This window comes from Henckelia pumila, chromosome 2 (genome assembly GCF_033568475.1).
Source record: "Henckelia pumila isolate YLH828 chromosome 2, ASM3356847v2, whole genome shotgun sequence".
NCBI lineage: Eukaryota > Viridiplantae > Streptophyta > Magnoliopsida > Lamiales > Gesneriaceae > Henckelia > Henckelia pumila.
This window is the reverse complement of record NC_133121.1, coordinates 136,976,443-137,047,534: the sequence shown is the minus strand read 5'-3', so window position 1 is coordinate 137,047,534 and position 71,092 is coordinate 136,976,443. Positions and strand designations below refer to the sequence as shown.

Below are 71,092 nucleotides of genomic sequence, written 5' to 3'. Positions count from 1 at the left end.
ATCGGGCTATTCTAGATGAAGAACTCCCTGCAAATTTTAAGCAGCCTACTTTAGGGGAATATGACGGGAGCTCAGATCCGGAGGAACATTTGGGGAGATATGAAAATGCAGCCTTGTTGCTTAGATATTCAGATGCAATTAAATATCGGGTCTTCCTTACTACTCTGGTAAGGTCAGCCCAGCAATGGTTCAACCTTTTACAGCCTAGTAGTATTCAGAGTTTCAATGACTTCAGCTCAGCTTTTCTACACCAATATGCGAGTAGCAAGAGATATTTGAAGACTTCTTTCAGTTTGTTCAATATGAAGCAATCTGAGGTGGAACCATTGCGGGAGTATGTTCAGCGTCTCAATACAACAGCTCTGGAAGTACCTGCTGCCACTGCTGACACCTTGGTCAAGTTTTTCACTCAAGGGTTGAGATGAGGAGAGTTTTTCAGATCCTTGGTCAAGAAGCCTCCTTTGACTTATGATGAGCTCCTTAGTCGAGCTGAGAAGTACGTGAATTTGGAGGATGCACAGAGGCAGAGGAGACAGGAAGGAACGTCTGGGAGTAAGCCTTGTGCCAAGGTGGGAGCAAAGGCAGAGGGGAAGACAGAAGGAGGAAGGAAGAGGGTTGCAGAAGAGATGAACAGGGTCAAAGGACCTACCCCTATGTACCACTCTCAGTAAGCCTGGAGAAGGCAATGCAAGTATGTGAGGATAGACGAGCACTTGTGAGGCCCCGTAATGCTGAGAAAGGCCCGCGGTTACCGCCATCTGACAAGTTTTGCGATTTTCATCAGGAGTATGGGCATATCACCAATGATTGTCAGAGGCTAGGTGAGGAGGTTCAAAGGATCATGTATGATGACCCTCGAATCAGAGCTGAGCTGACTCGAAGGGCAAATCCTCCTCGCCAAGGCCGAGCTCCCCAATGGAGGAATCAAAGGAATGAAGTTAGAGAGAATCAAGGTGATCATCAAGGAAGAGCTCCTCAAAATGGTCAAGGAGATAGGGTGCAGCAAATTGCAAATCATCCCAATCGGGGTGTTATCCATATGATCTCAGGGCGTAGTACGGATGGAGATTCGGGAAGGGCTCGCAAAGCTCACGGGCGTAGGTTGGAAAATTTTGAGGTAAATTCTCAGCTCAGCTATCCCACTGATCCGAACATCAGTTTTGGAAGGAAAGATTTAAAGGATGTGATGCTACCTCATAATGATCCCCTCCTGGTCACCTTGACCATAGCCAATTATGACGTGGCTCGTATCTTTGTGGATACTGGGAGTTCAGTAAATATTATCTTTAAAGAAACTCTGGACCAAATAAAATTGGAAGGATTTGAGTTGGACCCAATCACCACAGAGTTGTATGGGTTCACGGGTCATGCTCTGCAACCGTTGGGACAGATAGTTCTCCCCTTGTCCCTTGGGAGTGGAGAGCAGAGAGTAACCAAAATGGCTTGCTTTACAGTGGTGGATGCCCCATCTTCTTTCAATGGAATATTGGGACGTCCTGCCCTGAGTGATTTCCGAGCTGTGGCTTCCACCTATCACCAGAAATTGAAGTTCCCAAGTGGAAAAGAAGTGGGGGTTGTTAAGGGTGATCAAAAGGCAGCACGTTTGTGTTATGTGAATGAAGTGAAGGTTGATGCAAAGAGAAGTAGGAGGGAAGTAGGAATGGTTTTGATAGGCCGAGCACCAAGGGTGTTGGGTCAAAAGGTATTTTTAATGTCTGAAGAAGATCATGAGAAAGTAGAGCTAAGTCCTGGAGCTCAGATGGTGAAGTTAGCCGCTGATCTCAGTTCTTCAATGAGGCAAAGCTTGATTGATTGCTTGAAGGAGAACAAAGATGTTTTTGCTTGGTCTGTTTCAGAGCTCACAGGGGTTAGTGCTGACGTTATGGTTCATCGGCTCAATATTTTCGCGGGAGCGAAGCAGGTAAAACAGAAAAAGAGACACTTTGGGCCTGAAAAGGATAAGGTTATTAAGAAAGAGGTGAATGAACTCCTTAAGGCAGGTCATATTAGGGAAGTCCAGTTCCCTACTTGGTTGTCAAATGTGGTCCTTGTCCCTAGGAGTTCAGGCAAATGGAGGATGTGTGTTGATTTTCGAGACTTAAATAAGGCATGCCCAAAAGATTGCTATCCACTGCCTCGAATTGATCAGTTGGTTGATTCTACGGCAGGTCATCAGTATTGGTGTTTCAAATATGCCTATCAAGGGTACCATCAAATTTCGTTGGCAGAGAAAGATCAGGATAAAGTAAGTTTCACTACCTCTCATGGAACTTTCTGTTACAGAGTGATGCCTTTTGGTTTGAAAAATGCAGGGGCTACTTATCAGAGGCTCATGGATAGGGTGTTTGCCTTCCAGATTGGCCGAAATGTGGAGGTTTATGTGGATGATATCCTGGTAAAATCCCAGGATGATGCAGGTTTGATGACCGACTTGAGGGAGACCTTTGCCACGCTCAGGTCCTACGGAATAAAGCTCAATCCTGAAAAATATGTGTTTGGAGTAAGAGGAGGTAAGTTTTTGGGATACATGGTGACTGAGAGAGGGATTGAAGCTAACCCCGAGAAAGTGCAAGCTATCCGATCCATGTCTCATCCTCGAAATCTGCAGGAAGTTCAGAGGTTGGCAGGAAGGATAGCAGCTCTATCTCGGTTCATATCCAGATCAGCTCATAGAAGTTTACCTTTCTTTAAGGTTCTTCGGAAAGCTAAGAAGTTTGAGTGGGATGCTGAATGTGGGAAGGCGTTCGAGGACTTAAAAAATTATTTAGCCGAACTTCTTGTATTGGCTAAGGCAGTTCCGGGTGAACCGTTATACATCTACCTCTCAGCTTTGGAGGGGGCGGTCAGTTCGGTACTCATTAGGCAGGAGGGAGCGGCTCAACATCCTATCTACTTTTTCTCACATGCTCTCAAGGGTGATGAGCTCCGGTATTCAGAGGTCGAGAAGTTGGCACTTGCACTTGTTATGACGGCCCGGAAGCTCAGACCTTATTTTCTCTCACATCCTATTGTGGTGTTAACCAATAGTCCCATGGGAAGGATATTAACTCACGCTGACATTTCGGGACGATTGGTGAAGTGGACTACTGAACTCAGTGAGTATGATATTCAGTATGAACCAAGAGCAGCGATTAAAGCTCAAGCATTGGCTGATTTTTTAGCCGAAACAAAACATATGGAAGGGCAGGGCTTATGGAGAGTGTATGTTGATGGTTCTTCTAACAGCAAAGGATGTGGAGTGGGGGTGCTTCTGATATCCCCTCAGGGAGATGAGATCCGATTGGCAGTCAGGTTGGATTTTCAAGCTTCCAATAATGAGGCAGAATATGAGGCCGTGTTAATTGGCCTTCGGGCAGCTAAGCAAGTTGGGGCAGCCCGGATACATCTCTATTCTGATTCGCAATTGGTAGCTCAGCAAGTGAATGGGTCTTACGAGGTGAAAAGTGAGAAGTTAAAAGAGTACATGAAGGCAATAGAGGAAGCTCGGGGCCTCTTTGATGAGGTAATGTTTGAGCAGATCCCTAGAGATAGCAACGAAAAGGCGGATGTTCTGGCTAAGATGGCTAGCTCACTTCATAACTGGAAAAACAGAGAGGTAATCGTACAAGTGGAATTAACACCTTCTACGGAGCTCACACCATTAGCTCCGGAAGAGAGTGACTGGAGAAAAGAGCTCTTGGAATACATGAAGAAGGGCGAGTTACCAAAGGATCCAAAGAAGGCATATCGGTTGAAACAGAGGAGTCTCCGCTTTGTGATGGTGGAGGGAGTTCTTTATAAGAAGTCATTTTCTGGACCTCTTCTCAAGTGTTTGGGTCCTAAGAAAGCTCATTATGTCCTGAAGGAGATACACGAGGGGTGTTGTGGCAATCACTTGGGATATTATTCTCTAGCCCGTAAGGTTCTTTTAGCAGGATATTTTTGGCCTACTATTTTGAAAGGTGCCATAGCTTTGGTGACTTCTTGTGACAGTTGTCAGCGACATAGCAGACTTCAGCATCAGCCAGCGGCGTTAATGAAAGGAATCGTGGCAGCGTGTCCTTTCAATCAGTGGGGAATGTATATTGTGGGTCCTTTCCCTCTAGCCCCAGCTCAGAAGAAATTCTTGTTGGTCGCTATAGATTACTTCTCTAAATGGGTGGAGGCGGAGGCCTTGACACGAATTACTGAAGGAGAAGTTCTGAAGTTTCTGTGGAAGAATATTGTATGTAGGTTTGGAGTACCGCGGAAGATTATCTTCGACAATGGGAGGCAGTTTCAGGGAGCCCGGGTGCAAGCTTGGTGCAAAGAGATGAAAATTCAACAACACTTTACATCTGTCCATTATCCTCAAAGCAATGGTCAGGTGGAGGTCACTAACAGATCTTTGGTGCAAAGCTTGAAGACCCGATTAGGAAAAGCCCAAGGAAATTGGGTGGAGGAACTCCATAGTGTGTTATGGTCATATCATACCACACCCAGAATTGGGACAGGAGAGACTCCATTTAGTCTGGTTTATGGAAATGAAGCGGTCTTGCCAGCAGAAATTGGAGAAGAGTCAGCTCGGATCATTTTCTACGATGAGAAGAATGGAGAAAAAAGAATGGAAGACTTAGACTTTATGGAGGAAAAGAGAGAAGCTGCTACCATCAGAATGGAGGCATACAAGAACAGGGTAGCTCGATCCTATAATCGTCGGGTGCACAGGAAGGGCTTCCAGGTAGGAGATTTGGTGCTGAGAAAAGTTCAGGAGGAGGCTATAGGGAAGCTCGACCCTAAATGGGAAGGACCGTACAAGGTGGTGATGAGACTCAGTTCGGATTCTTACTACTTGGAAGATTCAAAGGGGAAGATGCTGAAGAGACCTTGAAGTGCTTACAATTTACGCAAATATTATTCTTAAATGTTGCAAGAACAATTTTCTTTTCAGTTGTAATTCATGCAGGCTACATTTTACTTTTATCTATAAGCAGTTGCTCTTTTGAAAATATTGATGTAGACATGTCTCAGTTCATCACCTTAGTCACGCCTCTTAGGCCCCTGACTTTGGTTCAGTTCATCACCTTGGTCACGCCTCTTTGGCCCCTGACTTTGGTTCAGCTCATCACCGTAGTCACGCCTCTTAGGCCCCTGACTTTGGTTCAGTTCATCACCTTAGTCACGCCTCTTAGGCCCCTGACTTTGGTTCAGTTCATCACCTTATTCACGCCTCTTAGGCCCCTGACTTTGGTTCAGTTCATCACCTTAGTCATGCCTCTTAGGCCCCTGACTTTGGTTCAGTTCATCACCTTAGTCACGCCTCTTCGGCCCCTGACTTTGGTTCAGTTCATCACCTTAGTCATGCCTCTTCGGCCCCTGACTTTGGTTCAGCTCATCACCTTAGTCACGCCTTTTAGGCCCCTGACTTTGGTTCAGTTCATCACCTTAGTCACGCCTCTTCGGCCCCTGACTTTGGTTCAGTTCATCACCTTAGTCACGCCTCTTCGACCCCTGACTTTGGTTCCGCTCATCACCTTAGTCACGCCTCTTCAGCCCCTGACTTTAGTTCAGTTCATCACCTTAGTCATGCCTCTTCGGCCCCTGACTTTGGTTCAGCTCATCACCTTAGTCACGCCTTTTAGGCCCCTGAATTTGGTTCAGTTCATCACCTTAGTCACGCCTCTTCGGCCCCTGACTTTGGTTCAGCTCATCACCTTAGTTACGCCTTTTGGGCCCCTGACTTTGGTTCAGCTCATCACCTTAGTCACGCCTTTTAGGCCCCTGACTTTGGTTCAGCTCATCACCTTAGTCATGCCTCTTAGGCCCTGACTTTGGTTCAGCTCTCTACCTTAGTCTAGTCACCTCGACCCTGATTTTTGGGCTCAGTTCAGTTACGACACTTTGATTTCAGCCCTTAGTTCATTTTAGATACTCAAGTACAAATGGTGTTAGCAAGTTAATTAAACACGCGCTTGGTAATTATGAGGGGTCACTTCATAGTGCTCTCATGTAGATGGGCTGGCGGTCAAGGAAATTTGGCTGGGGAGCTCGGGAGCTCATTTAGGCGATCTGAGAACATATTTTAGGTCAGGTCGGGAGTTTGGTTCCGGAAGCTCAGCTCGGCTCTGGCAGCTCAGCTCGGCTCCAGCAGCTCAGCTCGGTTCCTAAAGCTTCAGCTCAATAGCTCGGTTCCTAAAGCTTCAGCTCAATACAATGCCTCCGGGTGTTGGTTTATTTTTAAACAAGTACTTTGCTCCCCTTAGGGAGCTCAGCTCTGTTCAACGCCTCCGGGTGTTGGTTTATTTTTAAACAAGTACTTTTCTCCCCTTAGGGAGCTCAGCTCTGTTCAACGCCTCCGGGTGTTAGTTTATTTTTAAACAAGTACTTTGCTCCCCTTAGGGAGCTCAGCTCAATACAACGCCTCTGGGTGTTGGTTTATTTTTAAACAAGTATTTTGCTTCCCTTAGGGAGCTCAGCTCAATACAACGCCTCCGGGTGTTAGTTTATTTTTAAACAAGTATTTTGCTCCCCTTAGGGAGCTCAACTCTGTTCAACGCCTCCGGGTGTTAGTTTATTTTTAAACAAGTACTTTGCTCCCCTTAGGGAGCTCAGCTCAATTCAACGCCTCCGGATGTTAGTTTATTTTTAAATCAGTACAATGCTCTCCTTGGGGAGCTCAGCTCAGTTCGATGCCTCCGGGTGTTAGTTTATTTTTAGGTGATAATCTCACCTTCCTTTAAGGAGCTCAGCTCAGCTCAACACTTTTGGGTGTTAGTTTATTTTTAAATGTTAATCTTATTTCCCTTCAGGGAGCTCAGCTCAGCTCACCTTCGGGTGAGCCTAATTTGAAGAGTTAATCTTACCTCCTCTTAGGGAGCTCAGCTCAGTTCACCGTCGAGTGTTGGTTTTATTTTTAATGTTTATTACGCTTTCCTTAGGGAGCATAGCTCAGCTCATCGGGGAAGGTTAAGGAGGTCAGTTTGAATTAGGAAGACTAAGGAAAATGTAAAGCAAATAAACTGGCGTAAGAAGGCGAAAAATTTAAATGTTTACATCCACAAAAACCCCAAACTAACTTTCATTCTCTCCCTCGCCCTCATCCTCACCCTGTTCATCTACGCCCCCATCCTCTTTTGCTGCCTCTACTGAGGTAAGGGAGAGGGCAAACCCATCTAGGTCCAAGAAGTCCACAGGGGTCCCTTCAGGAGGATAGCCTGCTGCCCTGAACTGCTGAGTACAGCCGTCGAACCCTTTGGCCAGATAACCATAGGCTTGGACAGCTACCTCATCCATATATTCATCGGACTTCAAGAATGCCTCCTTGAAGCCTTCACCTCCCTTGGACAGCTCAGCTCGGGACTCTTCCAGTTCTTGAAGGGCCTGAGCTAGTTGATCATGGGACCCCTTGAGTTCGCTCCGAAGATTCTCCTTCTGCACCTCGGAGACCCGGAAGTCACTTTGATGCTTCAGCCGTTTAGCTTGGAAGTCCATCCTCATTTCCTCAATCTGGGCTCGGAGATTGGCCACCTCCTTCTCATAACCAAGCTTTGCGTCCTCCGCTAACTGGTTAATCTCAGCAAAATGAGCTTCATAACCTCGGGCATCCTTAGAAAGTTTCTTTTGAGTCATGGAAGCTCGGAGGGACATTTCGGCGTTCAAGACAGCAGCCTAGGAAAGGAAAAGAACAATTAAAAGAGAATATAAAAGAGGAACATAAAGTAATGGATAATGGAAGGTTACCTCAGCTGAGGCAGTGTTAGAACGTTGCATCAGCTCAGCCCATCCAAGGCTTTTCACATAATCGGCGTTAGCCTGGGAGATCATATCCCGGAGAACTGACCCAGCCGTTGGAGTAGGCCCGACCCCCACAATACGCAGGGCATCGTGGTACATTTCGAAGAAATTGGTCCTGCACCGGACCACGGGAGTCTGAGGCTTCTCTGCCCTGAACTGACGAAGGGGTGCCACCTCTGGAATAAAAGACTTCCCAGATTCCAGCTCCACTACCTCAGTGTGAGGGCTTGACGGTGCCCGCCTTTTCGAGCTTTTAGACTGGGTGGCAGAAGGCTCAGGCTTGCTAGTGGCCCGTGGTAAAGGGGCTTTAGACTTGGCTGAGCTCCCTTCAGCTCGGCCCCCTGATGGGGCAGTTGATTTCTTCTTCTCCAACATTCTCTTCATGGCTGAATCCATGACCCTTTTTTCTGCACAAGACATAGGGAAGGTCAGGACAGGAAATGAGAGAGCATAACATTAGTAAAGCAGAGCACGGGCGGGGGAAGGGCCGTACCTAAGTTTCCTCGAACAGAAATATCTACCGAGCTGAGCCCATGGTGGCAGAGCAGATCCTCTGCCAAAAAGGCAGAGACATCAAAGCACCTTCCCCCTATAGCCCTTTAGGCTCCAGTAAACAATTCCCCTTGACGGAAGCCCGAGATGGAAACAGGTAGGAGTGGGAGAACATCCCTCCAAGCTGAACATATGTCCCAATCGTCGGAGGGACATACAAAAAAGAAAGCATTTTTCCAATTTTTATTGGAGCTGGGAGAACCCTTAAAAAATTTGCAGTTGGGTCGGCAGGAAAAGTAAAAGGGGCCCTCCTCAGAACGTTTGGGCAGCAAGAAATTACAAATGGTAAAACAGTTAACTTCAAAGCCCAGAGTCCTAAAAAGAACTACAAAACTACAGAGAGTTCGGAAGGAGTTGGGGGTGAACTATCCTAGGTAAAGCTCATAGTATCGGCTGAGCTGTTGGAAAAGTAAGGGGAGGGGAAATCTAAGACCTGCCTCCAGCTGATCTAAATAAAAAGTATAATACCCTGGAAAAGGGTGGTTAGCTTGCTCTGTGGGGTCAGGAATTATGAATTCATAAGTCTTCGGGGCGTGGGATAGAGCTCTTATCTTTTTCTCATCCGAGGCATCTAGCTCGGAGGGATACTGCTCAAACCACGACACCACAGAGGCTTCTGGGTCATTGCCCAGGTCATCATCCCGAGCTGAGGTAGAGGGGTGAGCAGGGTCCTGGCTTGTAGGCTCTCCTGCGGGGATAAGTGCGAGGGAATCAAATCGATCCACCTCTCGGAATATTTCATCCGAGCTTCCAGAGTTAGCTCGGGAGGAGGAGGCCATTACTTACAAGGATACTTAGGCGGGGAGCTCGGTAACAGAAGAATCGAGAAAACACGGGAGCTCGGAAAAGGGAATCTGAAAGAAAATTAAGAGAAGCAAAGTGAGGGAAAAAGTGAAAATGAATTTTCACAGTCAAGACCTATTTATAGAAGGAGCAAGTGAATCCAGGACGTTGATTTTTTGGAAGAGGGACGGCTCGGATTTTTTGAAATTTTAAAAGTTACCGCTACATGATGACACGTGTTATTAGAATTAGAGTTGTCCTCACTCGTGTACCTCAGCTCAGTACAGCCGAGGGTAACCTCACCCAGGCACCTTAGCTCGGCATCCATTTAGGGTCATCTCAGCATAAAAACGAATTTCGAGTCTTTGACCTCAATTCGACTTTTATGGGAGGGACTTGTGATACCCGAAAGAGGAAATCACCTCAGCTCATAGATGACCATAAGGTAAAGATCAATCCTTAGCTAGCCAGAATCGTCCGGGGGGTCAGCTCAGGTCGGGAGTTTGGAAACTCGGGAGCTCGGCCAAGGTCTCCCATTGTAATGTCTAGCTCAGCTCGGGAGATCGGGAGCTCAGTCAAACTCCTCCACCAGCTCAGCTTGGGAGCTCGGGAGCTCAGCCAAATTCTTTCACCATTCTCTCCAACTCGGGTTGGGAGCTCTGGAGTTCATCTCAGCCCCGATGTCATTAGGGAGTTAGCTTAGTAGAGGGGTTGAATAACCTTGATGAGCTAGCTAAGATGTTAGGATCAGTGTTCAGGTGGAGTTCAGGGGTTCAACAATAACTTACTCACCCCTTTTCCATATGACCTCATGGAGAGCAACAATATAGCATCATCATGATGACTGTCAGCTCAGATTAAGTGTATTGTTATTTCCTTTGTCCGACAAGATTCGGACAAGATCTCAGCCTAAATATTCGGGATTGTGATCTCAGGATTCGCGGATTCTTGATAAGAAAAGTAGGCGCTAAATCCGGAGCCCTCTCCTATAAATACCAGGTTCACTTTCATTATTTGAATCCTATTTTTTCACTCGTGTGCACACACCACTCTCTATATTTTCGTTATCCTAGCATTTGACTTGAGCGTCGGAGGCGATACGCCGGAATACCTTCCGGCCCCCCCTCTTGTTAGTGGTTTCAGGTCAGCAGCAGTTCATCTTTTATTTGGAGGAGCTTCTTCAGCTCATCCAAGGAGATCATTTTATTGAGGTATATCAGAATATTTTATTTAGATCACCATAAAAAATATTATTATTAAGGAGGACATAAAAAGACTATGCTTTGGAGAAGTGACTAAATTTTAAAACTATATAAAAAAACGAGGAAAAAAAAAGTGAATCATGTTTGAATAAAAAACTATATGATAAATCAGTCATTTAATTGCTAACTTATTATCGAATTACCTAATTGCTAATTTATCATAGTATCACTTTTTTTTTCAGCCCTAAACATCGCTGGAGTTGGGTTCCTCTCCCAAAAAAGTTCATACAATTAATGTGGGGCATCTAACAAATCCGAGATCAGATCCAACTTTCAAAAACTTTATTCAACTAACGCGAGATTTCTGACACACTCTTCATATTCACGAATGAATATATTGGACGTGAAATATTCAAGATAATAACGAATAGGGACAGATTTACGTGTGGACCCGACCCTCCCGAAAATTTTAAATTTTTTAAGTATTATATATGAATATTTATAAAGTATGTATATTTATTTTAATAACTGTGGCATAATATATAGATGTTTAGCTTAGATGGTAAGCATGAATATTACTTATAAAACTAACATTTTACTTTTAAAATTTTATTTTACGTCACGGTTCGATTCTCCCCCTTCAATTCGTTTTCTTTTTAATATTTTAATTTATTTATCTTAGACTCATGGATTATTGTTTTTAATTTATTTATTTTGAACTCATTGATTAATGACACATCTTCAATCTTCTTTAATTGAGACAATTTTAATGTTTATTATTAAATTTTTATTAAATTAAATTACTTTTTTCAATGTATAGACGTTAAACATGAACATTTCTTATAAAACTAAAACTTTACTTTTAAAATTTTATTTTACCTCACTTTTCTCGTATTGAAAAAAGTCTAAAAAATTAGTTTAATAAAATACTTCTGAACTTTAAATTAAAATTTAAAAATTAAATATAAAATGACAAAAAACCTAAGGCTCCGTTTGGTAGGGATGATAGGATAAATAATATATAGATAAGTAATGTAATGAAATAAAAAATAAATAAGAAATGATAGTGAATATAGTAATTGATTTGATTGATAGATTATAGTTTATTTGATTTGATTAGTTGAATTTTATATAAAAATATAAAATTATCATTTTGTTCTTTTTAATAATAAATAAAATATGAATAATATTATTTATAAGGGGTAATATAGTAATTTAAATTCGATGATTTGATTGATGTAAGATAAATAATTAATGATTTGATTGATGTAAAATAAATATTTAATAGAAGGATAAATAATATGGCGAGAAAAACGTAGGATTAGACAAGATAAATTATACATAGATTAATAATAATCCTACCAAACGGAGCCTAAGAGTTTTATTAATTTAAAATTTTGATTTCGTTAATAATGATAGGTCTATGTGGCCCTCGAACATCAAGTTTCTCAATTTTTTTTCTTTTATATCTCACACTCAAAAAATAGAAAGTTTTAGGTCCATAATTAATAAATCACAAATCAAAAGAGTAAAATTAATATTCATTGTTGAAAATCGCTAGCTCTAATACCGCTGCACATTATCGTCACTTATTATGTGGTCTCCCAAATTTTACATCATAAATCCGCCCTGATAACGAGTGAACCATAGAACATTCAACATATAATTGTAGAATTATGAACTTGCACCTAACTATAATCTGAAGAAATAAGTCGAGGTTATGGTTGTGCAAAATCCATATATACCAAGTTTAAAAAATTTGTCTATCGAATGGGTGACACGTAACAGAAGATAAGTTCAAATTTCATTTGTATTTATTTATTATTTTTAAATTTAAGGGGGGATGCTGCATTCCCATGTGTACGTGTACAAAAATTTCTAAAAAATGGTGGCCCTGAATCCGTACAAGTCCAAATTCTCCCGGCCCTTTATCAGCCACTTTTATGAGACCCGCCAGCATACTTCTGTCTCCAACGGAGCTTCCACCGCGAAAGGTGGAGGTGGTGGTGTTGTTTCTTTCGAAAAATTCTTAAATTTTAATGGAATGTAATATATAAACAGATAGATATAAATAGTGTTGAGGGAATTTATAAAAAAACATTTTTCTGCTTCTTAAAGTAGCGTTTGAGAGAAGTACTTATCAATTTTTCTTTTAAAAAATTTCAAAATTTTGTGAATGGAAAAATTATTTGCTCACATTTTTTTGAAAATTTTATTGAGAAATGCTCTACAAAACACTACCTAAAAAGTTCTCTGAAACACTAACTAACTAACTTTCTCCAAAGTTACTAATTTTAATAAGATTGAAAACAAATATAGAAAAGTATTTGATAAATTAGCTATTTAATTGTAATCGCTAACTTTTAACGTACCTCTCGAAGTTAACACAGAATCCGAAGGTAAGAAATATACAAAACTGACTTTCTGGTGAAAATCCAATACTATTTATTTTACTCATTCAAGCACTCTCATTAATAATCTGTACCATTTAAAAAAAAAAAATATTAACGGCACATGAAATATATAGAACACAAAACTGGTCATTCTGAGTATGATACGTAATCACGTAAATACTTAAAAGAACGCAGATACCACAATTCGAACAGAAAATGTACAACAAAAAACATGGCGGGAGCACAAAAATATACAAATACAATCTACATCACCAACTACTCTTGCCTACGCACAAGTCTCACGCCGAGGCCACAAAGAGAAGAGCAGATCCAGTTCCGGCGGGTGAAAATACCCGTTCTTCGGAGGCTCCGGCCTCTTCCCCGCGCACGCCATCGGAGACTTCTTCCTCGGCGGCGGCGGCGGCTCCTTCCTCGACGGGATCCTGCGTTTCGGCGTACAACAACCTTCTTCTTCGGAGGTATCGATCATCTTCCTTTTCTCGAATGTTAGAGAGAGAACCGACGCTATGAATATTGTGATTTAAAAAAAACGTGTAGTGTAGAGTTGTGCAGAATGTAGATGTTAGAGATCACCAGCAATATATGAGATGGTGAAAGTGTTGGGAGTGGTAGAAATTTTGGAGCTGGGGGGTTTTAGCCTTGAAGGTGCGGCGAACGTGTGGCGGAGAATGGAGGAGACAGATGGGTGGGGCTCCCGGAGTCCACGTGTTCGGATGGCAGGGGTTTTGCCCCACGTTCACAGCGGATGTGGCAGCATCTGGGCCGTCGGATGAGGGGGAAAACTTTGGGCGGGAAATTCGAGGTGCCTCTTTGTTTGAATTTGTGCACTTTTTCCACACTTCTCTTCTTCTCTTTTTGGACCCACAAAAACACCTCCAACTTGGAGCCATCTGCAATGCTAGTTGAGTTGACATCAATTGCTGAAAGTTGTCTTCTTTTTTGTTGTGCATTATCTTATCTAATTCTAATCGGTGGGCAAAAATGTTTGATCCAAAACACCGTGTGCTATGTTTAGGATGTGGTGCAATAAAAAAAAAAAAAAAAAGCCCGGATGATTGACGATGTGTTTGGTTCGATGGATTTTATAAAATTTGGTGGGATTTAAAATTATACGTAAAGTTTTGAGGGTTTTATAACAGGATTTTGAAACGGTATTGTTATTTGGTTAGATTTGGAATGACTGGATGTGATCATGGCAAAAATGAAAGGATTTCGCTGAATATGAGTTATATCATACATGAACGAGATAACTTATTTTTTAATTTTCAAAACTAATATAAATATCAATTTTTTAAGCAAAAAATATCATTTTATCAAAATTCAATATTCAATACATTTAATTCACGCACACTTTATCTTACAATTGAATTTTTTTTAAAAAAATCAAGTAAAAATATTTTTATGTTTTCAAAAATTATGCAAATTCTTTCTTTCCTTTTTATGGACCTTGGTTATTATTTAATACTACAAATATAATTTTTATAAATTTTATTTTGATAATTTATTTCATTATTAAAAAATTTATATAATATTTTTTTTACATCTATAAATAATTTTTTCTTCTGTATCATGTATAATCAATAAACGAGTATTAAATATTATATATTAATAAAAATGATTTAAAAAATTAAATAGAAAACAAAATTTTAAATATAAATAACATTAATTTTAACTATAAAATCTAATTTTTAAATATAAAATTCTAATAAGTGGATTCCAAATTCAATTCCAATTCAAAATCTCATTTTTTATTCTCCAAACGAAGTGTGAGGTTGGAAGTCATGGACTGGTTGCCTTCCTAGAAATTCAGGGGAGCAGCAGGGCAAGGTGCCAAGCATTTTCATGGACAGATTTCAAAATGTACTTGGAAAATCTACATAGATAGACATATATTAATTAATTATTAGCTATGTGATTTGTGAGTGTAATTATATTTATAAATAAAATAATATTTTGTTATTATCATTTTTAAATGAGTTGTACGGAAAGAGATATTTCAATAGGAAAATTAAGGGAAGTGAACATTTTTTAGTTTAGAAATTATAGAGATAATTATAAAAAATTTCACTAACACCCCAAATATTTAAATTTTAATATAGAGAGTTTAACTTTAATATAATAAATAAATGGGTGAATTGGTGTTCAGTCTCTAAACCAAAAGTCAATTTATTAATTAGTCCCTGTCAGAAAAAAAAATTCTTTGCACTCCTTGGTCCCACATTATTTTTCTCGGATAAAATTCGGTACAAAACATTAAAAATATGGTACATGTACATGATATTTGAACACTAATTGTTCAAGATCGAGTATAAAAAATAAGATTTTGAGTATAAAATCTAAACATCTTTATTCATGTGAACTTGCAACATATGTTTGAGTATTCAAAAATCATATATTTATATCACATCTAACACATTGGGTACTCAAATATCATATATGAGTACCATATTTTCAATATTTTGTACTGATTTCCATCCAAATAAGATAAATGTTTTTTTAATATCAATATTTTTTTAGTACTCAAAAATCATTTATGTGTACCAAATCTAACATATTTGATATTCAAATATCATATATTAGTACCATATTTTTAATATTTTGTACCGATTGTCATCTAAAGAAGACAAATGTGTTATTATATCAATATTTTTTTTACATATTTGAGTACTCAAAAACCCTGCATTGGTACTAGATTTGAAATAGTTGATACTCAAATATCATGTATTTGTACCATATTTTTCATGTTTTGTACTGAATTTAATCCGAAACAAAAGATGTGGGCCCAGAGAGTTTAAACAAAGTTTTTTCTGACAAGAACTGATCACCGATTTATGTTTGGGCTTATAAACTAAATTATAAATTACTAATAAATAAATATGTTGTTTCTAATACATATATACAATCAACCATGTTATCCATCGTTTGATTATCCTCTCTATTTTAGAATTTTCACCCGCGTTTTCGATTCCAAAACCCAAACCAATTCTTTCATCCTCGTCATCTCAAATCAAAAGCAGAGGCATTTGTCCATTACTACTTTGTTTACGTGCTACTCGATTTGGTGTAACCCGGCCAAGTAAGATTATAATTTATATAGATAAATGACAGGGGGGGAAAAAGCAAGAGGTTGATCTTTATTCTTTATCATGATTTTAAAAGCAAAACGTGCTTTTCGTGCAGCAAGAATTTTATTGTGCCTCTCCAAAAGTGTGCAGCAAGTCGTACCATAAATCAGTAGCATTATCTACCCACAAGGACTATACTATATAGACCATATCATATAAAGATTAAATTTTGTGCTACACTACTACTTCTTGTAGAGATTAATCAATAATTCCACCCGATTTTATCATAAAACTACGCTTTTATAATATCGTAATGTATTTATTGTGTTTATTTGATGATATTTTCTTATTTCTATCATCACATTTACTTTATCCCGTTATGAATCTCATTTACAATGTATTGCTATATTTATACATTATTATTATTATTATTAATGTATAAATAATAAATAAATATGTATATATGATGATGCAAGGAAAAAAATGAGTAGAGTACGGATGCACTTTTTCCAAGAGATATCATCCTTTTTGAGCGGTGATTGAGCTTCAAGATCCAAAATACAAACTCCTACACATATGAAACTACTGATCGGGAAGACGATAGAAGAGTTTTTCGACGTGACAATTTTGACATTTGAGTCAATCAAGACTTGCGAAAAGAGAAAAAAGCTCAAATGTAAGTGCAAATGATTTTCAAGGATGTACAATGCAAGGATGATTTTTTTTTTACAAGGTGTACGTGCAAACCAAATATTTATATCGACTATTGAGCAGAGTAATAATGATTTTTGAGAAAGACTTTTGAAAATTTCTGATCTGACATAGCACATATCCTCGTCATTCATTCTGATTTGATCGTTGCTTTTATCATATTGAATCCCGAGCTTAGCCTCTTCTCAAATCACCCTGGTTCATACCAAGATCGAACTTGAGTCCAATACAAACCAAGTCATATCTTATCATAAACTCGATAAACCCGCTACCTTATTGCATTACCTCATAGGATTCGGTAATGCTCGGCGCGGGAGCTCTTCGAGCTTTAAAGTCCCATGGGAGCTCTATCTTTACTTGATTTTGTATTGCTCAATCGCCGCGAAGGCTCACTTCTTGTATTATCTTATATGACTGTCGAAAACATTACTCAAGCTGGTATCTTGTTGCGGGATTTAACTCAGGATCCATCATCTATCACAGGAGTGGCTGAGATGGTGGGTTTAGCAAGATACCCTTGTATCAAAGTGGATACGGTTTCCTCTTGGCTATTGATCTAGTTTCAGATTAGAGTTGAAGCTGAAGAGGAAAGCTGAGTAGTACAAGAAGGCGACAGTCTCTTTGTAAAGGCCTAAACCGAGAGAATGTCCTCCAAAACTCTATTTTAATGTATGAAGAGTACCATCTGCATATGAATTAGTAAAATACTACTAGTTTTACTATGCTTTACGAGAGGCTTCTCATACGTCAGGGTTGGAAGATAAAGGGTATACACACACACATACATGAAAGTCCACCGTAGACACTTATGAAGCGCATTAGTTGATATGAAATTCACTTATTAGATAAACAAAACAACACAACAACTGTGTTTAACTTGCATAAGTGATTATAACGGATGTCTACCATAAAATTATATTTATATATAAATATATATTATTTATTAAAGTTAAATTACTTTAGTTAACTAACTTTGGTACGATGATAGAAACTTTTATATAACTCCTAAAACATCCTATAACTAATTAACTATCTAATTATATATATCACATTTTATCTTCTACCATTTCAATTTGAGTAGTTGATAGGTTTCATTTTAAAATTTTAAAAAAAACATCACTTCACTAATTATTTTTTTTATGAAACACACATAACGTATGCCGCAACTCACTAGTATATGAATTAAACAGATGAACTTAAAGCTTGGCTCACCATCTTTTCAGTTCCTCGAATATTTCGTGCTACACATATACATAATAAATAAATAATTTAAAAACGTGTTTTCTAGTTGAAACATAATAATCACGGGTAACATAATGTTGACTAAGGTATACATTCTTTCTTTTCAGCGTAAGCAAACAACACGACTAAATGTACATTATAAAGTCGTATGAAATAAAAATCAACTAGAAAATAATAATAATAATAATAATAATAATAAACCTCCACCAGCAAGTAAAATCATTAAAAAAAAAAAAAAAAGGTATCCACAAGGCAAGTAAAATTACTATCTTGCCCTTCCACCCCACTATTGTCTATCCGATTCCAAGGAAACCAATTCTCTTCGCCGCCTCGAGGACAACCTTCTAAAAACAGAAAAACCCGAACCCGAATCCGACGAAGAATCGGACCTTGCCCTCCTAAAAAAGGATCCGAAATTATCGAAGAACCTCCGAATTCTACCACCCTCCGTCCGCCGCCTTATCCACGGCCCTAGCTCATTCCCCCGCCGCGCACCGCCGTTGACACTCAAATTACCGTCCATTTCTGAATAAACCGCCGGCATAGGGACCTCTCCTCCACCGACAAACCTCCCCACTGCAAAACCACCACCAGGTAGCCTCCATATAGTCAGCCCCAACGCGCGACCCGGAATCGCATCATGGCCATCGGTAGGCAGCTGGTACCGGCAGACTGGGCAGGAATTGCGGAGACTCAGCCACGGGAGAATGCACTCCGGATGATAAATATGTTTGCAAGGCATCTCACGGGCTTTGGATCCGATCGAGAAAGCTTCTGTGCAAACGGCGCAGTGCGGATCTGAACTGACGTGGGTCGAGAGAATTTCCACCGTCGGCAGGGATTCGACCGCCTTCTTGCTCGCCGGTGGATTTTCGGGTCGGTTCCATAGGCTGAACCCGATCTGCGAGAGGCGGTCGAGCATCAATTCAAACCCAGATCCAAGCAAAGACTCCGACATCGTCCACGGCAACGGCCGCAGACCCGAACCAGCGCCGTCGTCGTAGTAGAGCTCGTAACTCCGCCTGCCGCCCCCCTCGTCTGGTGGGGGTTCCAACTCCGGCGAGCTGCGGAGTACAATCAGCGGGTTCAACGACAACCCGTTACGGCGACGTCGTCCCGGACCGGCCCGGGGAGAATCGAGTCTCCGTAAAGGGTCCGGCGAAAAATCCGTCGGATCCACCGCCTGTACGAATCCACCGTCGCAGTGTGGACAAACGACATCGTTCCCGCCTCCGGCCATCACTCTGACTATTCGTGTGCAGGTGTAACACCAGTACGCCGACGCCGCCGTGGGAGCAGCTGTTGAAGCCATCGGATTCAACCTTTTCAGATCTACAAGAAAATTGAAATTGAAATGCTACTTTAATTTATCCTCAAAATTTTCAAAAATAAAATCGAAGGGCCATTCTGTATATATATATATACAGACACCCCCATGTGAACTGTGAAGACGCATAAAAAATGAGTTTCGGAAACTACACACGTTATTTACTAAATTCAGTGTAATTAAACCCGCGTAACGCTGTTATTACTCATATAATATATTATATTCCTTATATTTAAATTTTTTTAATTTAATTTAACTGAACTATTATATTGTTCGATATTTTTATATCTCCTTGTCTCGAGATATTTCTTGGCTCCATCTCTCCTCCAAGAACTCCAAATGCGTGCAAGTTGCAACCAATACAGAGGTCAAATTTTCTATATTATAAGATCACTGCATCGCATTAAACGATGTCTAGTTTCGTTCGGTACGCTGAATGCAGATAAAAATAACATTTTATATGCTAATTAAATGGGTGTTATTTGGTGCTGCTTGTTTTTCAAGATGGGCCTTTTAAAATGGGGATAATCGCATTTTGATCTCTTGTGAAATTCATAAAAATAAAGAAAACCCCATATAATTTTAATAGCGAAAATCATCCTCTGTTATCCAAAATTCAGCTCACGTGCCCCGTTTGATTTTTTTAAAAATTTTAATTATTTTGAAATTAAATAAAGCCTATTTTACCCTCGTACTTTTGATAAACAAAATACACTCGTTTCTTTAGATAGCATTCATCATTCTTTAAGCTTGCTCAGCAGATTTGGAAGAAAACCCTAATCCCCAATTCTTTCACCACTACGGAAGCCTACGCAAGTTTCTGGCGGAGATTTGGAAGAAAACCCTGATCCCCCATTCACCCATTTCTTCCCACATCACAATGAATTTTTCTCTTATCTTTTCTGCTGCACCTTCACACTTTAAATTTGATAACGGGGATTTTGATCTTCATGATTTGAATTCAGATTCCGAGAATGAGATTGAGGGCATCAGCAAGGGGGTGGGGTTTGATTATGGACTGTTTGAGTTATATGAAGTGAATTCGGATTCCGAGAGCCATGATGAAGATGATTTCGTTGATGAAGAAGCTTGACTGGGGAATGAATCATTAGAACAGGAGGAAATGAAGGGGGAGTTGGGTACCTTAAAATTTAAATCCAAGTGCTTCAAAATGGTTGAATATGTGGGTTTGTAAGAAGACTCTACTACAATCTCTCAAAAAATGGCGTTCCAATTATTGTAGAAGAGGGAGATAAATAATAAATTATTTAGTATAAGATTAAAGGGTATTAACGGTATTTAGGGTTTAAAATTCTTCAAAAATTCAAAAATACTCGCATTTACGCGCGTGAATATTACTTCCCGAATTCAGGGTTAAGTGCGCTGCATTCTGTATAACAGAGGGAGTATTTAGCTTATTGATTTTTCATAAAGAGTTTTAAGCTCTTTTGATGTTTCACATGAGATCAAAATGCAATTATCCCTTTTAAAATGTTAGGTGGTTTTTGGCTCGATAGCTTTTAAATTCATTAATTAATTTCAAATGTGTTTAAATATATTTTTATCGTTTAGATAATATGATCATTATAATAGATTTTAAATTCATCAAATAGTGATGTTATTTGAAATAAATTTTGTTTTGTGCGACTAATGTGTAAATATGTAAGATATATGATGATATATTGTTTCATTTTAAACATTAAACTATAATCAAAATCTATATGTTTGAACATTATTATGGATCCAAACACAACTTTAGGGAGTTCTTCTACAAATATATCACAGCCTCGACTTAATTATTACTAGCCATCGAAGCACACGCGCTGCGTGTGTAAATTTATGAATTAAATGATAATTAATTAATAGTTAAAATTTATTGGCGACAAAAACTAATTAATTAAGAGGATATTTATGCAATATTATGTTACAAAATTATGACAAATGATATCTGAAACACAAACCAACAATATAGTATAACATATTGATTCATGTATGTATAAAATCAAATGAGATCAAATTTCAAATCAACAAACAGAGTCTTACATTTAAAATGAATTTTTGCATGCATGTCACTGTCATCTAATAAGTTTCAAATTATGTGGTTGCATGTTCGTAATGTAGAAGGAAGTTCACATATAATAAATTTGAACAAAGTTGCATACAAATTTGATGCGTGAGCAATGCAATTGGAGGTAAAAACAAATCACATCGTAAATTCAATTGTTGTTAAGCCCTAAGGGAATATGACCTCAAATCATGCAAAGCTATACCTGTAAGTCTGAACAAACAATTTAAGATCAATAAATGTAAAACAAAAATCACCAAAAAAGTATGTTTTAAAATATACATATAAGAGTGAGATGAGAAAGAACGTGTGTAAATTGTGTTTAACTAACTAAAACACAAAATCTAATGAGTAGCTTGCATAAGAGTCGTATTTTCTCGAATATAAGAAGATGTCCTCGATGAGTGGAATCTTAGATTCATCAATTTAGCATCATCCATTTTTTGCCACAAAAGGTTTGCATATACAAAACCAAATAATTGCTCTATAAGGAACGTTGTTTGATTTTTTTTAATAAATAATTTGAAAAAGTTATATAGTTTCGAAATATATAAAATAACTAGAAACTAAAATATATATTGTATAAATTGGAATTTTTTTTTGCATAAATCAATAACAGATCATGATCGAATCTATTAAAAATATGACAAAAAATGTTGTGAACCCGTGAATCAATCTTACATGGATGGAATGTAATGTTTGTACAAACAGTTTATTGTGAATGATATATATTCTTCAGCATTCTGTGAGCAGACAACTAAAGGAATTCAACTAACTAATAACAAAGTCTAAAAAATTCAAACAACTTAAAATTAAAGTGACGTACCAGAAATAGCAACGGAAAATACCCATGTCGAAAGTACTGTAATGATTTGATTCACGACCACTATACCCATGTCGAAAGTACTGTAATGATTTGATTCACGACCACTGAGAAAGAAAAAAAAAGTTAGAATCTTGTAAAATTTCTAAAAATGCAACGTAGTAGTTTGAGATAAGGATCGAAATTTCATAAAATGTATCAATGTTTTACCTTCAAGGATTATTAGCATTACATTTTTCAGCGGAAGCATAAACCTTAACCTGCATAGAGGTAGACGTGGGAACTGATTGATGAGAGATTAAGAAGTGTGGGAGGAAATGGAGAGAGTTGGGGAAGTTTATCATAAGAAATTATCATTTTTCCTACTTTGATAAAAAAAAGAAGAAGAAAAGGAAACGAATGATATATTAGTCCACCCACATTAATGACCAAAATCAGTTTTTATATGAGATTCACATGTTATTAAATAGTAAAAAATAGTAAAGATTAAATAGTAACAGTGTGTTTGGATTTCTAAAAAATGAAATTTGGAATTGGATTTGGATTTGGAATTGGATTTGGATTTTAAAATCCATGGAATTGAAATTCCATTTTGTGTTTGGCAAAAAATTAAAATATATTTTGAAATTTGATATTATAAATTTTGGATAAATGATATTTTATAAAAAATTATAAAAAAAAAACTTAAAATATATAAGTAAAGTATATGAATTTATTATTAAAAATAATTTTATTGCTTTATAAACTCAAATCCCGTGAAATCCCGAGAAATCCGACCAATTTTGTCAAGATTTCACATAACTAATTGAAATCCCATCAAATCCCACCAAATACCAATCCCGTTTTGAAATCCCAAGTTGGCAAACAGTGAAACGGTATTTCTAATTCCAAATCCCACCAAATTCCGTGATCCAAACACAGTGTAAAGATAAGAACTGGATACTCAAAAATAAAAATTTACGATTCCTCATTGACAGGTGCATATTATACAACCAAACGAAATATAATATTAACTAATGAAGCCTTCATTTTTTTTCAAAAAAAATGAAAGTTCACAGAAAACACAATAAATTCAGATAAGTTATGGATTTGAGTACTCTCATCTAAAAAAAAATTACTGATTGAAGTTTGATAATTTGGCTATAGAGCAAATGACAATATAAAATAAAACCATTTAAAAGCACGATTTAAATAGGATTAGGAAAATGGAAGAAAAATAAGATTAGAAAGTCAGATATGCAATAAAATGACATGGTACTTCGGCCACAATATAGGAAATCGTGCTGTGAAATAAACAACGTTATCCACCCTTATGTGGTAAGGCATTGGGAAAATTACAACATAACCTCATCATCTGATTTCCTATACAAACAACATTCAAATCCATTATTTAAATTCATTTAATCGCAGCATATTACGGAAACTTCCCTGAGTAGATGAAGTGAGAGAAAAATTAAAAACGGCCTCGACGCAACCACTCGATGATGACAAAGAACATGAAAGTTGTGACAGAAATTTTGTTGCATGAAGTTTTCTTTTGCACATTTAATCAAACAGGTTCAAAGCGACTTACTTGAGTAGCAGTGCTAGACAAAAAAAAGAGATCACCACCACTATATCACCATCCTTGAATTGAAAAAAAAGAACAAAAAATAAGGAAAGTAAAAAAAAAAAAAGGAAATTAAACCACATACCTAGATCAAAACAATGTGTGAAGGATGAAATCATGAAATGATGTGTGAAGGAATGGAAGTTGTCAACTTGATATATTTTTGGGTGAGAAAACTGCTATATGGAAGTGAACAGATGATTTGATAAATCGGTGGAAGGGAAGACAGAAAGTGGAGGAAGACATCAACGTGGGTTGAGTTGTGGAGTAAGTTGTGGAATGGGCCGTGAGTTAAAGACAAATTTGGGTCTGTGTTTTGCAATGTAAGTTTTGTTTTTTTTGCCTTTACAATTACATGTAATTATGAATTCTTAATAAGAACAATTTAGTCAATACATTAATTAGACCATAACAGTTTTTCTAATGTGTTTAGCTATTATTATATAGTAAAGATAGTAAAGATTATATAGTAAAGATAATATAAATGGCATTTGCCTTAATCTTTTTAGTTATAATTTTCTCATTCTGCCCATTTAGGTTTAATTCCATGATTAGTTGATTCCGGTAGAAGATAAATGAAGAGGATTGGGAAATTTTCCTTCATTAATTGACTTGAGAAATGTACACAGGAAGAAATTAAAGGTTGGGTACTTGGGTTCATTGTTCTATATAGACGACAAAAGAAAATTGCTTATAATTTAACAGTCCCTATTAGTTAGCTAACTATCCCGACTGCTAAAAAAGTACCAACCAATCAAGAGTTAAAAGGGTTAATATTCCCCTCAAGATAACACACGACAAGGCATCTTGGGCATAAAAGGAACGATCAGAATTGAAGGTAAATGCTATTTCAAAATGTCCACAAAGGTAACGTCGAAGATGCGTGTGAAAATGTAAAAGTTTGATTGCGTCAACGGTTCAACGCTTATTTTTCACAATCAATCTCGATGTGCTTCGTCATATCGTGAAAATAGGACCGACCGGAAGCTATACAAAGCGCTACCCAATTGTTTCAGTAGATTATGAATTTAAGGAGTAGTGGTACAGGAGCTGAAATGTCATCAAAGAGTTAATGGAAACCCAAACTAACTCGTTGGTAGTGGATGCTAAAGCTCCATATTTTGCCTCTATATTAGAAGAACAAGATTTTATATGCGATAAAACTTCTATATATTATTAACAATGTTAGGATTGTGATATTTTATTTTATTAACTTAAAAAGGTATTGATTAATCGATAACTTAATAAATTATTGTTTTAAATCGTATTTTTTTTATTAATCGAACATATATTTGATTACATAAAAAAAAAATTGTTTTCGTTTATGATCATATTATATTTCTTGAAATAATATAAAAAAAATTCATTGTACATATAACATAAGTATAAACACAAGTAGATGATGATAATTTTTTAATAGGTAAAAAATATATATTGTATCGACCAATCGAATAAATTTTATTGTATAATGTGAATACAATTTACAAGTATATATATAATTCAATGAGAAAAGATAGATATTAAAATTCAATTAAATTTCAATTTTTTTGAAAGAAAAATCAACAACATAATCATATTTTACTAATACACCTTAGCTATGTTTGTAATTTTAGATAATGATCATTTTATGATATTGAGGAGATCGTATATTTATATAAAATTCTTGCAAAAAAACTATTAATTAGTTGAAATTATTATTTAGCATATTGGCCGAGTCGAGACCGAGAAAATTCATTATTTTTCACAAATTATTAATTTATCAAGTAATAACTTATAGAAATTTTACTTCGAATGATATTCAAATATTGGTTTAAGACTTATTGATTGGTACGAGGTATTATTACTCTATGTATAACTTATCTTATTCAATCTCACGTTTTTCTCTTCATATTATTTATATGTCTATTAATTATTAATTTTACATCAATCAAATAATATATTAACTATCTATTTTTATTTATTTTATATTACATTATATTACTTATTTATATATTATTTATCTCATCACTCGAATCGAACTGTACCTATCATTTATTCAATTTAATAACTTATATTATCTTTTCATCCAGGCCGAGTTGGTATGTGTGTGTGGCAGAAATTTTTATTTTTATTTGTTGGAAACGACCTTTTTATTTTTTAGTACTGCAAAACTGATGTTTTTGGTTTGTTTTCCACAACATTTTTCCAGGTGATATGATTAAGATTAACAAATGTTTCGTGGGGTCAATAATTGAAGCACGAGAGCATTTTAACATGTTTTGCTTCAATGTCCTTTTGATATACATATATATATATATATGTTTGTTAGAAATAACGTGTAACGTGACACTATATAGATAATTAGAAGATATAATATCATGTGGATATATAAATACAAAAATTTATATAAGACAGTTGCACATGTTAATTTTGTGATAAAACTTAATTGTCCGAACCATGAAAAAAATGTTATTTTCTATGTTAAATATATTATTTTTACCGTACATACAGATTGAATCAACTTGTTTCACATACATAAATATGTGCGACTGTCTTGCAAGAGACCACTCTGAATAAAAATGGTAAATCATATTATTATCATAAACTAAGGGTTATGTATATATGATTTTTTTTGGACACTTGGTTCCGATTCTTTAGTCATTTATATCACGAAAGTACTTATGGAATGATGATCTTAAAACGACAATGTATATATTAAACTGAGTTTCAACAGGGTCGTCACCTTCCACCCAAAAAAGTATCCACCGAAACCTATATCGTCCCAAATACACCATTTTAATTAAAGAAATGTTGAAAACTGAGTTTGCAATATATATGCGTTTGGGGATGCCCGTCTAAAGTAAGAGTTTATAATCAACAAAAAAAAAACTAGACTCAAGAACTATAAATATATATTTCATTGGATATGTTGAAAAATCCAAGGGTTACAGATTCTATTATCCATCATCGGAACAACATAATCGAAAAATGTGAAGTTTCTTAAAATGACTTCGTTGGTGGGAGTGATAGTTCACAAGATGCAACTATTGAGAAATATCACAGTAATGATATACACTCATATCCAAGTGATCCGTTGGTTGTCATTTATATCTTTCAAGCCCCAACAGGTGTTGAACAACCAACTATCGAAAATCCATAATTTGTTTATGAAAATCTAGATGGTCGAACTATCAACGAGTAACAAGTAGAAAATGTTGATCAATAAATTGAGCATGTTCCTCGAGGTGACAACCTAAGGAGATCTACTAGAATAAGAAACTCTAAATTTCTAGTGAGTATATTGTATTATTGTATATTTACAAGAATCGAACTTTGATGTTGGAGCTAGAAATGATCTTGAAATCTTTTCATACGTCATAATGTGTGGTGAATCAAAATTTTGTATGATGTTATTTACGAAGAAATGAATTATATAACAACCAGTTAAGTATGAGATCTGTTCGATTGCTTTATTTTGCAAAGACCGTTTGATGTACATGTGTTTTCAAAACAAAAAAATTGTCATTAGGCAACATTGATAGATATAACATCAAGACTCGTTGCTACGAGATTTACTCAAATAACTGCAAGGATACATTTTCTTCTCTATATAAGAAAGTTTACATCTGAATAATTATGGAATTAGTTGTACATTTTGACTTGAAGTTGCAACAAATGGATGTGAAAACAATTTTCTCAATGGTGATCTAGAAAATAAGTACACATAAAACAACCAAAAGGATTTTCCTCTAACGATGTGAGAATTTAGTATGCAAGCTTAAGAAATCTATATATGGATTGAAACAAGCTTCCCGTCAATGGTATTTGAAAATGTCATGATTTCATCTATTCATTTGATTTTGTATAGAATATCATAGACCAATGCATATATCAAAAGATCAGTGACACGTGGATGTTATTTTACTTGGAACCAATTATAAATGATGCATGCTATATCATTGCCACCAAGTTACATAGAGATAGATCACAAGGTATCTTATGACTATCTCAAGAGACTTATATCAACATAATTTTAGACAGCTTTCGGAAAAAAATTCACCAAATGTTGCTCTCGTTGTGAAGGGTGGCAAGTTCAACTTAGATCATTCCGATAACAAAATAAAAAACATTCCTTATGAGTCTGCTGTCAAGAGCTTGTTGTATGCTCGAGTTTGCATTAGACGTGACATTACATATGTAGTTGAAATGTTGTGGGAAAAAGTAATCTAGTTAGACCACAGTAAAGAAGCAAATTAAAGTAATGAGGTACCTTCAAAAGAGGATGGACCAAATATCACATGCTCATGTTCAGACAAACTGCGAATTTGAAAGTGATTGACTACTATGATTCAGACTACGCTAACTGCATTGATTCAAGAAAATCAACTTCTGGATATATTTTCTTTTAAGCCATTAGAGATGTATTAGTGAAAAGAGATATTTGAATGTTAATTCCACAGTGGAGGCTAAGTTCGTATCTTGCTTCGAGGTCATATCACATGGTGTATGGATGAAGAGTTTCACTCTGAGGCTTGGAGGCGTGGATTACTTTCTAGGCCATTAAGGGTATTATGTGACAATGTGGTTGTTGTTTTTTATGGTTAAGAACAATAAAAGTGAAAGTTGAAACAAAAACATCGACATTAAGTATTTACTATTTAGCCATATGAGAATGTGTTAAAGATAAGATAGTGATTATCGAATACATACTGATCAGTTGATGATCGTCGATCATTTGACTAAAGGCATGACATGCACCACAAGAATTTAGGGTCATGTAGAAAGTATGAGACTTGATTTTCTTTGTAATTATTGTTGTAAGAACAAATTCAATCATCAATGAGACTCTATTATGATGTTTTTCTCATATTGTTATTTGTTTACAAATTCAATAATTTGAGAAATATCACTAAAGTTGGACATTGAACAAACACAATGTTTATTTATTGAGTTATGTCATTTGAGAAACTTGATAAATCACGATACATGAAAGATAATACTCGTTTGGAGACCTATCGATATGATTTGTGTATTTTCAAAAGGGTTAATCTCGAAGGGGACCCAATCTCATATGAGTCAGAGACTCATTGGCTCATGCGAATGTTAAATCAAGGGATGTGCACAAGCTACAGAGACCTGAGGGAGGGAGCAACATGGTCAAACCCCATAACATACCCCACAATATTTGATCAGAAAATATGATTTGTGTATTTTGTTAACTATTTTAGTGGATAATGACATGCATATATGTTAATGGGAGACTGTTATCAAATATTATCCTATAAAATGTTCCTCATCATAATAGTTAATATTTAATTATACATAATTCTATCTTATCAACTTATCATAAATTTATAGAAATTTAGATGTACAAAATTATATTTCGATAAGTCTATTAGCTTTCGAAATATGAAAAATTTAACCACGATAGATCATAATCAATTAAAACTCACTATGACAACGTTGTCTATAAATATTGACGTTTTGACGTCACTAAGCATACATCTAAAAAGTTTTACCATATCATTTCTTTTGATGTTTGGAGTGATTTTGTGTCAATGTTTTTAGGTAAATTTAGCAAGCAGTGGTTTGACAACAAGTGTTGTTCGCAGTTGAAGTTTCCACTACCGAATCCAAAAGGTAAACGTGTCATCTGGATACTTCCCTTGGAACATGCCCACCTCCTCTTTCTTCAATCTCTATCTTCATGCATCGTATTTAAGACTTAAATAATAATTCTCCTTTTTCTCTAATTTTTTTATCATATAGTATACATAGGTAATAAATGACATTTATTTATTATTATACAAAATACATAAGCTACAGTTGGTTATCCACACACCGAGTCAATTAGGCGTCCTAATATTTAGGGAAAATGGTTGATAGTATGTATGAATGATACGGAAAAATAAACCTGCCCAGAATTAACAAAGGCTTTTAATGCATTTTTAGAAAGAAAATAATATATATAGTATGTTGGATACATTCACAGTAATGAGAAACAAAACCCTAAATGGGGCTTTGTAAGAACAATTCGCCGCCAGTTTGATCTTATCCCGGCAGGCTTTTTACCCCCACCAACACCTTCATCTCATTCACTTCTGAGCTCAGCTTGATTTTATTTTTATTTTTATTTTTCTTTTTGTCAGCTGAATTTATATGCTTATTTTCTTGAAATTCATTGTGAAGGAACATGGACCTTTTGGCAAGCCTCAATTTTTCTTTTAGTTCGTAGGCCGTGAAAGAAGGTTGTTCTCTGTGTTTGATCATTATATTTTGATGATTTTCATGTTCATCTTTGAGAACCGAGCTTTCTTGAAGCTTGAAGGTCAAAAGGTCGAATTTTTATGTGTTTGAAGCTGCGTTGTTCAATATGTGCGTATTGATTTTGCTTGTCTCTGGCGTTTAATAAATAAAGCTTTGATCTTGATAGCTTTCTAGGGCTTTTGAGATTGGTGTTTGTTGGTGGCCATTTGACCGTGTTTTACTCGTGGGATGTGCAAATAAATATATCTGGGCTTCAATTCAGTGAAGAAGCATGTTATCAGAATTGGGTAGGAGGCCGAGGATTGGAAATAATGAAGGTTCCTTTGGAGATGAGTTGGAAAAGGAGTTAGGGTTGTTGCTCCGTGAACAGCGGAGGCACGAGGCTGATGATCATGAGAAGGAATTGAACCTGTATAGAAGTGGGTCTGCTCCACCTACTGTGGAAGGTTCCTTGAGTGCAGTTGGAGGTTTGTTGAACCGGGGAGGTGGAGGCGGCGGCGGCGGCTTAGGCGAGTTTGCTGAGTTTGCGAGAAATAAGAGTGGCAGTGTTTTTTTGTCTGAGGAGGAGCTTAGGTCTGATCCTGCGTATTTGTCTTACTATTACTCAAATGTCAATCTGAACCCAAGGTTGCCGCCGCCTCTATTGTCGAGAGAGGATTGGCGGTTTGCTCAGAGGTTACAAGGGGGGAGTTCTGCAATTGGGGATAGGAGGAAGGTGAACCGAACAGACAGTGAGACTGGAAGATCAATGTTCTCAATGCCACCTGGTTTTGATCCAAAGAAGCAAGATAGTGAAAAGGATAAGGACAAACTGCAGGGTTCTGTTGAGTGGGGAGGTGATGGACTTATTGGTTTGCCTGGATTAGGACTTCACAGCAACCAAAAGAGTATTGCGGAGATGTTTCATGTGAGTCACCTGCATTGTTTTGCGTCTTTTTCCTTGTATAGAAGTCGAATAAAAAATATTTTTTACTGATTGATTTATTTTCCTAATTTTAAAAGTTGATCTGGTATGTCGACATGAAAAATGCTGATGTTTATTATGCTGTGCTTGCGTATAAAATGAATATGCAATTGCATTAATGATGCAATTTTGTGTGGTTCATTCATTGTATGAAGGTAATTTGCTGCGTTATGGACAGTTATTACGAGGACAACTGGTGCATTTGAATATCGTTCTGGGTGTTGCCTGTTTTCCAGCAGATTTTTGTATTAGATAGAATCAACTTGGTTCCTGCCAGTGTCACCACTTTTATAGCGTCACAACCAATGGAACCTTTTAATTAAAGTTTATCCTTTCATTTTCGAGTATCCAACCTACCTTAAATCTGGTAGCTACAAAGATTAGACTTATATGTCCTCCAGTGTAACTACATTATGTTATGTGTGAAACCTATCTATCTCCATTAAGCATCTTTATCGTACGAGTTCAAAGATTTGGTAATAATTAGACGCTCATTGTGCTTTCATTTTCTTGTGGTTTTTCCTCGTCTCTCTCAATCTAGCAAAAATGTGTGTTTCTTGTTTCTATGTATTAGTAAAAACAATGCTGAATAGTTATTATTGATTGGTCGATCTTGTGATAAAATTGGCCGGCACTAATCCTTCATAGCATTTGCATTCATTATGATTTGCATGCGTACAGTTATCTTGCTCTTATATTCTCTCCCTACACCCGTAAATAGACCAGCATCATTTGTTTTTTTTTTGTTTCAACTAGTCAAAACCTTGTGATGTGAATGCGATTGATGGATAGCTGGCAAATGAACGCGTGTGTAAGTTTTTCTGTAGTTTCCTATGTGACAGGATTATTACCAAGCATTTTTACACTGTAATTTTACATATGATTTTACTTATTTATTTGCGTCCTTATGTTTCTGTCCCCGACAAGACAGATATGCAGTTCGTTCAAGTCTTCTTTACTCAGCAGGTTGATCTTTATCTGTGCAGGATGACTTGAATCGTGCCACTCCAGTTCCTGGAAACCCTTCACGCCCATCTAGCAGAAATGCCTTTGATGAAAATACCACTACCATAGGTTCTGCAGAAGCTGAGCTGGCTCATCTGCGTCATGGTTTGGCAACTTCAGACCCTATACACTCTACTTCAAGTATTCAAAGTTCGGCCGCTCATCATGCTAGGCAACCTGCATCATATTCTTATGCTGCTGCGCTTGGTTCATCCTTGTCAAGAAGCTCAACTCCCGATCCTCAAGGACCTCAACGTATTGCAAGAAGTCCTAGTCCTTGCCTAACTACTATTGGAGGAGGCAGAGTAGGAAACATAGAAAAAAGAAACATTAGCAGTCCTAACCCCTATAATGGTGCATCTGCTCACCCTAACGAATCTGCAAATCTCGTAGCTGCTTTATCAGGCATGAATCTTTTGAATGGTTCTGTCGATGCTGAGAATCTTTCATCGTCCCAGATTGAACAAGAGTCTGATGACCATAAAAATTATCACTTGACTCTTCATGGTGGCCAGAATCAGTCAAAGCAGCAAACCTACCTTAAGAAACATGAAAGTGATCAGTATAGTGCCTCTTTTGTTCCTCAAACAGGGAAAACAACGCATTCAGCTTCTGCCGTTAACTATGGTGGGGTGTCAAATTTCAGTAAGTCCAACCTTACCTCTGAGCTGCCAAAATATACAATTCCTTCTAATAACTCACATCTGAAAGAATCTTCTGCAACCGCTAGCAATTTTGGTGGCAGCCTGCTTTCTCAGTATCAGCATTTTGGAAGTCCTAATTCATCATTTTCAAGTTATGGATTAAGTGCATATCCTATGAGTCCAATATCAGGTCAACTTGGCAGCCCCAATTTGCCACCTTTATTTGAGAATGCTGCTGCATCTGCTTTGGCAGCACCTGGGATGGACTCTATTATGTTGGGGGGATCAGATCTTGGTTCTGCACAGCAGAACTTCAGTAGAACGGGAAATCATATGGCTGGGAGTGCGGTTCAGGCACAGTATGTTGACCCATTGTATCTGCAATATTTAAGGACAGCTGACTATGCTGCACAAGTTGCAGCTCTTAATGATCCTTCTGTTGATCGGAACTACATTGGCGATTCCTATATGGACCTGCTTCAGAAAGCTTATCTTGGTAATATGTTATCTCCAAAATCGCAGTATAGTGTTCCACTCGGTGGCCAGACTGGTGGCTCAAGTCCACATGGTTACTATGGGAATCCTAGTTTTGGGATCGGGTTATCCTATCCTGGAAGCGCATTGTCCAATCCTGCTGTTACAAATTTGGCTGGAGGACCTGGTAGCCCTATGAGGCGTGGAGAGTTGAACCTTAGATTTTCTGGTGGAATGAGAAATGTAGCTGGTGGCGTCGTGGGACCGTGGTACTTGGACAAGATGGACAGTAGTTTTGCATCATCTTTGCTAGAAGAGTTTAAGTGTAACAAAACCAAATGTTTTGAGCTTTCTGAGATTGCCGGTCATGTTGTGGAGTTTAGGTATGTGTTTTCATTAGAGAATCTATATTCTATCATCATTCAGAACTGATTTTCTAAATCATATTATGTGTGACTAGTGCGGATCAATATGGAAGCCGGTTCATTCAACAGAAGCTTGAAACTGCCACAGCAGATGAGAAGAACATGGTTTTCCAAGAAATTTTTCCCCAATCTCTTACATTAATGACCGATGTGTTTGGTAACTATGTAATCCAAAAGGTATCCAGAATTGTGGAGAGTCATTCTGCTATAATCATGTGTCTGTAATACCAAGTCAGGAATTGGAGCTTTTTGAGTATTTTGGTTTCTCTGATTCTGATATTTTCTTTTCCCAGTTTTTTGAACATGGAATGGCACCTCATAGAAGAGAAATGGCCACCAAGCTTCTTGGACATGTACTTACCTTAAGCCTCCAAATGTATGGTTGTCGGGTGATACAAAAGGTGAAGTTACCTATGGTCTAACAAGCACCCTAATCAAAAGTTTTTTTGTTAGAAAAATTTCGACTAGTGTTGTCCAGTGGCGATAGAGCCTGTAGGATTACCCTGCCAGGACATAATTGCCAAGTCTGTTGAATTTATTTTAATTGTTATTCCGTGAAATGTTGAAGCTAATTCAAAATAAGACTTGCTCAAAGATCCAAGTGACATACTTTTTCCAATTATTTAGGCGATTGAAGTTGTCGATATGGATCAAAAAATCAAAATGGTAGAAGAGCTAGAGGGGCATATTATGCGTTGTGTGCGTGATCAAAATGGGAATCATGTCATTCAAAAATGCATCGAATGTGTCCCAGAGGCACATATTCAGTTTATCGTGTCAACATTTTTTGACCAAGTTGTGACTCTCTCTACTCATCCATACGGGTGTCGTGTTATACAGGTCAGCAAAATTTATGGTGTTTGGTGTGTTTCGGGGTGGGGGCGGGATGCTTGGGTTATTTTGGAGGAACATGCATTATGAGATACTCTTTTTGTTCGACAGCGAGTTCTGGAGCATTGTGAGGATGAAACAACCCAGAGCAAAGTGATGGGTGAGATCCTGGGGTCTGTTAGTATGCTCGCGCAGGATCAGTATGGGAATTACGTTATACAGGTTCTTTTTCAAAAGATTAGTTTGTTAAGTATGCTGTACTATAGTCTATGCTTTTGCCAGTATGGAACTTTTAATCAAGGTCTGCAGAAGTTTTATGTCAATTTAGTTGGTTTTTAGGATATCGTTTCCAATTTTTTTCCTAAAATAGTGCTACTTGAATGTACTTTTTGTTCACGCTTTCTTCTTTTCCCATGTATTTTACTGTATTCCTTCTGCATCTCATTTCTTCCATGGAATAAGTAGTTACTCTATTTTTACAATCTGCATCAGTTTTTTTGTTGAATAAATTAACATCTTAGGTTGTACTTGGATTGATGAATTTGATTCGGAGGAAGTGATATGATTTGAGGAAGAATTTAAAATGACACTCATCTTTGGTGCACTTGAAATCCACCTCAGTTATTATTAAAATTGCATATGCCCTGATAAGAGTGGATTTGAAATGTACTTCAATTTTGTCCTTCCAAGCAAGTTAAGGAATTTGAAATCAATAAATTTGAGATTCATTCATCCAAGCATAACAGCCTTCCTTTTCTCTTTCCTGTGATTGAATTTGTAGGGTACAGCTGGTTTATATGTTTCTTTTATCCTTCATCTTCTCTCCTAGCAGTGTGCTGGCAAAGACATTGGTTGATTGCATGCAAAATAGATATTAACTTTATGATAAATTAGCTGACATTCATTGATTGGTGTCTATTCCAAGATTTCTGGTTCATATACTCTGCTGCTGTTCTTTTACTGGTTGCAAAGGTCTTCTGAAAAGATTCAACTTTTCTAGTTGCTGATGGTGGTGCTGTGTTCTTGTCAATGTTCTTAGAGGGGATGTTATCTTCCTTCATAAAAATGCGCTTAGGTTTTCTTCTTTTCTGGTCCTCAGAAGAGGCCCCAGATTTCTTCTAATTTGTTTCCTGTATTGCTGTTATTAGCATGTACTGGAGCATGGAAAGCCACATGAACGGTCTGCCATTATCCAGGAGTTAGCTGGAAGGATAGTTCAAATGAGCCAGCAGAAGTTTGCATCGAATGTGGTTGAGAAATGCTTAGCTTTTGGCGACCAAAGTGAATGCCAACTGTTGGTGAACGAGATGCTTGGAACAACTGATGAAAATGAGCCTCTTCAGGTGATTTCAGTCCATATTCCATCTGTTTTAGTTTTAATATGCTATTATTTTCTACTAGATTTAATTGCATTTTTATCTTATTGTTTCAGCAATCATAGATGCATTTTGTGTCTTAGGCTTTATTTGCTTTGCTTTTTGGGTGGGTGAATTTTTTCGCTCAAAGGAAGCGAACTGTTTTATATTATTCCACTTGAAGAAAAGTTGAAAAATTAGTTAGCCACATATGTCGTCTAAATAGTCGATTGTTGCAGTTAGTTTAGAGCTCTGAGTTCCAGCACCTTGAGAGAGTAGCTTGTGCCTTTTCTTTCCTTTTTTGGTTTTTTTTTTTTAAATTTTATATCTGCAGTTTTTTCGTATGATTGGAACACAGAAGAGCATCAAATTATCTTTCTCTGATAATTTTGTTCCTCATTTTTCTAGCTTATTCGATCAAAACTTAAAAGTGACCTATTTTTTTTTTCCAACCAGGCAATGATGAAAGATCAATTTGCGAATTACGTCGTACAGAAAGTGCTCGAAACTTGTAGTGATCAGCAACGTGAATTGATCATGTCAAGAATCAAAGTCCATTTGAACGCCCTGAAGAAGTACACTTATGGAAAGCATATAGTAGCTCGTGTAGAGAAACTTGTGGCTGCTGGGGGTATGTATATCTTGGCTTGCTTCCGTTTATTTTAAAATCAATCTTTTTAGTGGCTTTTCATGTGAAAGTATACCTTGATTCCATCTATATTCCCCTCAAAGACCTGTCATAAGTTCCATCTCAACGGGTCACGTGATACCCCACGTCACTCCAAAACCGACGGCTGGATGACTGGAATTGGGGTGGAGTTTTGAGAACAAAAACTGAATCTTTCATTCTCGTCTTTAAAATGAAAATGCATGACTCAAACGAGCCGAAATGCAGTTAGAAGAACAAATGTTTATATGCTGACATGTTTGCTCATTGGTGACAGAAAGGAGAAGCGCTGCTCAATCCTCACATGCCGCGGCGACTCTTTAGGAAAGGAAGTCATTGTACAGCTAACCGAGGCTAGTTTGAACTACCCATCATCTTTTTTCTTCTTCTTGATTGCAAATAAAGTCGTGGTCTGTACCGAAACCTGTACATTCAGTTTTAAGCTTATTATTTATATATACCGAGTCTAGCGAGCCGACGATGCTTAGAGGCCGAATGTTGCTGATGCTGGTGGTGCAATGGATTATAACTTTACGAGTAGAAATGCAGAGGGTGTGTACTATACAGAGGTGAGAGAGTGGGGTTTATGTATAAAATGATGCCTTGTGGATACTTGTTTTCCTGTGTAAAGCCAACTATGCCATTATGTACGCTTATTTTACATTTTTTCTTGCTCTCCCTATTTATTCTGTATTTGACGTCATTTTATCGCCATCGGTCCATTAAGCTTACCATTTTTATTTTGTTCAAACTTTTAATTTTTCAAAAATTTACGCAGGAGAGTTTACATCAACAACTGTTTTTTTTTTTGTTTGTTTAATAGAGTTAAAATATTTTCAAGTGAAATTTATTTTTATTTTATTTTGACTGCAAGAATTAACAAATTTTAGTCCGAATCGATACCACCATATTCTCAATTTTGCGATAAAAATATTCAATATTTATTTAATGAATATATCATAATGATAAAAAAAAATTAGTAAGATATATATAATAGTTGCAGATAATATATGAATTTATGAATTGTATAGATAATATATGAATCTATAAATTGATCTGTATGATACTATCTTTAGAATTTTTTATTTTAATTAATATTTTCAAATATACAAAAAATTTACAAGTGTAATTACAGCATCTAAAAAATGCTTATTAAAATTAAACGGTGATTGTATTTAGAAGTTGCATATAATAGTCGTACTAGTTAATATCTGTAAACGAAACAAAATTGACAAAAATTCGTGTGAGACGGTTTCATGAATTAATTTTGTGAGACATTTCTATTATTTATATTAGATTAGATTATTCATATATGTCAAAAATATTACTTTTGATCCTTCTAACGAATAAAGATTCGTGAGATCATACCTAATCGACATAATTTAGTTTAAATTTAGTAATGAACATTCCAACGAGAGTTTGATCTCTTGTGAGACGAGTCAAACTTACTCATATTTACAATAAAGAGTCATGTTTTTAGTAAAAAAAATAATAATACAATATATTAGGAGATCCGTTTCACAAAATTTAGTTGTGAGACTGTCCAAAAAACTCTTTTTTTTTAGTTGAAGGAGGTAATTGTTGTCGCTATTATATCTCGAACTCGAACCTCGTCTCACTCTCACACCAAGGCCAAATGAGCTATACGTCATCTTCAATAAACTCTCATTTGTCATTTGATACATCTATACAAAATGTTACTCCCTCCGTCTCATATATGTTGTCCTGTTTTAGTTTTCACATGAATTAAAAAAAATTTATTGGGAAAGTAAATTTTATATAAACTTCCTATTTTATCCCTATTTAATGTATTAAAAAATAATTGCACAATTTTTAAGGTGTAGTTAATAGAGATATATTAGTAAAGAAATGTAAAAAAATATTACTAAATATGGTGTATAACTATATATTTGATAGAAACAAAAAAGAAAACTTGGAAAATATAATGGGGAGGAAGGAGTATTATTTATTTCCAAAAGGATTCATTTGTATGGATCAATCCGCATGTAGATAGATAGATCCATGACATCTCTCTTTATATATAACTAAAGTAATGGAGATATTTTGGAAAATATCTGGGTAAAAAGCATGGAGCGTGGTTAATCTGGAATCTCCCACTTTTTCCGAACACACCGCTTTCTCCTATTTAACTCACCCAATCCATTTCTCGATTCATATGGATGATCGGATGAGGATCCATGGAGTGGCGGAGTGGGAGACCGGCCTTCCCTCCGTCGACCAACTGGCGTCCTTGTCTCTCTCTTTGATACCGCCGGATCTGGCCTCGGCGTTCAGAATCTTGCCGGAGCCGATGCGGACATCCGGCGACGTCCACCGTGCCTCGCACTCGACTCTGGCCTCCCTTCGTGATGGTAAGCCCGCCGGTGATTGCGAGGGGTACCAACAAGAAGGATCCGACCCGAAGAAGAGCCGGCTGATGGACCCAATTGATGGGGAGACCGCGGGTGGTGTTTGTTTGGAGGCGGCTGTGAAGAAATCGCGGCTCGTGTGGACCCCTCAGCTGCACAAGCGATTCGTGGAAGTGGTGACGCACTTGGGGTTGAAGAACGCGATGCCGAAGACCATCATGCAGCTCATGAACGTCGAGGGTCTGACGAGGGAGAATGTCGCCAGTCATTTGCAGAAGTATAGGTTGTATATTAAGAGGATGCAGGGGGGGTGGTCCAACGAGGGGCCCTCTCCGTCGGATCATTTGTTTGCTTCGAATGAGGCCACATCCAATGGAGGTACTGGGAATATTGGAAGTGAAAACCGACTTCGCAACAGTATTGGTGAAAGTGGGAATCATGAAGCGAGTAATGATAGAGTACCGATTCAGATGCCGTATCCTCTGCCACCACACTTTACAGCCGTTCCGGCTGAGAATGGTAACTCTGGGTATCATGGAATTCAGCAGCAGCACAATGCTATGATGATGATGCAGCAACATAATAATATGATGGTGATGATGCAGCAGCAGCAGCAAAGAGACTGGCCTGGAAACATGTATTATCATGCTATGAATCAAAATCAGAAGTAACCAAAATTTTGGCAAATGGTGTTGGGATTGGAGATAAGAGGATTGAAGTAGAAGTGAGGTTTTATTGGTAAGGAACTTTTTTGATCACACCTGGTCGATTCTTGTTAAATGTTGTCCTGTTTGTTGTTTGTTATTTTTGTTGCTCCGAGTTTGAATTGGTAATACAGCCTTTGATTGATTCATTGCTTCAGCAAATTGGCTAAGTGAACAACATATAGAATTTTTCTTATTTTAAATTCTGGATGCTCATTTTCAACAGTGATAAATTTCTAGTGGTTTAAAAGACGTTTCGCTTAATTTGTTGTTATTGGGCCTACAACATAACCCCATAATTTAATGTTATCATTGAAAGATGAGTTTTTGACTCGAGATTGGTTTTCTGGGAATAACGTCCAGATCAATTCCTATGTACTTTATGATTCCTGCAACTTATTGTCTGATCGTGTTGCTTCAGGATGTCAAATCTTAAAAGAACTGCAATTTCTATCTTTTATATACATTCAACTTTCAAGTGAAGGGTAAATTGTATTCTTGATTCATTGGACTTCATTTCATATCATTTTTCGTAATTGAAATTGTCATTTACTTGTTGCCTCTTTTACTAGTTATGATTTGTTTACTGTATGGGCAGTTTCAACTTAGTTTTTTTTTATTTTTTTATTTTTGTTTGGTAAAAGTATATCGTTTGAACTATTCTGATACTACTTGTGTCCCCGTTTATAATGATGACCTTGATTTACTGATGAGATGAATTAGTTAGCGGGGGACTTGCATGAAAAAACCGATTTTCTTGACGTTCATGTTGGAGTTTCTTAATTTAAAATTTATTAATGATCGTAATGTCTGTGTGTTTTAGACTGACATGTAATTCTAAATTCTAGCTTTCTGAAGTTCGAAATATCTTGGGAATTCAGTTGGATAAACTTTAATATTCACAGTTGGGAAGTCAAGTGAACTTCTTGCAAATGGAATTTCTTGATCGCGTTGTGTTAACTGCTATGAATGTAAACTTGAAGAGCTGGAGATTGTTTATATTGGGGAAAAACCCGTATTTTCCAAAAATTTGGAGCATCATTTGTTCATTTTAGTTAGCGTTTTGTGTTCAGAATTACATTTACATGACATCGCGTCCTGATAATCTCGATGTGCTATACTCGATCTGTCAGGTGATGGATTTGTAAGGATACCAGGCTAGCAACTTGGGATCTCTCACTCACAGGGAAAGGCGACAATGCATGTGACTTGGAACACTGCACGGACCAAGAATAAGCTCCCTTGATGATCTACAATTGATGTTCCTCACCCTAGATACACGAATTTTATAAATCCCAGACCAACTTAGTTTAGTTTTTCCCAACCACGCATAGCAACCTGCTGTTCGCTTACCCTTGAGTGTCGCTATACTATCCATGTATTGGTGAGACCTAAGATGTCTCCAAAATAAACTTGGCTTGTATCAAAAGATTTGGGATACATTGGACAATAAACAATGATGCCTAGGACAAATTTAATGGGCTTTAGTGAAATATTTCTTGAATTTACATACACCATAACAGATCATCACATGACAACATGCTCAGCAAGCACCATGTTCTTAAATTTACAGCACAAACACATCGCGTGACACGTGCCATTTTGCATCAAAACCTGAAATCATTTGATCACAATTTTCCCACCTGAAGGCTTTTACTTCAAAATTTTGGATTCAATTTCTTCTAAGCTCAAGCCTTTGGTCTCAGGAACATATACTGTCACAAACACAACAGCAAGTGCAGCAATCGCCCCAAATAGAAGAAATAGATTCGCTGCTCCAAGTAACTCCTGAGAGACGGATACCATTCATTATACATAATATTTCACTAGCACCTTGAATTGTGATGGGAAAAGCCTGAAAGACGCAAAAGGACTACCTTTAGAGGGGAGAAAGCGAAAGTCACTATGGCATTTGAGCCAAAATTTGTCAGCACTGCAAGACTGATACCCTTTCCTCTGGTGCGAAGCGGGAATATCTCCGATACCATAAGCCAACTGATAGGCCCAAATGATATCTAAAGTTTGGATGAACAGCAAAACATTTATTTCATCGGCTGACCGGTTCAAGAAAATATTACGATGCAAGTTTTTGGTTTTATTTATGTAAGTACCTGATAGCAGCCCACATAGAGGAGTAAAGCAGCTACAGCAACAAAAGGAAACTCTCCAAGGAATTGGTAGTAAGCTGAAAGAAGTAGTAGAGAGAAGGCCTGTCACCAAAACGATGAACACCAAGTTAAAGATATAGATTGCTTCGGATTTTGGAGTGAGAGTTTAAATTAAATATGGTTTTAGGATAATGAAGAAGATGGCACATACAAGCCCACCGACACCTGCAATCAGCAGGGGTCTTCTCCCAAGATCATCAACCTTCAGAACTGCTACACCAGTCATTAGCAACTGCAGATTTAAGAGGAAAGTATAAATATCACAGCCATTATTTCACCATTGAGGGAAAATTAACAAAAAAATTCAATAATGTCTGTTGTTCCCCAAGAAGTACCTTAAACACACCGATGACAACTGAAAGTCTTGTGGCATCAGCAGCTGCAGAGAATCCAGCACTCTTCCAAAAAAAAATGATTGGAGTATGATCAAACAAGAAAAAGGTACAAGATTGGTATTTGAAACCAATTGAAATCAATCCAGTTTTCAGAATGAAGTACCTGAAGTATGGAGCCTGCATAGTACAGAACACTTGGTTGCCCGGTGATCTGTATGCAATTCAATCCACAAATCTTTGTCAAACATTTGAATTATATGAACCTAAAATTCAGTGGCATGGTAGGCATATACACAAGTATCGCATGAACTTCGAATGAAACAATAGAAAACATGAACACTAAAACACGTGACTTGTAGAGATTATGTCGACCTGCTGAAATAGAACCAATCCACCTCCAATTATAAAGGCTTTCAGACTTGGTCCCTGGAACACCTCAAGTAAATTTCCCCCTGATTCCTGATCGCTGTAAGCAGATTTTAGAGAGACGAGCGTATCCTCGATTTGTTTCTCCGATACTTTGTCATCAAGAGATCCGCCTCTTAGTTTCCTCAACGCGAGGATAGCCTTCTCTTTGTATTCTTGTAAAGACCCTTTGCCTTGAATTGCCTTGAGAAGTAACCAACGTGGAGATGGTGGCAGACTCAACATACCTAACCCCATGACAAAGGCAATTGGGGCACTGAATCCATACATATAACGCCACCCTCCAACAGCATCAATTTGAGAACTACCAATGAAATAGCCCAACTGCATCAAGAAACATGCTTGAATGTGTATTGTTGTGTTTTGAAATATAAAATAATGGAAAAGCTGTGGGCTTGGAGACAGCACTAACCAATATTCCTAGAACTATGAAAAGCTCCTTTAGAGATATCAAAGTTCCCCGAATTTGAGATGGACAAGTTTCTGCTATGTAAAGAGGCGCCCCATGCATTACCTGCCGAAAAACAAGATGATCATTAATCGATGGATTGTCATTGTCTCAGCACCGCATCACTTTGACTTTGAAGACAGAAAGTCCAGGAGAATATCAGATAACCAACCATGCCAATACCAAAACCATACACAAGCCGAGCTATCAAAAGAACTTCAAGGCCAGGAGCATAGGCAGTCAACAAACCACCACTTAGGTACAAGAGGGATGCAATGATAAGTTCTCTCCTCCTTCCTATATGTATCAGTCAAACTTAATCCTTAAACTGTAGTTACAACAGAAGTTTTGAGGAAAATTATATAGCGACTGGTTGAAAACCATACCAAGGAAATCAGCCAGGGGATAAACAGTGAGAGAACCAAGAAGAGCTCCATAAAGGGAACCACTAACCTTAATAAAAGAAGAGATCAAAGAAAAAGAGTCACAGAAGTATTCCATTTAATTAAGCAAGGGACATGCAATAAAAATTGAAGCTAACCACTAAACCAAGTTGAACTGCTGAAAGGTTGAACCATGTTGTTCCGCTTAGTTCAGGTGACTGTAAAATGACAGCAAGAATTATCAAAGCTCCAACGGAGATCCAGGACATCAAGTGGGAATGTTACCTGCAATGAGATGGTAGCTCCGGAGGTAGCACCAATATCATAGCCAAATAACAAACCACCCAATGCAGGGAACACAAATCTGACAATCAAGTATAACAGTCACCATATACAGAAACAATTAACATAGATATGACAGAAATAAATTGCTGTAAAGATAGATATGTCCAAGGATTGCAATGGACTACTCCAACTCTTCGGAAGTTAAGGAAAGCAAACTCAAGGAACTTTGCTTCCAGTCTTTAAGCTCGTATCTAGATGGGTGTTCTCAAATCTTCACCAATTAAGCACTACTCACAGCTTTTGTAGAATAGCATTATATGTGTTCTACTCTAGCTGAGGCAGAACATATTTCAACACATTTTTGTGCATCTTTTGATCCAAAAGAGGGAACATTTCATCGAGTCAAATTAGAGCTCATTTACAACCCAATTCGTCATTTTTGATGTTTTTCACAGACATATCCACAAGTTCAAAATCAAAAGGGCCAAAGGGAAAAAGAAAATCGTAATTAACTCGATCAGGCTTCATCACACCGAACAATTTATCCAAATTTGAACTGGGACAAATAAACAACGAAAGAATCAAAGGAAAGACTTACGGTAAGATAACAGAAAACCAAGAAAAAACTTCTTGCTGTGCTGCTTCAGATTTAGCATCCCCCGACGAAGCTCTAACCTTCCAACAAGAAATAAAAAAGTCTTCACAAAAATCTATTAAAATGCATCCAACCATTTAACACAATCCAAGCAAAAGATCAAGAAAAAAAATTGATCTTTCTCCATTACCTTCAACAAACTGGGTTTGGCAGCTGAGAGCAAATAAGGCATTCTAAATCTTGTTTCCTTGGTGAAATATAAGTGGCTTTGTGAACACAGATTAAAAGGGTCTCCACCTGCACGTGTACCAGTAGTACGAGTAGATTTCACGGAATTGCAGAAAGGGGTTTTTGAGTGGGTCTTTTTGAGACGGAGATTGAACGAAGAAGGAGCACAAGTCAAAGCCATTGTTAAAGACAAGGTTTGCTATTTGAACATATAATATCGTTCTGGAAGTTGGTTGATTCTTGTGGTATATAGTCTTGCGGTGATAGTACGCGTTTCGCTATCAGTAAAGTATGATGTGTTGTATGTTTACCGTTTACATAAAGAAATCGGGATGCATCTTGTAGACATATCCGAGTGAAAATCAAAATGCCCATATTTCATGCGTGTGTACATTGATGATACAAATTTGTGTATACATACCAAGTCTTGCTACGTAGAATAAACAAAATATTTGGCACATGGCTTGAATAATCAATTCTGATAAATCTTTCGCCGGACTCGAGAAAAGAAAAAAAACGATATTCAAATGACTATCTGATGGCAAATTTATATAAGTAATCCAGTAATGATGGCAAATTTATATACATTCTAATTCTTTTTTTCTCATTTGAATATTTGAAGGATTTCACTGGGAACACTTTTCTACACTGTACAAGGTAGTTTATCTTTTTATGATTTTATCCTCAGCCAGCCCACCAGTACTGTACGGATCATCAGAGAAGGTGAAATCCCAACAAACAGAAAACTAAGCTCGTCGTTTATCTTTTAAATTTTAAATTAGAGGGGTGAAATATCTCATTGATTTAAGGGGCAAAAAAAAAGGGAATTAAGACACGGAGAATGTCGTTTTGGTTTAAAGGAAACTCAACAGATACAAAGTTAATGCCAAATTATAGTCGAAATTGAACACTTAAAAGGAAGTTTTATTATCAATATATTATGTAAATAAACAAATTTAGTGTTTGATTTTATGGCTAAAAGATGATTTGATATTTGAACCAACTTTAACTTTCTGGAGGTTATCCTGCGTTCGCAAAGAAAGTTGCAAGTTGCAACTCATGATCTGATCAATGTATGGTTAATGAATGATTAAAAACCACACAAAAAAAAAAACGCTTTGCAAATTACAAACATCCACTTACATGTAATGATCCTAAGTAAAATAACCACAAATGAGTTGGCTTTTGGTATTTATATATTGAACAAATTAATCATAAACCATAAAATCGAACCATAAACTAAAATTTCAGAATGAGTATCATGTTTACCAAAAAATAAAAAAAAGGGAATATAAAAATCCATTAAATTTGCATCATATACCACTTCTTGCACTGGTTCCACTGCAAAGGTCTTTGAAACTGCTGTACAAGACTAACATGTAGCACATTCATTAAAACGATAATGGTTTGTGTTTACATATGATTTAGTTTGTTTTCCTTCAGACAGGACAGATAAATTTAAAATCCATAGCCACGAATCCGATATTAAATTTTCGGTGCAACGTATGGATAGAGTCTCATAATCTCACTTCTGCAGAAACATCACACAGCACCCCAACAATTAAACTGGTTTAACTTTGATACACCCCATGGCTCCATAAATTTCAATTTTCCTACTGAAGAACCCAATTTGGTTGGGTTGGTTACCAAGTCCCTTATGAGGTCCCGCCTGGATCGCTAATCACACCCAAAAAGTCATCTTTTATGGTGCCAATACAAAACTGCAAAAGAAGATTAAGTATTATAAGGCTCAAGGCCATGGGATTGAACAATATCTATGATGTGTGTTGTATTCGATATGACAAATAGTTTTTAAAGAGAATAAAACTAGACCCTGGAATAAATTACTCATCAAAACAGGATGCCACTCTTCACTCTCCAGTTCCACTGTATAGACTTTAGATACAGGGAACTTGTCTCCACCCAAAAATTTAATGGAAAATAGTCTGAAGACGGAAAACTAGAGATAATTTTCTTATATATAGTTCAAGATATTTCTCAACAACCCTGTTGAAAAACCCACCTCTGTGAACTGCTTGATTCCCTTGTAAAAGAATTGGAGCTATATTATAATCTATAAGATGAGTATTGTGCTCCTATTTTCATACAAAAAGCACTCCTTGAATTTGGAATCCCGTGTGCTGACATTATATAGTTGAGGGAGTAATCATGGGAAGCTCTGCCTCTACCCCAAAAATAAAGTAAATGATTATACTCATTGTGGTCTGTGGAATCGTAAAATCGTAAGACAATATTTGTTAATATTGTACGACATGCTGTAACAAAAGGACAATTGGAGACATACAATTTCTGTGGCATCAACCCGGGTTCCAATTATCTTCAGCCTAACTTCACTGTCTTTCTGGATTTTGACCTGGCGATTATCAGATAATCAATTACTAAGAGTTAAAAACTTTAAACAAGAACTACACATTTGGACGCCCAAGAAAAAAGGGTGGAAGCAATAGTGATAATACGTACGGAACCATCTGAAGTTGTGTAATTAGGCATGTCCCCAGATTGAAATTCCATGTCATCTGGTATCAACTACATATAAAAAATGAAGTCACATTAAGATCATATGTTGATGGAAGAGAAAAGACTTTTGACACAGAAATTCAGAAAATCTGCATTCTGTCTAAGGCTTGATACATAAATGATAAATGTTTTACTTTAGTTATTTCATTGCAGGGAGATAAGTTTGGGATAAATTATCTACACAAATAAGGCCCCAAAGAAACAGAGGAGGAGATATCCCCATATATATAAGAATAAAACAGGGATGAACAGGAACAAACTCATGATAAAAAGACACCTACACGACATTAAAAACCTCAAAACCTAAAACTCCTTCAAAACAATATCCATACCACCAACCAGAACAGACAGTTCCACCAATAATTGCTGAGACATGACGGCATCAGCAAAAATATCACATAAATATTTCAAACACAAGAGGAAGTGGAGAAACTCACATGATTAGACACGAAAATTTGGACGGGACCAGCTTCAGCAAAAAAACCCATCTGCAAAATTATTCTTACTAATTACTCTTAACTTAGAAAATACAATGAGAAATACAAGCCAGGGAGAAAATTTCCACCTTATTAACCATCGTAACAACAGCTTCCACGATCTCTCCTTTAAAGGGTCGAAACACAACGCACTGATACTTAACAGGAAACGTGACAAATCCCGTTCCATCACGAATTAATCCCTTCCCTACACTTTCAATGCCGGTAATCGCCACAATGAACCCATGGCGACCACTGCCACGCATAAAAATTTCATCCACAACCGTAATTTAATAGAGAATCCCACTTCAATTGAATAATTTATCAAAAAAATAGCCGCAGCATCAATGAGAACAGAGTCTGAAAGTTCAATTAAAAGGGTCACAAATTCAATAGCGGATGAAAAACCTGCAAGTCCCTTCGACGTCCTTCATGAGCTTGGCCACGAGCTTATCGCGTAGGTCACGGCCGAAGTGGCGAGGATGCAACTGCATGTTCCGCTCCAATACTATGTGGAAAAACATCTCTTTCGGCTGAATCCAATTGGAGAAAAACTATGATTTTCGTAGAGAATACGAACAGACGGGGGAACAAGCACCGTGAAATAATCGTGGCTTAGGGTTTGCAGGGGAAAGGGTCTGGAGTCTGGACAAATTGCTGACCAAATAATATTTTATTTATTCTATTTTTATTGTCGAGACCAATACCATCAGGGATGATCACGTGCAGGTATGATCACGGTGCAGTTTAACGGTTTTTCGTAAAAAAATTCAAACCGAATTGTTAATTGCGATTTGGTTATATTTTATTTTTTTTATTTTTGCGATTTTTTTTAATGATTAGAACAATGAATGAAAACTATAATAAACTAAATAAAACTAAATAAAATAACAATCAAGTGACAAAAAGTTAATCAACTATAATATGTTTAGACAAGGTTGAATATTAATATTTGTATAGAGAAGTATTAAATAGATTAACAAGAGAGAAAGAGGGGAAATTTTTTTGAAGAAGAGTTGGAAAAGAAGAGACTAGATGCGGCATAGGAATCTATTGTGTATAATGTATATATAATGTGTTATAAATATAACTCTAGCTAAATAAAACTATATACAACGATGCGGTGCCAGGCGGTTTGGGCCAAAAATTATAACTGAACCGTGGCGACGGGGTGGTTCCCATTTTTTTTTAAACCGCGATTATTTTTAAAAAATGAGATACGGCGGTGCGGGGAGGTACGAAGCGGTCGGTTTGAGCGGTTTTTGAACAAATTTGATCACCCTTAAATACCATAGTCTAGTTTTTTTTCTTTAAAAAAATAAAACTTTTTTAATATACAATTTATTTTTTGAAAACTTTAATATACAATTTATATTTATATGAATTAGAGCTTCCAGGTTGATTGCTTTGTTGAGATGTTATAACATATATTAAAACTAATGTGAATGAAGGTTATCACTTTAACTTAAAACACCAATCCATTTTGCTAGCTAAGGGAGTGTGTAGATCAACATTGAGTAGTATATCTGACTCTTGGAAAGACCCGGATCAAGTTCTCGAGATGGTGATTTAGATCTAGACTTGTCAAAATAGGCTGAGCTCGCCGGGCCAGCTCGTCCCGCCATAGAAATGGGTTGGGTTGGGCAAATCTTAGCCCGTTTGGAGGCGGGCCAAACGGGCTGAGCCCGCGCGGGCTGGCCCGTCAATTTTTTTTTATTTTTTTTTTTGCCAAATTGTATTTTTTAGTGTTTTTTATACATATCTTTTAGTTTTATTGAACTTATTTTGAATGAATTTTAAATATTTAGTATTTTTTTAAATTTTTCATATTTTATTTTACTAATTAATTTTATATATTATTAATTTTCATAGTAATATTTCTAATATTGATTAAACTATTTGATTAAATTTTATTTTTCATTTTCTTAGAATTTCAAGTGTTTTTATATTTTTTTTAATTAAAAAAAATAACATTTATTTTTAAAAAAAATAATAAAAAATTAGGCGGGTCGGGGTTGTGGAGTGGAGGGGCGCTCGGTCGGTTGATTTTAACCGACCGAGCGCACCCCCATTTGTAAAAAAAAAAAAAAAAAATTGTTTGATCCTCTTCCTTATTTGTTTAGTTAATGATGTGTAATTACTAATTACCCTATGAATGAGATTAACAATCCGATGCCCCACAATAGATGGTATCAACCCGCGGCCCAAGTCGGATTGGGTTGGGTTGAGCATTTGGAGGCCCGCCCGCCCCGCCTAAAGGCGGGTTGAGGCAGGTTGCATGCAGACCCGCCCGTCGGCCCGTTTTGACATGTATATTTAGATCCACGAAACTAGTAAAAATCACATCGGGTATCAGCAGCGTAAAGAAGCCTCTGACGGGCCCCTGGCATTAGCGGAATAAGATGGTCTGATTTATTGCTCCAACACATGCAGCGGTATTCTTGGTATTAGGCGGGTGCAATTGTAATTTGCAGCAACTATCGTAAGGTTTTTTTTTTTTTTTTTTTTGGTTCTATTTGTTTGTTATTTTATATTTTAATAGTAAACTTTATTATTATATTAAATCAAGTAATAAATTTAATTATTTAAAACAATAAGATTTAATATTTGAACCGATTAAAGTACTTGTTTTAACACATTTTAATTAGTTATTTAATTAATTCATCATTTTAAAAATTAATTATCTAAATTATGTTATTATAATTTAATTAATTAATATTGAACACAAAGATACAAATTTGAAAAAAATTAATATTACAAACACTATTTTTTTGAAAATCAAAGAGCATGATACAAAATGAAATAAAGAAACATATTCGAACATTTATGGGATTTATATAGTAATACAATTAATTAAAACTTAGATATTTGTGTTTTGATTTTATTTTATAAGTGTCATTTTAATTTTTGTTGTATTTTATTAATTTATCTTCAGACTATTTTTATGTGTGATCGTAATTTTTTTGAGTAGTTAATAATTAATTACAAGTAATTAAAATAATAAAATTAAATATTTTTTAAATAATTCTGAAAATAGATTTAACTAAAAAAAATTTAATTCATTAATATTTCTAATGAGTATCTATATAGAAATTATTTTAGATATTTTTTATTTTTAATTGTTGTGTTTAAAAATATTTTATTCAATAAATTAGTTGTTGTGAATAAAATAATAGAAAATATTTTGATAATATTTTTTTAACGTAGAACTTTTAGGGTAAATGAGTTGGAGTCTCATAGATGATTTTTTAATTTAGTGTATGAATTACATGATCTTGCAAATATATCGTGACGAGTTGTTGAGATGACCTTAGCGAATATGTTCAAACAGTCGAACATTTTCATTCAAAACAATTTTTTGAAAAATATGAAGATGTGTATAGCTTATAAGCGGTTAAAATAAAAGTTAATTGGTAAAAACTCCCCATTTCATATGTTTTGTTAAGATTCAATCACCGTCAGATATTTTTTTTTTACTGCACTCCCTGATTCAAGAAAAGTTTGTAGTTACTCCCTGGGCCCACAAGTTATTTTTTAATTGAAAAACAGGTATAAAAAATTGAAAATCAAGTACAAATATATGAAATTTCAGTACTAAATATTTCAGATCTGGTATAAAAACAAGTTTTTTTGGTATAAAATATTTTATGTTATATTTTATCTCTCTAAAACTGAAAATATAAATCATGATTTTTGTATTCCATTTGAGGCAATTGATGCCATAAATATATAAATCAATACGTAAATTAAATATTTTGTACTCAAATTTTTAAAATTAATGCGCATAAATTTTTAATTTTTGTGATTCTCAAAATACTGATATTTGTACTGATTTATAATAAACAAATGCGTTAATATAAATATTTTGTAGATAAACATGTATGTATAGTAAGCTTTTATTATTAAAAAATTTGTTTCAATGTTATACTCAAAATTTTAATTTTTATACCAGATTTAAAATTATTAATACTCAAATATCATATGTTTGTACCATATATTTAACATTTTATACCGATTTTTATCCATGAAAATAAATGTGGGATCAGGGAGTTGAAACAAATTTTTTGAAATAGGGACTGAATCTAAACTTATATTTAAAATGGGGGACTGAATCCCAAGTTGCCCTTAAAATAAACTGTATGATAGTTTATAAACTGTTTTTAAAAAAAGTTGGAGTGACCCTATTTTTTTTAAAAAAAATCTTATTTTAAATTTTTACTTTTTCCAAAATAGTCTTCTATATTTACATAAAGTCCGGCCATGGACTTAATTTATTAAATATTAAACATTTTTTTAAAATAAAATTTCCAAAGAATATCAATTTTTTAAATTAAAATATGAAACATTTTTATTTTTTTGTAATATAGATTTAATATTTATGATAAAATTTTAAATCTATTTTTAAATAACATTCATAGTATTATATTTTTTTTTAGTAATTTTAACAATAAGAATATCTTATTATATCAAACTCAGCAACATCTTTAATTTGTTTAAAATAATTTCATCCAAACACTTTAACAGCTTATTTTTAAAATAAGCCGTGACAACTTATAAGCTCCTAAACCAGCTTAATTAGAGAGTGTTTGACTAAACTTATTAAAAAAAAGCTTATAAGCTCCTAGAGCTTAAAAACTGTTTTACGAGCTTATAAGCTGTCAGGTCTTATTTTAAAAATAAGTTGTTAAAGTGTTTGGATAAACTTATTTCAAGCAACTTAAATATGTTGATGTGTTTGGTATTATAAGATATTTTTTTGTCAAAATTATCAAAAAGTATATAATTATATGAAAATGATGTTTTGAGTTATACATATACGAAAATAGTTTTAAAATAAACGTATATTAAAAATAAAATTGTTTTAATATTTTACTTTAGAAAATTTTTTGTGATTTGTAATTTTTTAAAAATAATATTTAATATTTAATAGGTGGAGGATATGATGGAGATTTATGAAAATATTTAAGGATATTTTAGAGAGATAAAATATTAAAATAAGATCTTTTTGAAAAAAAATACCTCCCCCTTACTTTTTTAAAATCAGCTTAGAGGGTGTTTGACTAAACTTATTAAAAAGAGCTTATAAGCTCCTAGAGCTTAAAAGCTGTTTTACGAACTTATAAGCTTTTAGAACTTATTTTAAAAATAAGCTGTTAAAGTGTTTGGGTAAACTTATTTTAAACAACTTAAAGATTTTGATATATTTGGTATTATAAGATTTTTTTATTATCAAAATTACCAAAAAAAGTATAATTATATGAAAATAATATTTCGAGTTATACATATACGAAAATAGTTTTAGTATTAAAATATAAAATTATTTTAATATTTTACTTTAGAAAAATTTATGTGATTTGTAAATATTTTTAAAATAATATTTAATATTTAATGGATGGAGGATATGATGGAGATTTACGAATATATTCAAGGATATTTTTGAGAGATAGAATATTAAAATAAGATCTTTTTGAAAAAAGTACCTCCTCCTTACTTTTTTAAAAACAGCTTATAAGCTGTCAAACAACTTATTTTGACAGCTTATAAGCTGTTTTTAAAAAATGTTGCCAAACAAAATTTGAGAGCTTAAAAGCTCTAAAATAGCTTATAAGATGTTTGAAAGAGCTTTTAAGCTCTGCCAAACATCCTTTTATACGCTGTCAAACAACTTATTTTGACAGCTTATAAGTTTTTTTAAAAAAATTTTACCAAACACAATTTCGGAGCTTAAAAGCTTTAAAACAGCTTAAGCTTTTAAGCTATGCCAAACACCCTTAAGTCCTAAAAGCTTATAAGTTTTTTTAATAAATTTAGTCAAACACCCAAGTCATTATTACTGCCGCAAAGGATTTCAAATGGATTTGATTTTTTTTATAGAGTAAAATGGATTTGATATTGATATTGTATGAAATATATATTTCAAATAATTCGTGAAACCAAATCTTTTCGTCAATCAATACTTTCATTACAAGGCAATCTTATAAGTTTATATTTAGATGAGAAATTTTGGACTCGACAGAGGAAATATTTGAAATATAATGTGAAATTCTATTATAATGATTCAAAAAATTTTAGTCAAGGATTTAAGATCTTATAAGTTTGGAAATAAATTTGAATAAAAATGATATGTAGAAGATGCGACAAAATCAAGAATCACGCATGAACAGGGAAAAAAACTCCATAAAATTTGTTTTTTCGATTATTTTTTTTTATGTCAATTCAATTTTTTAGAGGCGGAGGTTATTTATAATTATTCCTGTCCGAACCGTTTTGTCCGAAGAAAGTAGAAACAACCGTTAACGGTTCTTTTCTTACCGGTTTTCATGAATTCCTTAAATAATTTTCAAAAAAAATATGATTTGATTCTGTAACAGATTCTTTACACGATCTCCATTCTCCCAATATGTTAAATGCATAATTATTCGCCATCGACAAAGAAACGCATAAATCTGGTCTGCGCAAAAAAAACTTTTGGGTTTTGCGTCTTTTAATCTTCCTCCTGTTCATCGGCTGTCTGGTATGAGTTTCTTGTCCAAAACTGGGATTAAATTTCTTGGTTCAATATTCTACGTGCAAATTCGTGCTTCTTGATTCATTGAATCGATTATATGCATGCCGTTTATCCAATGTGAGTTTGATTAATAGTTTGATAGTTTTAATCAACTTTCTTGGTTTTTTTTTAATAAAAAAAATCCGATTTTGGCTGCCATATATAAAATTTCTTGTGGAAATTCCGTCGACATTTGGGCATTATTTTACGACGATGAGTGATTTTGAACGTTTTGAATTTATTGACTTCTGATTTGTGATGAAAATTTCAAGTAATGTGCGTCTTATGTTTGAAATGAGCAATATGAAAATGGTAGCAAGAATTATGGAGATAAATATTTCTGAGTTCATGTTATGAAATGTGGTTTGGTGATGAAATCTGCGAGATAACAAATCTTTTTTCCTTCGCAGATGGCGTATGAATCGGCTGAACTGCGTCAGATAGAAACCGATGTACCGGAATGCTTGGAACAATTCGACCAGAAAAAGCGGTTTTCTTGCAGCTCAACATGTCCGTTTTCGAACCAAGAATTCACAGAGTTTGATGCAGCACAACGATCAAAAACTACCGTCAAACTCTGTGGGCTTACAATCTTGTACACGATAGTGATGATAATTGAGATTCTTGGAGGAATGAAGGCCAATAGCCTAGCAATCTTAACCGATGCGGCGCACTTGCTTTCAGACATTGCTGGATTCTCCATATCCATATTCACTGTATGGGTGTCTGGTTGGGAGGCAACCACTCAACAATCCTTCGGGTACAGTCGTCTGGAAGTTTTAGGCGCCCTTATATCGGTGCAGCTAATATGGCTTGTGTCTGCAACTCTGATATATGAGGCAATTAACAGACTCCTCATCAAGAATGCAACTGTCGACGGTACACTCATGTTTGCTGTTTCAGCATTGGGCTTTGTCCTTAACTCTCTGATGGTTTTATGGCTTGGACATGGCCATCCGAGTCACGATTGCCATTCTCACCATTCCTGCAAAAGCAAAGATCATGATCAAGAAATGGTGGAATCTTGCCCACGAAGAAACAGGGATGAAAGCACGAAACTCGTACCCACGGATCTAGTTCATAAAACTGAAACGACAAACATAAACATTCAAGGCGCGTACCTACATCTTGTGACCGACCTTATACAGTCTTTCGGGGTGATGATTGCTGGATCGATCATTTGGTTGAAACCCAAGTGGTTGGTGGTTGATCTGGTGTGTACTCTTGTTTTCTCTGTCGTTGCTTTGAGTACGACAGTGCCGATGCTGAAGGGTATATTTGGTATACTGATGGAACGTGCACCCAGTGAGATTGATGCTGCTGCCCTTGCAAATGGACTAAAACATATTAGAGGAGTTTGTGATGTGCATGACCTTCATGTCTGGGCAATTACAGCTGGAAAACATGTGTTGGCTTGTCATGCCAGAATTGAACCTGGGATATGTCAAAATGAAATCTTGGATACTATCAGGAGATACTGTGAAGTAACTTTTGGGATTCATCATGTAACGGTTCAGATCGAACAAGAATTATGATCTGAGAAGGTTGCATGAACATTTCGAAAATAGACAGGATTTCTTCAAATTTCTGCATGTTAATGGAGAAATGAATTCTAAAGTTTTTCTCGCTGCCCATTTCATGCTTTGAAACTATGGTGTTCGAAAAGGCAAAGCTAGTAAGAATTATGATTGTTTGTACAAACTGAACAATCCATAATAGTACACATGGAATCAAGAAATGGTGAAGTTATAATCAAAAATTCCCAAGGGAGTATCCAAATCGGCAATAAATTCACCGAAGAATATAGTGAGAGTCGAAGGCAAAAAAGGTAGACCGAAAGACAAGAAATTGTTGCTTCCAAACAAACATCACCAGTAATAGTCATTTTGACAAAAATTAACAAGAAAACTACCCTAAAACTCTGACCACCGACACCACCTTTAAACTAACACACTGAAAAGTAAGTAAGAAAGTGTTACACCAGAATATATTGGAACAAAAAAATAAATGGAACCGAACAAGAGTTCGGGCTTCTATGGATCCTGAAATTGTACCCAGAAATGATACAACTCAAGTTGAACAACAGCCTCTTCTCACATTTCCAGAAGTATCACTAACGTTGATGGTTGTACCCTGACCAGGAACTGCGGCTGCCGCTGCGGCAGCTTCTTGTGCTGCTAAAGCCTTCTTGCTAACAATATGATATATTTCGGTTAAAATGGTCTGAAATGCCTTTTCAATATTATGTGCCTCCAGAGCTGATGTTTCAAGAAATGAAAGTTCTTCCTTCTCGGCAAAAGTCTGTCCATCTTGCTCTGCAACTGCTCGGAGATGGTTGAGATCAGATTTGTTTCCAGCCATCATGATAACAATGTTCGAATCTGCATGTTCCCTCAACTCCCGAAGCCATCTTTGGACATTGTCAAAAGTTTGCCTCTTAGTAATGTCATAGACAAGGAGTGCGCCAACGGCTCCTCTGTAGTAGGCACTGGTGATTGCTCGATATCTTTCCTGGCCAGCAGTATCCCAAATCTGGGCCTTAACCGTCTTTCCCTCTATCTGTATAGTGTGTCAAGTATACCGGAGTTACTAAGAGAACCAATGGTGTTACCAAACTCATCACCATCCACAACATGGATCATTAACACAAAACAACAATTTATGGCAAAAGCAAAGAAATGGATAAGAGTCATTATGAGACATCACTTCTACATGGTCAAAAAGATAGACACCTATTTTCACCATGGGGACTAAAGAAACTCAAGACATGGTTACAAATAGTAAACTCACTGAAATGAAATTATTAAGCACAGTTTATGTGAACGGAGTTAATCGAGACTTCAATCTCAAACAAAGCACAATGCAGAGAATAAAAGGATAATAACGGTCGTACCCGGACCCTTCTCCATTACAACACATAATTCATAGACAAAGCAAATTTTGACCACACACGACAAATTGCATTCAACATAAGATGATTCAAGTCATAACCGAATCACGTCTGAATTATATTAACCATGTTTACAAAGTAATGAATACAATGATACATCACATACAAATTCAAAATAGATACATAATAGTGTACACAAGCATACCAACCAGTATATTTATTACACGAATTCAAAATAGGCATTTAGAAATACATACAAATATACCAACATAGGTATCAACAATCTCCCGTAAGAAAACGCCAACTGAAATCTAAATGTACCGAAATTCTACAGGAACTCTAACCACCTAACATGTCTGGTTTTACAACGCTTTCTCTAAACTTAAAAGAACATAGACCAACCAAATTTAACAATACAAAAATCCAATCAACAAATCAGCAACGGAACCACCTCTAGTCTGTCTTGGGGTTGTGATACTTCCTTTAACGTGTGATAAGTCGGCATTTTCATGTCCCAAATACATAAACAGCATAAATACCAAGTAATCTTAACTACCTAGAACCAAATCACAACCTTTTATGACCATATCATGAATTTAAAACATTCAGACAGAACATCACACACGACAATTGACCTCTTTTTTCACATGGAAGTGAACAGTCTACAACAGACATCATATATATCCTTATATCAAGACTTCATGAGGTGCACAGGAAACATTTCTGAAGTCACTAATCATTCACCACGCTATGCATATGATTAGTTAATCAAACAGTAATCAACAAACTAGCCAGAAAACAATCATACACGTCAGAAAAATAATAGTTACTGACCTGAAGAGTTCTGGTAGCAAATTCAACTCCAATGGTTGATTTGGACTCCAAACAAAACTCATTTCGTGTGAACCGAGAAAGAATATTGGATTTCCCGACTCCCGAATCCCCGATCAACACGATCTTGAATAGGTAATCATACTCGTGATCCACTCTATTCGCCATCCGATTTTTTTCTCACTTTAGTATCACGCGTATCTCAATTTTCAACTCCCCTTACACGGTTACACCTTCATATACAAAACCCATAACAAAAATCAGAAACGATTTCCTAGATCCAAAAATTTTCAGATCTACGCATTCAGATCCCAATATCAGCCAAAACCCACCAAGAAATCACAATAATCCAGGCAGGCAAACATAAGATTAAACAAATAGCGCGACTTACCGTAGAGGAAAGATCTTGAGCGTTCAGATTAAAATAGAAAAAAGCGAACCGTGCTGCTACAAAGTTTGAAATGGCTACTCAAATGGGGATGAACTATCGCACCACGACTTCCTAATAAATGGTTTGATTTGATAAAAATGGGATCTTGGAGATAAAATTTATGGTGGTGTCAATGGTGACAGGTTGGGATTGTGGGAATGTTAGTGACCTCCCATGTATCAAATATTGTCTTATAGTCCAATTAATTCACATGATTGGAAAAGGTCAACTTTATATAGTTGAATTTGCTTTCTGCTTTAATTAATTTCAATAAAATCAATTTTTCGAGAGAGACGTTATATTTTGTGTTCGAATTCGAAATTTTGTGTCATATTTGAAATACAAATGAGTGATATGTCATTAACAAATCAAATCAATTTTTTAGTAATATTAGATTTATCTTATTATTGCCTTTAAAATAAATTGGGATTTTAAATTTATAATTTATGTCTAGAATTGAGTTGACAAATGTTCTCTCTCTCTCTTTTTTTTTTTTTTTCCCTTTCTTTTCTATAAAGTAATTAAAATTTTAAAGTGGCTGGTGGGCCGACGTTTGAGTTAGTTTAAAGGGGGGATCGAAAGAAATGGCCCAACAACTTTATTTTGGGTGAGATACCTTCATTACATTTAAGAAGTCATAATTATGCATTGATATTCGATACAATTGAAATAATTACACCAAAAAAAATGTTATTTCATTTACCAGAATGCAAATAAAGTGATCAATCTGAACTCTAAAGCCAAAATTAAGGATCGATAATTCAATTGACAAAGAAAAGTTCAAAAAGATTAAAGAAAATGCATCATGCTCAAAGTCAACTGGCATGGATTCTTAAATATATGATTTTCACAACCAGTATAAAATACACCATATCTTGATAATGTTATCATGTTTGGCATGGATTTTTATTTTTATTTTACATTCAACGCCCTTGTATTTGTATTTACTATAGTTAACATTTATCCATTTGACTTGGTCAATAATCATGAATTTGATCTCATATAAAATTATCAAAATGAACTGACGTGACTGACCATACTAGCCACAATGCACCATTTGGCAGGCCAACCCACCATTTGGGTGAGTTGAAAAATCGATCCAACCCACCTATTTGACAGTAAGGGCTGGTCAACCAGATGAGCTCTGACATTTTTTAGTTATTATGTTAGACGGGTCGGACGTGTTAGCCTGCAATTCACCATGACTCGTCATTGGAGAAACGGAGCGTCTAAGAAAATATCAGCCCAATCCACCTGATTGATGTGGTGACTGATGAGGAGCGTTGATCTGACGAGCATAGTCCATTTTGGCTAGTTAAATGTCATATCAACGTTTGTTTTTCTTCAAAAATTTGTATGGAGGTTTTCATATTTTGCACGAAAATAAACGCCAAAATAAATAAAGTGAAGGGTCATTTGTTCATACCTTCCTAACCAAACAAAGAAAGACGATGTTAATAATTTTTGGTCATGAGTTTAACTTTAAAAAGAAGTCACTAAATCATATATGGACATTCATATTTTTTCATATTCGTAAAAAAAATTTCAAATTAAATCAGCATATTAAAGACAATATAAAAACTTAAAAATATGCAATATTCAAAATATTTCTATTATAACTGACAAATAAGATCAAATATGTGCGAAATTATCATAACAAAAAATAACTCTCTTGCAATTTTACAACTAAAAATACTAATCAAATTCTTCAATGATTTATTTTTCAGTTGATCAGAGAAAAACTTTGATCAGCTTCACTTCTGAGAACTTCGTTTTACACTTACTATTGTAAACAAAATAGCAAGGATGAAGCTAGGTGAAGTAAGTGGTTGCACTCGTCCCTCAACTTTGTCTCAAATATAATATGTTATCATCCAAATTTGCAATAACAATTTTTTTAAATGATTTACTCACACAACTGCTTCATGTGATAAGGATATTTTCTCCACCTCTTAATTAAATTTATGGTTCCTAAACAAGATTTTATAAGAAATGTGAGCATTTGGAAAAATATTCATCTATTTTATTAAAATATTTCTTTACATTGATTATCGATATTGCTTCTCAGAGGCCAAAGACTCATTAAAAAATTCTATACTGGATAAAGTAAAAATAAATATTTGTAATACGAAAGGGAGGAAACCCCAGAAAACAATACATTATATTGGGTCAATATACTCTATAATAAGTTTTATTTTCAAAATTTTGTGAAAATGGCCCAAACGGCGCTGAAAACTGGAGATTATTAATTATTTATCTTACTTGGTAGAAAATTTTCTTGATTCAACGGAGCTGGAGTAAAGAAGATAAACTTTGGGAATAATGCGGTGCAGCAGAGAAATATTCCACGATTCCATCATTCCATGGCTAATGGTGTGAATATACTCCTTAGCTCATCATTTACTCGTGAATGTTCCAAAATCATTCTTTTTCCAGACATTAGATCATTGCTTTGTGTAACTGTGAATATGTTTTTGTACTAGTATCCCGGAAGTAATTGGTTTTGTCTTATGTATATATATATATTATGGAGTTGCAAAACTAGATAGTATAAAGGTAATTACTTGGCGGTCGAAGGGTAATTTATGAGAGTTTGTGCACAACGAAATTAAAATTAAGTAATTAACTATTAGAGGTTTCGGAAGAAAAGATAGTTCCCATGAGTGTTGGGCTTTGACCCAACTTATTATCCCAGCCCACTACCCATCTAATATATATAATTTCCCTTTCCCTAATCTGAATAGTTAGTGCGTTCCATTTGCTTTTTGGGTGAGCAGCCGCAGTCCCCACTTTGAGAAGAGAGAATGATCGTGAGATGGGAAAGTGCTTTATATTTCTCTTTTGCTTATTCTTCTATTATCTTGAATTTGTCAGACTCTGTGTTAAGAAAAGTTGGTAAACTAAAATCGGCTAAGGAACTTTGAGAAAAATTGGAAGAACTTTATACTGAGACTTCAGTGCCTAGTAAACTGTTTTTGCTTGAAAAATTTTTCCGGTTCAAACTTGATTTGAATAAAGATATGCCTCTTCTTTTCTTGGTGGGTTTTTGCATGGGATTTTTATTGTGTGTAGGAGCTTCAAGTTGAGTTTCTCTACTGTGTGTGGAGGTTGTGAACGGGGCAGTGTTTTGGGAATTCCTACTATGTGTAGGCGTTGGTGTAGTGGGCGTGAGTTGGGTTGGGAGAAGCCTTTGTGGTCTTCGCCGTGGATTGCCGGTAGATTGGAGAGTAGTATCGTCTGAGCCCCGGAACCCCTTTATGTTACCTCACGTTTTATTGCCTTGATTGTTGGTTTTGGTTTCCCTGTTCTGTTGTGAGTTTTTGCAGGTGAAACCACAAACGAGTCGGCGGCGGATCGATCGATGATTTTCCAACAGTGGTATCAGAGCTTGGTTGCCGTTGGTTCGTCGCCGAGGAACCGCTGCCTGGACAGCCGTTGCCACTTGGACCGCCGAGGGATGTCTTCGCTGCCGCCGAGAGCTGCTGCAGCCATGGCCTTCGCTTGGATAGCCGCCGATGTTTACATCGCCGTTGGAAGCTAGGTGCTGTCCACCGTGCCGTCTCTGGTTTGTTGGAATCGAAACTCTTGCGATGAGTTTTGCTCTGGTAAATTGGTTGGAACCACTTTTTATCGCTTTAGTAGCGTAACCGCTGGCCGCGAATTATGTGTTTAGATTATGTGTTGGTAGAATCCTAGGAGTGTTCATGTGTTGCTTGTAGAAGTCTAGGATTTATGCATGTGCATTTGTTGCTGGTAGAAGCCTAGGTTTTGTATGCATGTGTTGCTGATAGAAGCCTAGACTTTTGTGTGATTGGTTACTGTTGTGTTTCCATGTTTGGTTACTGTCATGTTTCCATGTTTTTCGCGTTTCTTTGTGATTCGCCCGTGTCTTTGTGACCATGTGCATCTTTGTGATCATGTGCATGTTTTCTGTGTGAAAATGTGTTAGCTTTGTGCTTGTGTCTCTTTGTGAGACTTGTGTCTTTGTGACTATGTCTTTTTTCTGTGTGAAATTTTCTAGATTGTTTTTCTATTTTGCTGTGTGAAAAATATTTATGTAGGAATATTTTTCAGAACTTGACTGGGCTCCAAGCGAGGTGGAGCATTTATTTGGTTCGAGCCTTGTTTCTGAAAATGTTGGAAATTTTTTTAAACTTTGATTTTTTGACAGATTTGTTCTGTTTTTCGTTGAAGTGTTGTAGCTTACTTTGTGTTTGCTGCATATTGGTTTCAAGACTAACTTTGTGTTTTGTGTGGGGCGATGATGATGGCTATAGGTGACTCTCGTAACTAGTGAACCAGTGTTAGGCCAAAAGGTAGAGATTGTTGGGCTTTGGCCCAACTTATTATCCCATCCCACTACCCATCTAATATATATAATTTCCCTTTCCCTAATCTGAAGAGTTAGCGTGTTCCATTTGCTTTCTGGGTGAGCAGCCGCACTCCCCACTTTGAGAAGAGAGAATGATCGTGAGATGGGAAAGTGCTTTATCTTTCCCTTTTGCTTAGTGCTTCTCTGCCTCTTCTTTTCTTGGTGGGTTTTTGCTTGGGATTCTTATTGTGTGTAGGAGCTTCAAGTTGAGTTTCTCTACTGTGTGTGGAGTTTGTGAACGGGGCAGTGTTCTGGGAATTCCTACTGTGTGTAAGCGTTGGTTTAGTAGGCGTGAGTTGGGTTGGGAGAAGCCTTTGTGGTCTTCGCCGTGGATTGCCTGTAGATTGGAGAGTAGTAGCGTTTGTGTAGTGACCCTTACCCGGATCACCTACTAAACAGAACTTAGGCATGCAATTAACTTAATTAAATAGAAATCAGAATTCAACTGCGGAAATCATAACATTTATACAAACCCAAGAAAAGGAATCTGATAAATATCCAAAATAATATACAACCAAATCGAATAGCTGTATAAACCCAAAACAATAGAATAAAAACCTAAACGAAGCTCCAGCTGATCAACCACTGCCTAGCCCCTCTTGGATCCACCCGCCTCGTCCAATCACAAACCTGCCCCATGGAATAGGGTGTCCAGAAACACAGAGTACGAGACGTGAGCATAAAACGCTTAGCACGAGAGTATGAGTATACATGCATGCAAAGTGAACTCCCTATAAACTCGAGGTCAAGGATCAGATAACAGAGACAGACCGGGCCCTGGTATATAGCACGCTGTGCCATCACTTCAGGAGATGGCTCACATACCGAGATAATCGTGGATATGCCGGACCCAAATTGATGGAAGTCCATCCACTAACAGGATAGGGTACAACCCTACTAACAGACATCTCGAAGGAGATAGAAGCAAGATGCAAAATGTATGCAGCATAAAATCATGACATATAAATCATGCAGTCACATAATACATGCATACTCAATCAGGATATCTCGAACAATACTTTCGTACCTCAAATACTAGGCAAGTGCTATCAGCCCTAGGTATGTAGCATGCTGTGCCGTCGCTTCAGGAGGTGGCTCACATACCGAGATAATCGTGGATACGCCGGACCCAAATCGATGAAAGTCCATCCACTAACAGGATAGGATACAACCCTACTAACAGACATCTCGAAGGAGATAGCAGCAAGATGCAAAATGTATGCAGCATAAAATCATGACATATAAATCATGCAGTCACATAATACATGCATACTCAGTCAGGATATATCGAACAGTACTTTCATACCTCAAATACTAGGCAAGTGCTATCAGCCCTAGGTCCACGCCTATATTCCGCGCTACACTGCCAAATGATACTACTATCATTATAGCGCTCTAAAAGCTTTAACTAAGCTATTGCATACTCCTAAATATTTTTAGGAAGAAAAAGCTATACCTTCGTCCGTCGTTAGCCCTTTGCTGTCGAATGCCTCAAAACTAGGCCACAGCTTCGCTACAACGCCTGGACTGCTATGTCACTTCCGGATTCCCAACGGGACGCCTAGAATGCCCTAGATCTAAGCTGGAAGACTGAAGAAACGAGAGAGAAGAGGTGATCGATGTGCTCAAAACTGAATCTCGGCCTTCCTATTTATAGACGGAGTTCGGGCCGTCCGAACTACGCTTCGGAGCATCCGAACACGATCGGATCGTCCGATCCTGACTTCGGGTCGTTCGAACCCGATAATAAGTCATTGCTTACGTTAGCACAATAATGTCATCCATGACGACTGTCGGCAGCACGATCGGTGCGTCCGAACCACTCTTTGGACCGTCCGAACTCGGACTTCGGACCGTTCGAACTCACCAACGGAGCCATCGAACTCAACTTAAGTAAATAAAATTAGTTCCTTAATCTCTTCATTTGGTTACGGGCCACTACATTCTCCCCCACTTAAGATATTTCGTCCTCAAAATCAAATCTTAAGTACTGAATGTAAAATAGCATGAAGAAACATTCTTTATTCAATTAAACGATTACAGAGTTTACAACTGATTACAACTCAAAATAAAATCAAAACAACTTAGGATGTTCTTTACGCATCCTGCTTTTGAGCTCCCAAGTAGCTTCCTCAGCGCCTCTACGCTGCCATTGAACTAAAACTAGAGGAATGAATTTGTTCCGCAAGACCTTATCCTTATGATCCAGGATACAAATAGGTTTCTCCACATAAGTCAAATTCTTATCCACCTGAACCTCAGACCGCTGTAGAACATGAGACGGATCTGCCACATACCGTCGCAACAGAGATACGTGGAACACGTTGTGAATACTGGACAGATACGGTGGCAAAGCCAAACGATAAACCAAATCGCCAATGCTCTCCAAGATCTCAAACGGACCGATAAATCTGGGAGACAACTTGCCCTTAAGGCCAAATCCTATAATCTTGCGGAAAGGTGACACTCTCAGAAACACTTTCTCCCCAACATCAAATTGCAAAGGTCTACGCTTGGTATTAGCATAACTGGTCTGACGATCCTGTGCAGTCTTAATCCGTTTCTTGATCTGATCAACAACATCTACTGCCTATTGGATAAACTCTGGTCCCTCAGCCTGTCTCTCCCCCACTTCTTCCCAGAAGAGTGGAGTTCGACAACGTCGCCAGTACAACGCCTCAAAAGGTGCCATCCCAATTCTAGTATGATAGTTGTTGTTGTACGCGAACTCGATCAACGACAAATGATCCTGCCAGGGTGTACCAAAGTTCATAGTGCAAGCTCGAAGCATATCCTCCAAAGTACGGATAGTTCGTTCTGACTGACCATCTGTCTCTGGATGATAGACAGTACTCAAACTGAGAGTAATGCCCATCGCACGCTGAACACTCCCCCAGAATCTAGAAGTGAACCTGGGGTCTCGATCGCTGACAATGCTCACAGGTGTTGGAACGCTGTTCCTGGATCTGTGTGATCCGGAACCCAAGGCAGCGGAAGTTTAAAATTTTATGATCTGGAACAATTCCAGATCTATGGATGCCAGATCCTTTGTGATTAAAACAATAATAACAATTATAATTTTACCTCTTCAAGCTATGGCTTGATCTATGGACTCCAACAGATTAAATATGCTCTTGTTGTAAATCCCAGGAACTGAAGTCTGGATCAACTCCTTAATCAGGTCCACGAATAGAAAACTAAACCCTCTGATAGATTGCACTAGAAAATCTATCAGATGTTTCTCGATGAGATTTACAGATCTAATCTTTCAATTCAGAATGTAATTTTCCAAAAATCACAGACTGAATTCTCTCACGAAAGAGAGAAGGGATTTTCGAATTCCTAGCTTGGAATAATAATGTGTGTTCGAAAATCCCATCATGTACTATTTATAATTTCTGTACTGGACTAACTTATATGTCTAATGGGACACTAACACCATAGGGCCCATTAGTCATAACTTAAGCCCAACAAGCCAAACCTGTTATTATAGAAATTAATATAAAATTCCTCATGACTCCGATTGATAAACTGATTTCACTAATGTGCACAGAAACCATTTCTCCACCTTTTAAAGTCAAGATAATTTTTCTGAATCCGAATTCAGTGATTTCCAAAAATATGCCCATCCCTATATCATTTTAGGAAACCTTACTCCCTTTGCTTTATTATGAGAAGTCCAACTTCTCTGTCGCTAAATTTAACTCTTTAAATTTAACTATCTCAACGGGGATTAGAAATCCATTACTTGTGTGACCCTCATTGGTTCAGGGATACAGCTAGCCGTGGGTTCACAACTCCTTGTGACTCGTAACATCATTTCCGACTTACCCATCGAATCTTGGTATGAGCGCCTAGAAACATCGCCCCATGATTCCCTAGGTATCACTGATAGCGCCTGCAAGAACCAGTAAGTTTTGGTTAGCGTACAGTACGGTCCCTTCATCCAAATATCCCGATCAAATCAACAACCATTGGTATATCGAGAGTTGTTAGAGATTCGATAACTATGCAATACATGAGATCAAATAGTGACATTGCATATGCAACTAGGAAACCGTGTAACCTAAAGCATATCAAGTACTCTGGCCAGAGATTTGTCACACTAATATCTCCTCAGATCACATAGGATATCCAATCCCGTAGGTGTGTGGTGAATCCTTGACAATCAATCATTGACTCATATATGTGTCATGACTGCACCCAATCTCGACACCTGATGACCCTCACGAAGTCGATAAATGAGTCAAAGTACAGTACTAGCATATAGAGTCTCCATGATGTTTCAAGTAGTAAGGACTAATGGTGTACAACCAAAACCGCGGACTTCATCCACTCGATAAGTGATAACCACTTGGAAAGTTCTAGTAGGGTAGTTCGATCATTCATCCAATGAATATCCATTTGCATGCTTTGAACATCTCCATGTTCCTTACCAATGAAACGTGGTACTCGACATCGCAAATGCTAGTCTCAATCTCGAGCGTTACTTATCCTTATTACGGACGGTCCAAATCGACTAGGAACGGTTTAGAATATACAGTGACTATAAGATGTGTTTCATGATAGTGTTCTCTCTCACATCACTATCTCATCTTACTTGAACTATAGTATATTCAAGGTCTTTATCAAAACAACAATATTATATCACCATATAACGATATGAATAAAGATAAAGAATACGCTTAAACAAAGACTGTTTACATAAAGAGACTCTCAAAGCCCTTAGCCATAAGTTGGCTAGCGGGGCATCCACTCTTTCAATCTTCCACTTGCCCTAAAGCCAACTAGTCATACAACGTAGTCCCATTGCTTCGCGATGTTTGTCAAACAAGGGTCCTGGCAAGGGCTTAGTAAGTGGATCAGCGATATTATCTGCAGAGGCCACTCTCTCGATAGTGATGTCTCCTCTTTCCACAATCTCCCGGATGATGTGGTATTTTCTCAGTATGTGTTTGGATTTCTGATGAGACCTTGGTTCCTTTGCCTGAGCAATGGCACCAGTGTTGTCGCAGTACACCGGAACTGGACCAACAGCTTCAGGAATAACGCCCAACTCTTGGACAAATTTCCTCATCCAAACAACCTCTTTAGCAGCAGCTGATGCTGCAATGTATTCTGCCTCAGTGGTTGAATCCGCTGTGGTGTCTTGTTTAGAACTCTTTCAAGAGACAGCACCGCCATTGAGCACGAATACAAATCCAGAGGTTGATTTCGAGTCATCCACGTCGCTTTGGAAGCTAGAGTCAGTATAGCCTTCCAATTTTAATTCTCCTCCCCCATAAACTATAAACTTATTTTTAGTCCTTCTCAAGTACTTAAGAATATCCTTTACAACTTTCCAATGCATTTGGCCGGGGTCAGCCTGATATCTGCTCGAGACACTCAGAGCAAAAGCTACATCAGGCCTGGTAGATATCATCCCATACATAATACTACCAATTGCTGACGCATATGATATGTGTGTCATTTTCTCTATTTTCTCGTCAGTCTTTGGAGACATCGACTTGGATAGAGAAACTCCATGACACATAGGTAGATGTCCTCTCTTTGACTCATCCATAGAGAACCTCTTCAATATGGTATCGATGTAGGTCTCTTGAGTGAGTCCTATAATTCTTTTAGATCTATCCCTATAGATCTGTATCCCAAGAATATAGGATGTCTCACCTAAGTCCTTCATCGAAAATCTACCTGATAACCATATTGAAACGACCCTAACTCTATAATAAATAAATATGCGGATTTTTTTTTTTTTTTTTATACTACTAAACAAATATATGTACATATATGCCCATACATATATGCACAGGATAAAATATTTAAAATAAATTCATGACTACATAAATAAACAATTAAATACTTAAGAAAACAATGCATTCTTTAAAATAATTAAACATCTGAGTCGACCCTAGAATTAAAAATATACTGCATAAATAAAATAATTAAAATGTGTGCCTGCACTAAAAATATTTAATAAAATATTCCAATAAACCTCAACCACTAAAAATATTAAAATGTATCATGACAACATGCATGGTGACTCAGAAGCTGTCACGGTCACGGGGCTACTGCAGCGCTGCTCATACGTCCTCACCACCGGTAGGAGTAACCTGCTCCTCTACGTACTCACCTGTACCATATCAGTGTAGTGAGCCTAGAGGCCCAACATGCATACTAACAAGGGTTTAAAATAATTTAAATCAATTTAATACTAATACATACATATACATGAATGAGTATGCTTAAAATTTCATAACATAACTTACTTAAATAAACATAAATACATAATACATAACATACATACTTGAGTTGTTGAGCATTTATTTTCTTAACATCGAATGGTCCTATCCGTAGGTGTGACCCATACTTATAGTGCGACTGATCAGTCTAAGAAACCATCGTACGAGGCTGGTGGCGAACCACCCATACATAAATGGCAGAAACTGCCCATACATAAATGGCCACACTACTTCAATTTCCACCTAAAATATTTTATTTGCTCAACCATAGAAATTAAATCATAGCATAAAAATTGATTTCATGAATGCATGTACGTAAATAAATTGTGTGTCCTTCATATATATTTAATTTAATTTTCTTACTAACATATAAATATTAAAATAACTTAAATGCATAAAAATAATTAAATATATAATCAGGACACATGCAATTTTTTCTCATGGATGGTCCTGGACTGCTGGCCCTACACTCAAGCCCATTAACTTAAGACTTGGCCCAATAAATCAAACAAAGCCCATTAAGACTAAATTAGGCCCAATAACACTGTTCCTGACCCAATGGGCCCAAAAGCCCATTTACAAGCCCAATAACTTTCATGGGCTCCCAAGCCCATAAAAATTTCTGGCCAACTTAAAACTTTAAAATAAAATTATCAAAAGCCCAAAAATAAATAAAATAACCCAAAATAATTTAATGGAATCCCAAATAATTTAAATGGTACTAATTAAATTTTTTTGGGAATTTAATTAGTCCATTTAATTCCTAATAACTTAAAGACTTAAAAATAAAAATACCCGAGCCCAAATAAAATAACCCGGACCCGGACCCACTTAACTTAACCCACTAACCTACTGACCCGACCCGGACCCAAGACCCGACCCGGAAACCACCAAAACCCTAGAACCCGACCGCCCACCTTCTCCATTCTTCTCGGCCGAGAGCAGCAGGCCTTCTTGGCCTGCTGCCGGCCGGCTCCGGCCACCCCTGGCCGGGGCGCCGCCGCCCGGACGTAGCCCACGTCCGGGCGGACCTAACCCAACCAGGCCCCAGCCCCCATGCAGCCAGGAACCACCGAGCCGCAGCCTTTCTCCCCAAACCCTAATCTGTGCAGAAAATCGGCAGTCATGGTTCAATTCGAACCAGGCCAATCCTAGCCCATTCCAGCCTTGTTCGACCCTACCACTCGACCCTAGGGACCCCAAGGAACCCTTCTAACCATGGACCAGCAGCCCACCTAGCCATGGACATGAAAAACGTGAGCATGAACACCATGAAACCAAACCGAGTGCAAATAGAGAAAGGATTTGAAAAACTTGCTGTCAAAAACGTTGAATCTCGGCACTACACACCCACACACATACATACACTGATATAGGATTTAAAAGGGAAGAAAATCATGCCTTAACACCGATTGATAGAGCTAAAAACGTGTACGACGGGCTTCGGGACGACGGGGCGACGACGGGATGACTTCGAGCTAGAAACTCACGGCTAAAGCTTCTTGGATGGTGATGGCCGATGATGAAGAGCTGAGAGGTGAGGGTGACGGCTGATGGGGGGAAGAAGAGTGATCGGCTAGTAGGGTTGGGTAGATTAGGTTTTATTTTTGTGTTAAATAGAAATATAGGTTAAGTAATTAAATATAAAAGGTTTTAAATATTAACTACACAACTTAAACTCCTAATTAAACTTTAAAAATCTGATAACATAAGAAAAATCTCGAAATATTAGTTTAAGGGGATTTTAAAAATACTAAAAAGTCAATATTTTGACTAATTTTGGATAAAAATGACCCCTAAAATTAAATAAAATTAAATACTTAAAATTTTGAGATAATAAAACTCAAAATAATATTTTAAGGCTCTAAAAAGGCTCATAAAATAATTTGGGTGGAAAGTCGTCATCTCGTCCGTCCACGGTCCCGTCTACGCGATCAAATAATAAAAATACTAACAATCATAAAAATCACTAATTATGGGTTAAATGCTTAGAAATAAATTAAATCATGCATAAATAATTCACATAATTATTTAACCCATAAATCATAAATTTAAATAATTAAATATCCTAATTATGCAGGCGGATTTATGTAATTAAAAATACCGGGTGTTACACATATCTTTGTTGACTGCAGCATCCCTACATCATTCCCAATAAGTAGGATGTCATCAACATAAAGTACTAAGAATGTCACAACATCCTTAACTACTTTCTTGTACACGCACGGTTCCTCCAGGTTCTTGATGAAACCAAAACTCTTTATGGTTTCATCGAATCTTTGGTTCCAACTTTTTGATGCTTGTTTGAGACCGTAGATGGATCTCTGAAGCTTGCATACCTTATGCTCGCTTCCCACAGATGTGAATCCCTCAGGCTGCATCATATAAATATCTTCCTTAATGTTTCCATTAAGAAATGCAGTCTTCACATCCATTTGCCATATTTCATAGTCATACCATGCTGCTATGGCAATTAAGATTCTTATGGACTTAAACATTGCGACTGTTGAAAAGGTTTCATCATAGTCAACCCCTTGTCTTTGAGTATATCCTTTTGCCACCAATCGTGCCTTGTAGGTCAATACCTTACCATCAGGCCCCAGTTTTTTCTTGTAGATCCATTTGCACCCTATTGGAACAATTCCTTCGGGAGGATCTATAAAGGACCA

The 71,092-nt window shown here is 36.6% G+C and overlaps 7 protein-coding genes across 12 annotated transcripts; 3 read left to right on the top strand and 4 right to left on the bottom strand.

Moving 5' to 3' along the window:
* Positions 1–17,729: 17,729 nt before the first annotated feature.
* On the bottom strand, positions 17,730–19,142 carry LOC140883192 (E3 ubiquitin-protein ligase RDUF2-like). Its single transcript, XM_073289559.1, has one exon. It carries the CDS (start codon positions 19,031–19,033, stop codon positions 18,008–18,010), a length of 1,026 nt encoding a protein of 341 aa, XP_073145660.1. The 5' UTR covers positions 19,034–19,142; the 3' UTR covers positions 17,730–18,007.
* A 10,231-nt stretch (positions 19,143–29,373) lies between these two features.
* Positions 29,374–36,819, top strand: LOC140877081 (pumilio homolog 2-like). Of its 2 annotated transcripts, none has more exons than XM_073280594.1 (10): positions 29,374–29,772; positions 29,958–30,698; positions 31,742–33,261; positions 33,339–33,480; positions 33,597–33,704; positions 33,931–34,143; positions 34,246–34,356; positions 35,283–35,477; positions 35,946–36,120; positions 36,434–36,819. In XM_073280594.1, the coding sequence occupies exons 2-10, from the start codon at positions 30,063–30,065 to the stop codon at positions 36,478–36,480; spliced, it is 3,147 nt and encodes a 1,048-aa protein (XP_073136695.1). In that variant the 5' UTR covers positions 29,374–29,772; positions 29,958–30,062; the 3' UTR covers positions 36,481–36,819. The 2 variants fall into 2 exon arrangements, with proteins under 2 accessions (XP_073136695.1, XP_073136694.1); XM_073280593.1 differs by having other exon boundaries at positions 29,374–29,860.
* A 1,383-nt stretch (positions 36,820–38,202) lies between these two features.
* On the top strand, positions 38,203–40,495 carry LOC140880095 (transcription factor PCL1-like). Of its 2 annotated transcripts, none has more exons than XM_073284201.1 (2): positions 38,203–39,214; positions 39,248–40,302. In XM_073284201.1, the coding sequence occupies exon 1, from the start codon at positions 38,333–38,335 to the stop codon at positions 39,194–39,196; it is 864 nt and encodes a 287-aa protein (XP_073140302.1). In that variant the 5' UTR covers positions 38,203–38,332; the 3' UTR covers positions 39,197–39,214; positions 39,248–40,302. The 2 variants fall into 2 exon arrangements, 1 of the variants encoding a protein (XP_073140302.1); XR_012149586.1 differs by adding an exon at positions 40,363–40,495 and having other exon boundaries at positions 38,206–39,263.
* LOC140880093 (D-xylose-proton symporter-like 3, chloroplastic) lies at positions 40,362–44,395 on the bottom strand. 4 transcript variants are annotated; one of them, XM_073284196.1, is made up of 14 exons: positions 44,060–44,395; positions 43,873–43,949; positions 43,275–43,353; positions 43,148–43,207; positions 42,993–43,059; positions 42,779–42,903; positions 42,571–42,672; positions 42,105–42,482; positions 41,896–41,943; positions 41,733–41,795; positions 41,549–41,629; positions 41,341–41,439; positions 41,107–41,244; positions 40,362–41,017 (listed from the first exon to the last, which is right to left on the bottom strand). In XM_073284196.1, the coding sequence occupies exons 1-14, from the start codon at positions 44,276–44,278 to the stop codon at positions 40,883–40,885; spliced, it is 1,671 nt and encodes a 556-aa protein (XP_073140297.1). In that variant the 5' UTR covers positions 44,279–44,395; the 3' UTR covers positions 40,362–40,882. The 4 variants fall into 4 exon arrangements, with proteins under 4 accessions (XP_073140297.1, XP_073140301.1, XP_073140300.1 ...); XM_073284200.1 differs by lacking the exon at positions 43,275–43,353 and having other exon boundaries at positions 43,148–43,274; positions 43,873–43,944; positions 44,060–44,200; XM_073284199.1 differs by lacking the exon at positions 43,275–43,353 and having other exon boundaries at positions 43,148–43,274; positions 43,873–43,972; positions 44,060–44,182.
* Positions 44,396–45,387: 992 nt separating this feature from the next.
* Positions 45,388–47,764, bottom strand: LOC140883300 (DNA-directed RNA polymerase II subunit RPB7). The gene is made up of 6 exons (XM_073289719.1): positions 47,520–47,764; positions 47,201–47,366; positions 47,073–47,123; positions 46,579–46,644; positions 46,403–46,471; positions 45,388–45,818 (listed from the first exon to the last, which is right to left on the bottom strand). Exons 1-6 carry the CDS (start codon positions 47,633–47,635, stop codon positions 45,753–45,755), a joined length of 534 nt encoding a protein of 177 aa, XP_073145820.1. The 5' UTR covers positions 47,636–47,764; the 3' UTR covers positions 45,388–45,752.
* Positions 47,765–53,496: 5,732 nt separating this feature from the next.
* On the top strand, positions 53,497–55,390 carry LOC140877072 (metal tolerance protein B). The gene is made up of 2 exons (XM_073280561.1): positions 53,497–53,625; positions 54,069–55,390. The coding sequence occupies exon 2, from the start codon at positions 54,069–54,071 to the stop codon at positions 55,191–55,193; it is 1,125 nt and encodes a 374-aa protein (XP_073136662.1). The 5' UTR covers positions 53,497–53,625; the 3' UTR covers positions 55,194–55,390.
* Positions 55,391–55,487: 97 nt separating this feature from the next.
* On the bottom strand, positions 55,488–57,982 carry LOC140877074 (ras-related protein Rab11C). The gene is made up of 3 exons (XM_073280562.1): positions 57,771–57,982; positions 57,383–57,612; positions 55,488–56,217 (listed from the first exon to the last, which is right to left on the bottom strand). The coding sequence occupies exons 2-3, from the start codon at positions 57,545–57,547 to the stop codon at positions 55,729–55,731; spliced, it is 654 nt and encodes a 217-aa protein (XP_073136663.1). The 5' UTR covers positions 57,548–57,612; positions 57,771–57,982; the 3' UTR covers positions 55,488–55,728.
* Between the last annotated feature and the right edge of the window lie 13,110 nt (positions 57,983–71,092).

Excerpts from the sequence above, each read along its gene's own strand:
- LOC140883192 (XM_073289559.1), bottom strand. The coding sequence starts at position 19,033 with ATGGCTTCAACAGCTGCTCCCACGGCGGCGTCGGCGTACTGGTGTTAC.
- LOC140877081 (XM_073280594.1), top strand. The coding sequence starts at position 30,063 with ATGTTATCAGAATTGGGTAGGAGGCCGAGGATTGGAAATAATGAAGGT. Across the intron at positions 33,262-33,338 it reads GGTCATGTTGTGGAGTTTAG|TGCGGATCAATATGGAAGCC; the intron begins GTATGTGTTTTC and ends ATGTGTGACTAG. Across the intron at positions 35,478-35,945 it reads ATGAAAATGAGCCTCTTCAG|GCAATGATGAAAGATCAATT; the intron begins GTGATTTCAGTC and ends TTTTCCAACCAG.
- LOC140880095 (XM_073284201.1), top strand. The coding sequence starts at position 38,333 with ATGGATGATCGGATGAGGATCCATGGAGTGGCGGAGTGGGAGACCGGC.
- LOC140880093 (XM_073284196.1), bottom strand. The coding sequence starts at position 44,278 with ATGGCTTTGACTTGTGCTCCTTCTTCGTTCAATCTCCGTCTCAAAAAG. Across the intron at positions 43,060-43,147 it reads CAGTTCAACTTGGTTTAGTG|GTTAGTGGTTCCCTTTATGG; the intron begins GTTAGCTTCAAT and ends TCTTTTATTAAG. Across the intron at positions 41,440-41,548 it reads TTGCAGGTGTCGGTGGGCTT|GCCTTCTCTCTACTACTTCT; the intron begins GTATGTGCCATC and ends TTTTGGTGACAG.
- LOC140883300 (XM_073289719.1), bottom strand. The coding sequence starts at position 47,635 with ATGTTTTTCCACATAGTATTGGAGCGGAACATGCAGTTGCATCCTCGC. Across the intron at positions 46,645-47,072 it reads AAATTTTCGTGTCTAATCAT|TTGATACCAGATGACATGGA; the intron begins GTGAGTTTCTCC and ends TTTTATATGTAG. Across the intron at positions 46,472-46,578 it reads ACACAACTTCAGATGGTTCC|GTCAAAATCCAGAAAGACAG; the intron begins GTACGTATTATC and ends GATAATCGCCAG.
- LOC140877072 (XM_073280561.1), top strand. The coding sequence starts at position 54,069 with ATGGCGTATGAATCGGCTGAACTGCGTCAGATAGAAACCGATGTACCG.
- LOC140877074 (XM_073280562.1), bottom strand. The coding sequence starts at position 57,547 with ATGGCGAATAGAGTGGATCACGAGTATGATTACCTATTCAAGATCGTG. Across the intron at positions 56,218-57,382 it reads TTGCTACCAGAACTCTTCAG|ATAGAGGGAAAGACGGTTAA; the intron begins GTCAGTAACTAT and ends CACACTATACAG.